Source organism: Pinus tabuliformis, chromosome 7, assembly GCF_031772625.1.
Source record: "Pinus tabuliformis cultivar Carrire ecotype Pingquan chromosome 7, CPIR1, whole genome shotgun sequence".
Lineage (NCBI taxonomy): Eukaryota > Viridiplantae > Streptophyta > Pinopsida > Pinales > Pinaceae > Pinus > Pinus tabuliformis.
Genome location: NC_142293.1, coordinates 1358315581 through 1358387669, shown reverse-complemented (window position 1 = coordinate 1358387669; position 72089 = coordinate 1358315581). Strand labels below are relative to the sequence as shown.

General features: G+C 36.4%; 1 protein-coding gene across 3 annotated transcripts; it reads right to left on the bottom strand.

Annotated features, from left to right (window-relative positions):
* Positions 1 to 23581: 23581 nt before the first annotated feature.
* Positions 23582 to 59524, bottom strand: LOC149252608 (metal tolerance protein 4-like). Of its 3 annotated transcripts, none has more exons than XM_089459751.1 (8): positions 59179 to 59524; positions 58319 to 58917; positions 29483 to 29664; positions 26804 to 27002; positions 25249 to 25427; positions 24985 to 25135; positions 24406 to 24539; positions 23582 to 24020 (listed from the first exon to the last, which is right to left on the bottom strand). In XM_089459751.1, exons 2-8 carry the CDS (start codon positions 58497 to 58499, stop codon positions 23841 to 23843), a joined length of 1206 nt encoding a protein of 401 aa, XP_089315877.1. In that variant the 5' UTR covers positions 58500 to 58917; positions 59179 to 59524; the 3' UTR covers positions 23582 to 23840. The 3 variants fall into 3 exon arrangements, with proteins under 3 accessions (XP_089315877.1, XP_089315878.1, XP_089315879.1); XM_089459752.1 differs by having other exon boundaries at positions 59198 to 59524; XM_089459753.1 differs by lacking the exons at positions 58319 to 58917; positions 59179 to 59524 and adding an exon at positions 31805 to 32229.
* Between the last annotated feature and the right edge of the window lie 12565 nt (positions 59525 to 72089).

The following is a 72089-nucleotide window of genomic DNA, read 5'->3' as shown; positions in this document are numbered from 1 at the left end:
TTTTAGTCAGTCCCTGGACTAAAAGTTGGAAGTAAAATTCGAATTTGAACTTAACAGCTGTTTGAAAATAAATTAATTAATTCTCCATGAGTTAATTAGTTGTGAAAAATCAAAACATGAAGTCTATGTGAGGACATGCAACAATTTACCTATTAATTGAGGAATTTATCCATCAGTTAAAGAGATAAGGATGAGTACTAATTTGAGTAGTAATTAGTTGGCTCAGTTAACTGAGTCAAGTCCAGTTATATTTGATTTAAACAGTTTGTTTAAATTAAGTTCAGTTAGTTAATGCATGCTAGCATATAACTACTGTACTTCAAATAATTGAAGATTCTCTCATGAATAACTCATGCATGTTAGTTCAGATATAGACCCAGTTGAGATTAGAGAAGGGACAGTGTACTATCAGTTGGATGAATATTCTTCCTATAAAGGAAGCTCATCCATGATGAGGATTTATCTCCTTCAGGACTACGTAGTTGGATCAGAGGTTAGTGAGTGTGTGAAGAGGCCAATTCACACAAGTGGTTGCACTGGACCCCGATCAAAATTGTGCAAAGAAATAGGAGGCTTGGAGGGCAGACCATAGGTTAGATAGAGGCCTTTCACTGTGTATGAGCAGCAGAGGTATTGCAGAGAGAGCAGGATAGCTTTTGAGCTTATTCTTTTTATAATACTGGTTATATTTCCACTTGTATGATAATACAGAGATGGGGTTTTAGGCTAGTGCTTTCCCCTGGTTATATCTCATGTGTTATGTGTGATTGATTTCTCCATATCAGTTATATGTGTTCTTATTGATGTTGCTCAAATTGATTAAGTTTCTGCTGAATTGATTGTAGAAGTAGATCAAGTATTTTTCTTTAGTCTATTGCATTATCAGGTGATCTGCAGTGGGAGTTTCTACACATACTTGATGTGTAGTTCATGGTGCAATAATTCTTCAGAGTGTAGGAATCCATCGTAAAATGGTGCAGGGATCCCAATACATGAATCTGTTACATGGTACAAGAAGGTGAATGCAGGGCCAAGGCCCGTTCGCATATGTATAAAAACATGATCAACTTAGTTTTAAACCTGAAAATACACAACCTATTATTAATGATGTTTAAATTCCGCTAAAAAAAGGGAAATAGTAATTACTTGTGAAAATAACCATTACAATTAAACAAAATCATGAGGAATTTCAAGTAAAAGGTGATATAAAGCAAGGCAAAACAGAGGCCTAACAAGGTAGAGGAGGTGGAATGTTCAATCCTATATTTATTGCAAAACTTAGCAAAACATGCAGCAATAAATGTTGAGCCATTATGTAACACCCTCCTCCTACATCTACCCAAGTAACCGAACAACCGGGGTAAACATGTGACGAGAAGTTACTATGATATGATTTGACTCCCTGCGTGTCAGTTAAGGAAGTGGAACCGGCAGAACACATCACACAAACCTTCTATACCTACTACAAGACTCCCAGAATCCTTCCTGGTCATCCCCATGACCAGTCCTTAGGTCCCACTGAGTTTTAGTGCATCAAACCCCTAGATGCTACCTTGATATGGACAAGGGTGCGTCTAGGAGGCTCTAGAATCTCCCATAGCAAGGGCAAGGGAGCTTCTGGGGAATTTTTTCCCCAGTGTTGTGCCCGCAACTCTGAGATTTGTGTCACTTTTCAAGCCCAAAATCCAAGTCACTACCCAAAAACCCTTGTAGCTTTTAGAATCTATAATTTACATGACAACAAGACTTGAAGACCATAAAATGGCTCCAGGACTAGGCCCAACCATCCCCAATTGGGACTGGAATTTTGTTAAACATTTGGCATCAATGATATCTATAGGAAATGAATACAAGACAAATCATAAATGACTGATAATTCATATGAGACTTGATAAGAAGGATCACCAACCTCTTCCCTTAACTATTTTGACATCAATTAGGTCTTGCATCCATTATCCTTTCAGTGACAATTAAATACATGAAATAACCATGACTATAACTAGTCATATAACCATGCTTATAACTAGCATTAAACCATGTAAATAAAAATAAGATAACAACCATTAATAACAAGAACAAAAGAAAGAGAACTTATCTTTTATTAAACATAGGAAAGGGCCAACTAGGTTCGGGACTTCCACATACCACCAAACCATAGACATGGTTGAACCAAAACTTTCTTTCAGGAATTCGCCCCCATGCCATATTCCAAGAATGAATGTGGGATCTCATGGATAAACTAACCCAAAAACAACCAAGGGAATCCATAGGTTAAACCACTTCCATCCTCACCAAACTGTGATCTCACCAAATCTGGCACCAAGATCACAAAACCCAATTGAGCTTGGAATGCCTCCAGACTCCATAACTATCCTTGAGGAATTTTTCATCTCCTTACCTCTCAGGCTTTACTGCAATACACATCGAATCACAAGGCCCTAAACCAAGACTCCACCCTCAAGCTTTACCGTGTATCCCTCCAAAACCGGTCAAGGGATTCCTAGGCCTTTGGGAATTTTCCTGAGACCACCTTCTCCCTGGATTATGAAACCATCTGGAAGTTCCAAAGCTCAAAACCAAGAAACAATCCCATCACACCATGGCTATCTGGAAAAAGGCAAGTCAAGGCTGAAAACCACTGTCATAACCCAGCAATACCTTGTCACTGGCAACCAGAGAAAAAAATACCAACATGCATATCGAAACCACCTAGCAAATCACACATGCAATATGTTACTTGCAAGTATTCCTGTTGAACCTACTTGATCCTACTCTTCCTTTCTTGCTCTTTCCTTTATTTTCTTTTCCTTGTCCTTCCTTTGCTTGGTTTTCCCTTCCTTGCTCCAAAGCTAGAATTCTCCAAGAAAACTCTTAGTGTCCAAAAGTGTGTGAGAGAGAGAATAATGAGAGAGCTCCAAAACTGTGTGAGAGAGAGAATAATGAGAGAGCTCCAAAATTGAACTGACAAAAGGTTACACTGATCCACAAAATCCTTTTTATCAATGAGGCCTCTATTTTATTCAACTTCCATGATTTTCCTTCATTTTCCTCCTCACATGCAACCTGTGACCTTTCACTTTCCTTTTCTCATAATTTCCATTATTTTCATAAATAAATGTGCTAAAAATGCCATTTTTTTCTTTCCAGAGCCTTTGCCATTGCCTTTGCTAATTTCCTTAGCCATAATAAACCAAAGTGACACCTCACTAGGATGTTTTTCCGAACATTTAGCTTGGAATACATGTCCCATGACCATGGTCTTATATATTTTTACATAGATTTGTACCTAGGGTTGTTACAAAACCCTCCCCCTTGTGGGAACACCATCCTCAATGTTCAATGACACCTATAACCATCAAGACCACTGAAAACAAAACATAACTCCCATGGATCTTTATAACATATCTCATTACAGTATCTACAATGACCATCTTCTAAAACATGACAAACATATTGGAGCTTTATAACACAACTCATTAAGGTATTCACAATAATAACCACATATACACACACACATTTTCTTCACTGAAAAATAATCATATTGTCTATGGAGCTTTATAAATCCAGCTCAATGCAGTATTTACAATAATGCACATATACACATATGCACATTTTCTCAACCAACAAATAAAAGGACGTGATTCTTACATCTGCAACAATGGAATCCAGAGGCTCACACCTCCTTCCTCAAAGTAATACTAGGATTCACCTCCTTCCTAGGAATTCCAAAATCCACTACAAGGTCAAATCTACATCTAATGTCTAGCGCTATAAACCTCTTCCACTTGTCCTCTCAGTGAACAGTTACCGACTCATTGTTCTAGGGCACATTCTCAATGTGCATTTGATTACATCTGGAAATGTTAATGACCAAAACAGATATATCCCTTACCTTCCCTTCTCTACTACACAGTCACTCGGGAAATCTGGTAACCCCCTTTCATTGGAACCCCCATCCCAGGTAGTCCATCCCTCGGCAAGGTTTCTTCGCATTGGAAGGTCCAAAAACCAAGGCATATCCCTACCTTAAAACCATCATACCGGTCATAACATGCTCATGGAAATCAATGGACACTATTGGGTACTAGTGTCCCATAATGGCCCTACTCCTGAATGCTTTACCAACATACTGCTTCATGTTCCAATTTCTTTTGTTGTTTTTGCTAATTCTTGTTGTCCGTTTCAACAACCCAACCAGGCATTTCATGATTTCCTATACCAAGCACATGATTTGTTGTGACAAGAAACGAACATAATTGAAAGTGTACCTTGTTGACGAGCCACCAATGAGGTATGATTTGAAGTTATTTAAATTTATTATAAATCTAATGGAAGTTACGTGCTTGGTACAGGAAAGCGTGAAATGCTCGGATGGGTGGCCGAAACTGACAGCAAGCCTTAGAAACAACAACAAAAGAAATTGGAACATGCAGCAGTATGATGGTAAAGCATTCAGGAGTCGGGCCATTGTTGGACACTGGTACCCAATAGTGTCCATTGATTTCCATGAGCACATTATGACCAGTATGATGGTTTGAGTCAGGGATATGCCTTGGTTTTTGGACCTTCCGATGTGAGAAAACCTTTTCGAGGATGGACTTCCCGGGATGGGGGTGTCAGCGGAACTTGGAAGGTGTGTGACTGCATGGAAGGGGGTGATCGGATTGGCTGAGAGATTATGTAACAGAGAAGGGAAGGTCAGTGATATATTTGTTTTGGTCATTATCATTTCCAGATGGAATCAAATGCACATTAGGAGTATGCCCTGGAACAATGAGCCAGTAACTGTTCACTAAGGGGACAAGTGGTGCAAAATTATAGCATTGGACATTGGATGTAACTTTGACTTTGCAGTGGATTCTAGACTTCCTGGGAAGGAGGTGAATTCTGGTATTACTTTGAGGGTAGAGGTGTGGGCCTCTAGATTTCATTTTTGTGGATGCAAGCATCGTATCCTTTTATTTTCTTGATGAGAAAATCTTCATATGTGTATATCATTGTAAATACTGTATCAAGCTAGATTTATAAATCTCCATAGATATTATGGTTATTTTTTGGTTGAAGAAAATGTGCATGTGTGTATATGTGTTTGTTATCGTAAATACTGTAATGAGTTGTGTTATAAAGCTCCAGTGAACAATATGTTTGTCATGTTTCAAACATTGTAAATACTGCAACGAGCTATGTTATAAAGCTCAATGGGTAGTATGTTTTGTTTTCAGTGGTCTTGCTGGTTATAAGTGTCATTGAACATCGAGGACGGTGCTCCCCTAAGGGGGAGGGTTCTATAACAGCCTTGGTCAAAAATCAATGTAAAAATATATAAGGCCACAGTCATGGGACACGTATTCCAAGATGAATGATGGGCAACAACATCCTAGTGGGTGTTCATTTTGGTTATTATGGCTAAAATAAATTAGCGAAGGCAATGGAAAAGACTTTGGAAAGGCATGAGGCATTTATTGGAATTTTATTTATGAAAATAATGGAAATTAGGAGAAAAGGAAAGTGAAATGTCAGAGGTTGCATGTGAGGAGGCAATTGAAGGAAAATAATAGAAAATGAAGAAAATAGAGGCCTCATTGATAAAAAGGCTTTTAAGGATCAGTTGGCAAGATTTTGATAGGTTTTGGTGGAGCTCTCTTCTATTCTCTCTCTCTCATAATCTTGGACACTTAAGAGTTTTCTTGGAGCACTTTTCCATTGGATCAAGAAAGGAAAAGAATAAAAGAGGAAGGAAGGAGCAAGCAAGGAAGAGCAGGATCAAGTAGCTATAACAAGAGTTTTAGAAGGTATCGATTTTCGTGTGTGTTTTCCTTGGTAGATTTGGCATGCATGGTATTGCATGTGGTTCTTTGTTGTCATGGCATGGGTTTTTCTAGGTGTGACAATGTTTTCAGCCTAGCCTTGCCATTTTTGGATAGCCATAGTGTGATGGGGTTCTCAAGTTTTGGTTGATCTAGATTGTCGGATGGATTCAAAGCTAAGTGAGGTGGATCTCCGAAAGAAAGCACACATGGTCTAATGATCCCTGGATCGAACTATGGATTGTGGTAAATCCACTGACCTAGTGACCCCTGAACCAGACTATGGGTTGCAGTGAAGATAGGTATTATGTGCCTCGGTGGGCCTAAGAATACTCTACCTGTGAATGGCGGGATATACGGTAAATCCTAGAGGTGTTTTCCCTCCATCGGGCCTAGTAATCCCGGGATGGGATTGCGGTAAATCCTGAGTGTATAAATTTTGAATAATAAACACTTATTCACAGAGAGTATCCCGATTATACACTATTGCGAAATATACGCATAATATATAACCTCCTCTACGTTGATCATCAATTTAGCAGCATTAAAAACAATGAAACATCAATTGCATGCACACATTAACACAGTATGTAACCCAGGGAAAGCATACAACTGAAAACCCCACACTATCTGTATATTATAATGATTGAGAACATGTAACAATACATAGTACAATACTCCTCACAAGTACTCAGTACTATCTCCACCTGTTACACACAAAACTAGCTCAGATTCGAACAAGTCACAGGTTCAAATCTCCTCCGTTGCTTTGCCTGCCTCCACTGTACAACCCTGCAAGAGAATCACGTGAGCACAAGCTACAATTGCCTTTGTATTGGCCCACATTGTGCAATCCTCATTGGCATTACTCGATCCATGCATGTGCAAAGTCTCATGCACAACTGATAGTCACAACTCACCCTTTCACTTACCTCTAACACCTGTCTCTATTGAACTGTACATGCACTGAGTTGACTGATGTATTCTTTAGTTGCTTTATGAGTTAATAATTAGTGAATTAATTTACAATCAATTCACACAACTCATCACTAGTGTATTCTTTAGTTAGACTAAATACAACTAGTTCAACTAAGTCGAACTGAACACAACTCCATCAACTCCACATCCAACTCTACAGAACTCACATGCATGAGTTCTAACTGAAGTCCTCCATGCAATAGCTCAACTAACACATAAGAAACCACGTGATTCCTTTTGTCAGCTGCATGTGCCACATCTGTAGCTCGAACTGAAGTGCTCCAAGAGAATAAGATAATGTTTAGAGTCCAAATATTACTAAGGGCTAATAATATTTGACTGTTTCTATTTTTAGCTTGGCAGTCTAAAAATAGACTCTGATCACTCCACTGTGAACCAAAAATAGAAGTCCATCTATTTTTCCCAACATGACCAATCATCCATAAACAACATCCTGCAACTCATAGACCATGATCCATATGTCTAAAAATAGACTTTGCGCCAAAAATAGCCTGCAGACCCACTTAGTGAAGGCGACTCCTTTCCACTAAGCTGCATCATCTTGTTGCATTTTCAACACTCCCTCTCAACAAGATATGGATTATCTACAACCCCTATCTTGCAACTCTGGAATGTTCTGCATGCAACACATTTTCCCGGTCCACTTGCTCCAACAACACTTGGAACAAAAACACTCCCAACTGACCACTCTGTTGGGCTAGGAACATACTCTGATGCTGAAGCTCTACCTGCTGCTGAAAAGTGCTCCCTCTCTGACATCTGCGCTACTACAACATCTCCATGCATCTCGCACCATTGCACACTTCTCTGTGCCACCTAGCACTGTGCAAAACACTTGTGCCTCTCGCATTGCTGCAGCCTGCTAGCTATGCGTTGTCCTGGGATTCCCTACACTGTCTCTCTCTCTGCCGCTCCATCCGCATCTATTTCTACCCAATCAGTCAGTTCCTACTACTCCACATTGGGGCTCCCATAGCAAGGTCTCATCCAAGAGGTTGGGTACCTCAAGGATCCTGCCCCTCCTCCTTGGGACGATCAATCCACATCACCCCACCTCCTACCTAGAGGTATGGCTGCATGCGATCCCTCAGCCCACCTGGCTCGAAGTTTCCCCCTGCTGGAGGTCTCTGCATGAGTAGATGTCTCTACTCGATCTCCTCTCAGCTTCCCTTGCTGTGGCTGCTCCACAACCTTCTGAAGCTGCTGCCCCAATCGTGGCTCCTCCATAATTGTCTGAGACTTCTTCTGGCTCTGCATGTTGAGAGGTAATATACGCTCCCTCTCAACCACCAAGTCTCCATCAGTTGCCTCGCTACTCAAGGCTTTGCATGCATCTACATGCAATTGATAAAGGTTCCTGACTCGAACCCCTATCTTCCGGGTTTCTCCAGTTGTCTTGCTGCGCAGGAAAGCCTTTCCCTCGCTGAAGACAACATCATATCCCTTGTCTTCTAACATCGCCACAGAGATAATATTCTTCTTCAATCCTGGAACATGCATCACTTCCTTCAATCTGAAGGGTTTACCAGACTCCCTCTCAAAGGAAATGGTACCGATACCAATCGCACTGTATCTACCATCATCGCTCATCTCGATGTGCACTCCAAGATCTTTCTCATCCAGATCAGAAAACAAATCTCGATCTCCTGTCATGTGAGAAGACGCACCACTGTCCAAGAACCATACCAATCCCATCACACTTGATACCAAGCATGCGATCAACGAAAAATCCAGCTCAAACTGCGAGGCTAAGGTCTCTCCCGCTGCAAATCCAACAGCTTGCTTATTTTTCTTCTTCTGCGGAAAATCTATGGCATCTCCATTCTCAGCTTTGATGTTTCTAAGTTTGTCCTTGAGCACCATTCCACCAGCTCAAAACTCAACCGCTTCTGATCTAAAATTCGTGAGAACAAAGTATTTCTTGTACATAGATCGATTGTATGGGCATTCACCGGATGTCTCACCTTCCAAAAGAAGGATGAATCCAGAAGCTACCTGGCCCAATTATAGACTCTGCTTGAAGAAATAAAATGTAAACACTTTCTGAATAATAGATCTGATGATCAATCCCGCTTTGATACACTGTAGAACTTTTTCTACAAATCAACCAGCTCCGATACCATGTAGAAACTTTTTTTACAAATCAGCTAGCTCTGATACCATGTAGAAATTTTGAATAATAAACACTTATTCACAGAGATTATCCCAATTATATACTATTGCGAATACATGCATAATACATAACCTCCTCTACGTTGATCATCAATTTAGCAGCATTAAAAACAATGAAACATCAATTACATGCACACATTAACACAGTATGTAACCTGGGGAAAGCATACAGCTGAAAACCCCACACTATCTCTATATTATAATGATTGAAAACATGTAACAATACATAGTACAATACTCCTCACAAGTACTCAATACTATCTCCACCTGTTACCCACAAAACTAGCTCAGATCTGAACAAGTCACAGGTTCAAATCTCCTCCGATGCTTTGCCTGCCTCCACTGCACAACCCTACAAGAGAATCACGTGAGCACAAGATACAATTGCCTTTGTATTGGCCCACACTGCGCAATCCTCATTGGCATTACTCAATCCATGCATGTGAAAAGTCTCATGCACAACTGATAGTCACAACTCACCCTTTCACTTACCTCTAACACTTGTCTCTATTGAACTGTACATGCACTGAGTTAACTGATGTATTCTTTAGTTGCTTTATGAGTTAATAATTAGTGAATTAATTTACAATCAATTCACACAACTCATCACTAGTGTATTCTTTACTCCATCAACTCCACATCCAACTCAACAGAACTCACATGCATGAGTTCTAACTGAAGTCCTCCATGCAATAGCTCAATTAACACATAAGAAACCACATGATTCCTTTTGTCAGCTGCATGTGCCACATCCGTAGCTCGAACTGAAATGCTCCAAGAGAATAAGATAATGTTTAGAGTCCAAATATTACTAAGGGCTAATAATATTTGACTGTTTCTATTTTTAGCCTGGTAGTCTAAAAATAGACTCTGATCACTCCGTTGTGAACCAAAAATAGAAGTCCATCTATTTTTCCCAACGTGACCAATCATCCATAAACAACATCCTGCAACTCATAGACCATGATCCATATGTCTAAAAATAGACTTTGCACCAAAAATAGCCTGCGGACCCACTTAGTGAAGCGACTCCTTTCCACTAAGCTCCATCATCTTGTTGCATTTTCAACACTGAGAAACTAGGAGATAGGAAAATTCCTCATGTTGTAGATGGAGAAATCTGGTGGCATGCATGCTTGTTTTGGCCTAGTGATATGGTGGAGATCATGGTAAAACCTAGTTTCCATTGATGAGTGTGAGGTGATGTAGCCTCAGGATGCCCTGGTTGGTTCTTTTGGTTTGAATCCCACATTCATGTTTGGAATATGGCACGGGGGTGATTGGATGAAGAGAGATTTGGCTTAGCCAATCTATGCTCAGGTGGAATGTGGTAATCCCATACCGGTTGGCTTTTGCATTCATTAATAAGAAGTTCTTTCCCTAGTACCTTATGTGTAAATGTACTGGTTTATATGTGGATTCTATGGATGATGTATCCTTGATATTTATGTGGTTATTATGTTGGTTATAAGCATGTTTTATGACAGTGATGATGTATGGCTCTCCTCATGTTTTGATTTTTAAATGAATGGATAATGTATCTATGACCTACTAGATGATAATCCAACTAATGTGATAAGTAAATAATGCCTCATAGCGAATCTCAGATAAGTATGATACCCCTATTCTCAAATTTTTTGTTTAAACCTGTAATTTACATATTTGTGACATGTTTGACGAAATTCCTGTCATGGCTAGTAGGGGTTCATTCAAGTCCTTGTTCAAGTAATTGCATTAGTATCATTATTCGGTTGTTATATTTCATTCTTGAAGGTGTCATTGAGTTTTGGGCAGTGACCTGGTCTCTGGGCCTGAAAACGTGGCTCAAATCCCAATGACATAGGCACAACATTGGGCAGAAAATTCCCTATACGTTGGCATACCCATGTTGTGGGAGCGTCTAGAGCCCCTTGGATGCATGCATTCCCATATCAAGGGAGCATCTAGGAGTTAAATGGTCTAAAATCTAAGTGGGACCCAGGGGATGGTTACTTAAGAGACTGGAATGGTCCCTGGGAGTCCCATTGCTAATGTGGAAGATCTGTATGGTATGGTTCCATCGATTCCACTTCCTTAAGGTCACCTAGGAGTTCAAATCATATCATAGTAAGTTCTCATCACATGTTTACCCCGGTTGGCCGGTTACTTGGGTAGATGTGGGAGGAGGGTATTTCATCCCTTTATCCATGCACAACATTGAGAACAATCGTTCCCAACATAGCCAAGGAATCAGGTGCCTCACATCCATTCACTTTACCTTTCCTGTTATCTTTATCATGATTGTCCAGCCACCATCCATTTACACTAATGGACCCAACCAACTTAGCCAATTGTCATACTCTTACCTTTAGTTTCCCTTACACATGCACTAACTTCATCTAAGTCTTTCATTACCTATTGGGTTCCACATAGCTCTCCCATAGTTCCATCAACTTTCTTCTTTCCCAACTAACTCCCAAGACCCTCAAAACATAAAAGGAAAGAACAAGAAACAAACAAGAAGAAAATCCTGAAAACTAATAACGAGACGACACCACAAACAAATTGGCATGATCATGCACAAGACATAACCAAACTGCAAATGAAGTGCAAGAAAATTACAAGGTACCGAAAGCACAAGACTCTCAACATACACCATGACTTAATCCCCATGATTTCCCATTTCTTCCAAGGGAAAGCTCAACCTAAGCCTTCTTCAATATTCCATGGCAATTTCTTTGCCATGCAATTCTCTGTATCATACTTCCATAACACATAACTGTCAGTGAATAAATAAATGTAACAATATACCAATTATCTTACCTTGTTGTGCCAAGAATGGTACCTTGTAACTGAACACAGATGTCAGCCACATGTTCCAAAGATAAAGACAACATATCTACTAATTTGAAATCAACCTTTACCAAGACTAGCAATCATGTCATAATCCATAGTCAACTTGTAGTCATTAGACATAATGCTACAACTGTCACCTACTTAAACTCGAGTACATATCAGCTATCTCAACACATATGTGTGATTAAAACCATATTAAAACAAGATCATTCCTTTGAGCAATCTTACATACACATGGTCATATTATGCAATTAATCAAACATTCAACCAACTTGCAAACATACCATATTGAATAAATCAGCTAGATGACATAATCAAATACTCAAACATCGAATAGATGACATATTCAAACTCATACCTTAATGTCATAAACCTAACCATCTGCATAGGCCAATCCAATATAACATGATACATATAACATCAAGATCTTAATGCAATAACCTGTTGTAGCCAGCAACAACTCCCCTTCTTATTTGGTGTTATTACTAATACCAAATAAGTGGGGACCCTTAGTCAAAAATTTAAAAAAATTAATTAGTGCTTGTATTTCCTTTTTAATAAAACTTACCATCATAAACTTAAGAAAATACCCTTGAAAAATCTAAAAAAAGCTTAAGTTTTATGATAAAGTAGAATTATTCCTTAGGAAATATCGCATCGCAAAAGGATAATAGGGTACCTCCTTGCAAGCCGAATTCTAAGACTGCGAGATCGTGATACGGGACTACAAACATATGTCGCATCGCATGCATCAAAGACCGCTTATGCTCAAAAAACTTTAAACCGCCGATATGCGATGGTGCATATCGCAAATCGCATTTCGCAAAAAACAGATTAACAAAAATTGTCATATGTCACGTTTCTTCGATATTGCGATATTGCGATTTTGCGATAGAGCGGCAATGCGATAATGCAATAATGTGATATAGCGAGCTAGCAACCATGCGATGTTGCGATTCTGCGATATTGTGAAGCAAATTGCAAAATCACTTCATCGCAGATCTTTCAGGCTCGTTGTTCAAAAAGAAGTAGTTTCCATAAACCGACACTTGGTTATGCGCTTTAATGCTAATTAATGAGTTAGTTTCCAGTTATTAATGGAATATGGTTTCGTGCTTGTCGAAAAGTCATTTCACGTAAGGTGGTATATTTTATATGTTTTTAGCATTTAAGACTTTCCCGTCACCTTTCCATATTATTATTCACACTTCACTTGTAAATTGCAGGAACGAAGAACAAAGAATGATACAAAGCAGTACGCAAGATACCATGGGGAAGAAAGGCAAAGCCCCGAGCTCTGAAGAGAAGGAAATGGCGCCCTTGTATACAGACACCGCCTATAACAGAGACGCTGGTATTGCTACCTGGGAAGGCATGTACAATCTACTTGAGGAAGAGAATCCCAGAGTAATGGAGGTCGAGGCTACTGCAGGCTCACATAGTTCTTCTGAGGCGTCCATCACAGAACTGGCTTGTTCATTCTTACACAGGATAGCGGCGAGGCCCAGAATTCTTCCATACACAGACATGGTTAAATGGATACTGGACAGCACGGATATCAGAGATAGACAGTTTAAGACTCAGGGTCAAGGACTCATTGGCTCATTCACTTCACAAGATTTGAGGCTCATGTACCATTTGCCAGAGCCACAGGTGACTTATAACAAACAGTTTATGGAGAAATTTGCCAAAGAAAATCAAGACCTGGCAGAAACCATCAAAGATTGGTCAAGGAGAGATGAACCGCTAAAAAAGGACAAACATGGTATGTATAGTACTGGTTCTCTCACCTCCCCGTATTGCTTTGCTGCTGCTATGCTCTGTAGACTTTTTGGGAAGCCAGATATTAACAAATTTTCTTCTGAATGGCTACCATTATTGGATGCCGCCACCGATGCTACTATAGTGGACTGGGCTAAAATATTGTCTGATAATTTAGTCACAGCCATTGTAAATTACCGGTCTAAAAGAACTGTTTCTCAGAGAATCTATCCCCCTTTTTACTTGTCTGCATATGTCATGGATGTGATTTGTTATATTTCCAAGTTTCCTGTGATGGGTTGGAAATGGACAATTCAAGACCCCTTACCCATTCATGTTCATCACAAAGAGTTGTGGGATTCTAAGTTCACTCCATTCTTTTACAAGATCTGTCATGGAATCATGTTGCCCCTATACAAAATGTTGTATGATAAAGATGTTCCAAGGTTTTCCCCTGAAGCAGAGGTAGATATACTCCCTGTTGCGAGATGGTTCGGAGAAGAACTGTTTACATATGTTAGGGTATTCGGAAGCCTCGCTCCCCCTCACGTCCTACCTTTGTATGTTCCTGACAAACTCTTGGCACGAGAAATTGCTTATCAAACCTGTGGAGAAGGAGGTTTGACTAAAGATTTGAAGGACAAAAAGAAGGCTATTTGGCCACAATTTCCTTTAGCCTGTGGGGCCTTCTCACTATTTGATGTAGGCCATGCATTCAACGAAGTAAACAACATAACGTGTCTACAATTATTCAAGTTTCCAGGAAGACCGTTCGACCCTCATGATATTGCTAAGAATTTCACTACTGCAGTCAAAATAAAGGTGTTTTCTAAAGAAGAAGATCTTTTTGATGACATGTTCCAACAGAAAAATACACTTGAAGAAGTTCTGCATTCGGCCCAAATGTGATTTCCTCCAGCAGAATTTCAGCAGTTCAAGATATATAGGGAAAGGAGGTTAGCTAGTATCCCTGTTGAAAAACTACGCTTGGAACCCGTAAGGGAACCAACTCCAAGTATTAGTCTTAGTGGAAGTTCAGGCACAAATAGATCTAAATCTAAATCTGGGAAAGAAACACCTGAACATTCCAAGAGATCAGAAAGTGAGCATGGTAAAAGCGAGGGGTCAGTAAAGGATACTGCCCAATCAAAAGAGCTCCCACAGCAACAGGTTTTTACCTCCCCACAAACAGATCCTCCCCCTCTCATCGTTCAGCCATCATCAAACAGAACCAAACTAGATAAAGAATGGGAGACCTTCAATGAGTTGATCAATCTAGAGGGACCAAGTACAAAGACACCTGCAAGTGATGTACAGGCAACAGAAGATATAATCACAGGAACAATTAGCAATGTCCCAGAGATGGAATATATTCCCATCACCCCATCCTCTGAACTCATCCTCAAGATAGAAGAAATTCCTCCTCTTGATGTATTTTATAGTCCACAACACAAGGCAGTAGTGAGAAGACAAAGGAAGAAAAGGAAATTGGAAAACATGCTCTCTCATGAGGCAGAACAATTAGATGTCCTATGGCAAGATCCTACTACCGATCCCACTGAGAATCTCACCAAATTATCTCAGATCGCAGGAGCATATGCCTCTGCAACCATTGATAAAGCATCTGAGGTACAACAACTGCTAAAAGAAAAGGAAGACCAGATATGAGTTTTGCAACAACAGTTGCAACAAGCCAATGCCAACAACGAAGCACAAAAACAGCTTGAAAGACTACAACAGGACTTCCAACGAATGCAGATAAGCTACCAGAATAGTTTGGCTGAGAAAGAAAAACAGTTGTGGGATATGCAGGAGATGCACAAGGATGATCCTAAACTTACAGAATTCATCACAAAATCCATTTCCTTGAATGATCAACTACTGCAACAACAGGAAGCCTTGTGCAAAAGAATATCACAGTGGAACTCTTATTGTGAAATAAGCGATAAAATCACTAATCAAGTCGTAGATTTACAAAATGATTATGATTTAATTGATAAACGAGTTACTGAATATTTGACTTGGCAAGAAACAGAGGGAAAAAGAGCAGGCGCACCAAGGATCAACGACAATCACAAAGAAATGCTCTTTAATAAATGGGATGCACAACTCAGGAAAGCAGAACAAGTAGCAGAAGAAGCGGCCACGGCAGCAAACAGCGTTATTGATTGTATAAATGAAAATTTGCATAGAGAAAACCTGATCTCAGAAACCACTCCAGGGTATCTACCTAAAGTACAACAACTACAAACAGATTGGAAACAGAAGGCTCAAGAAAAGGCAGAATCAATCCAAAGGTTAACCAAGTTGAATTGGGATTGTTACTGGATGTACTTGGTAAAGCCACACAGCCAGTGGATGACTCTCAAGTGTATCATCAATTCTGCTGAGAAGATGGCGCCAGCTCTTGCCGATTTTGTTTTCGTAGCACAGCTAAAATCGGAAATCGGCCAGCCAACTCTTCTCAAACAGATGTTGAACGCGTGCGACTTCAAGGAGCAGATACATAAATAGTTAGTAATTTTAATTTTAGATTCAGTTTTAGTTTTAATTTAGTTTTATTTTTGCCCAAAATGAGGACGGTCATTTAAACCGCATCCTACACTTTTGTAATAAGTTATTTTAGATTTAGTTAGTAGTATTTAAACCCTTCTCATGCATTTAGAGAAGGGTCCTGAAATTTGTCAAAAACTTATCCCCAAAACTTTCACTTTTGTACCCTCTATGGAGGTTTTGATGAACGAATGGAACAGGATTTATCGATATCTATATTTAATATCTGCTACTGATGTTGCACTTATGTACTCTTAGTGGATGTTGGGTTACGAAGAGATAAATCATTATCACTTGAAGCTCATGAGTAGGACTAGTTATAAATGGTACTTCTATCTCTTAACTATTTATGCATGTGTTAAAAGTGATATTCAAGTTCAGTTGTTTATATATTGATGTGTGAATGCTTGAGTTATCATTTGGCACTTTTGTACGGTGATAGCTATTTATTTATTCTTAATATATGAATAGCTTATTATGCGATATGCCTTTCACAACTGTTTTGTCTAACTTTTTATACGAAGTGGTTTATCTGTATTGAATTCTTTTCTCATAACAGTTGAATGATATTTATTACCAATTGTTATCTGAAATCATTTTAGATCACATAACAGAAGGATTACACCCCGGGTTAGTGTAGACTTAGATATTTCTGCTTATTAGAATACCATTTACATGTTATTAGATTAGAGTTAGAATTATAGAATCTCACTTAGGAACTTTTAGAAGGGAAATATCAATTCTTCACACACACACACACATAAATTGGGAAATTGGTCCCATATCCCCAGTCGGACCCACTATACCAAACGGAAAAGGAGCTGCTAACCAAGGTCCCGACCAGGTGGGTATCCCCCTTGTTGTAGACCCGATTTTCAGGGCTTCATATTGAATAAATCAGCTAGATGACATAATCAAATACTCAAACATCGAATAGATGACATATTCAAACTCATACCTTAATGTCATAAACCTAACCATTTGCATAGGCCAATCCAATATAACATGATACATATAACATCAAGATCTTAATGCAATAACCCTAATCATTAACTAATATATAACAATAAGAATTTAACATATAACATAATCATCAAGTTAACTATCATAAAACAACAATATTAATGCATGCAACCACAAGCTACTATCATTCATGACTATCTGACACGTGAATATGACTACACTAATCAACTAGAATTTATCATACATGTAACCATAATAATAATAGAATGACAAGCATATCAGTAACCCTAATGCTTATAATAAACATTTACCAACATACCTCCATGCCCATCACACAAACCTGTATGATGATCTTCTATTACCCCGAAGTCCATTGTTGCAACTTCACTTTAATGATTTGCATCTCCTACTCTATCTCAGCCAACACATTATAATCATAACATACCAATATCATCATGATGACCTAATTGCATACAATGACCTTATTCACAACAACCTTCACTATGAAAATGAATTCATAACAACATATAGACATTGACATGCATAACAAATGGATATATAACCATACACTCATGACAACACATCCCACAACAACACCATCAACCTTCACATGGCAACATCACTACAACCATGATCAACACCATGAAAATGCAACAAACACATGGACTATAAGCATAAGGAACACATATGCAACTGACATGAATGCATGACCAACACACAACCCATCCAGTCCGAGGGGCGAACCATGCTCTAATACCACTCTATGGTATCATATATCACCCAAAAAGAAAAAAGAAAAACTAGACACCACCCAAAGAGAACGAAACCTACTCTGATACCAATTTGTGGTATCAAATATGAGCCAAAGAGAGTGAAACCCACTCTGATACCACAGTTTGGTATCATATATGACCCAAAGAGAGCGCAACCCACTCTGATACCACCTAGTAATGACGCCTCCCCTCATATCTACCCACTTTCACCATCTTACCCAGGGTAAACATGAGATGAGGGGCTACTATGACAAGACTCGACCTCCTAGGTGACCTTAAGGAAGTGGAATCGATGGAAACCCAGAACACAGACCTTCTATACTTGCTACAAGACTCCTAGGAGCCTTCCCAGTCATCCCCATGACCATTCCATGGGTCCCACTTAGTTTTAGTGCATCAAACTCCTGGACGCTCCCTTGATGTGGACAAGGGTATGTCTGGGAGGCTCTAGAAGCTCCCACAGCAGGGGCAAGGGAGCTTCCGAGAATTTTTTCCCTATTGTTGTACCTACGACTCCAAGATTTGTGCCACTTTTCAATCCCATAATCTAGGTCACTACCTAGAAACCCCTATAGCTTTTAGAATCCATAACTTACATGACAACAAGACTTGGAAACCAAAAGCTGGCTCTAGGACTAGGCCTGACCATCCCCAACCGGGACTGACATTCTGTCAAACACTTGGCATCATTGCAATCTACGGGACATGAATACAAGACATATCATAAATGAATGCTAACTCATATGAGACTTGATAAGAAGGATCACCACCCTCTTCCCTTAACTGTTTTTACATCAATTAGGTCTTTCATCCATTATCCTTTTAGTTACAAGTAAATACATGAAATAACCATGATTATAACCAGTCATATAACCATGCTTATAACCAGCTTTAAACCATGTAAATAACAATGAGATAACAACCATTAAGTCCATATAATAAAAATTATAAAAGCAAGATAACTTAGCTTTTATTAAACATAGGCAAGAGCCAACCAGGTTCAGGATTTCCATGTACCACCTGACCATAGACATGGTTGAACCAAATATTTCTTTCATCCAATCACCCCTGTGCAATATTCCAAACATGAATGTGGGATCTCATGGATAAACCAATCCAAAAAAAACCAAGGGAATCCAGAGGTTAAACCACCTCCACCCTCACCGAACTGTAATCTCACCAAATTCGGCACCGAGATCACAAATCCAAACCAAGCTTGGAATGCCTCCAGGCTCCATAACTATCTTTGAGGAATCTTCTATCTCCTTGTCTTTCAGGATTTACCGAAATCCACACCAGATCACTATGCCGTAAACCGAGACTCCACCCTCAATATTTACCATGTATCTCACCAAAACTAGTTAATGGATTCCTAGGACTTCAGGAATTTTCCTGAGACCACCTCCGCCCCGGATTCTGAAACCATCCAGTATTTCCAAAGCTCAAAACCAAGAAACAATCCCATCACAACATGGCTATTCGAGAAAATAAAAGTCAAGGTTGAAAGCCATTGTCATAACCTAACAAGACCATGCCACCGACAACCAAAGAACCAAATACCAACATGCAAAGTCATGAATGTCGAAACCAACTAGGAAATCACACATGCAATATGTTACCTGAAATTTTTCCAGCTGAAGTTGCTTGACCTTTCTCTTCCTTTCTTTCTCTTTGCTTTCTTTTCTTTTCCTTTTCCTTCCTTTGCTTTCTTTTCCCTTCCTTGATCCAAATCTAGAATGCTCCAAGAAAAATCGTTGTCGAAAAGTGTGAGAGAGAGAATAATGAGAGAGCTCCAAAACTAAACTGACAAAAGGTACACTAACCAAGCCTAAGAAAAAGCTTGACAACTAATCCTTAGAAGCCTTTTTATCAATGAGGCCTCTATTTTCTTCCATTTCCATTTTTTTCCTTCATTTCCTCCTCACATGCAACCTATGACCTTTCACCTTCCTTTTCTCCTCATTTCCATTATTTTCATAAATAAATCTGCCAAAAATGCCATTTTTCCTTTCCAAAGCCTTTGTCATTGCCTTTGCCAATTTTCTTAGCCATAATAAACTGAAGTGACACCCCATTAGGATGTTTTTCCCAACATTGACCTTGATCTTATATATTTTTACATGGATTTTTAAGATCTAGATTAGATTCTTATTCGTAGGTTTAATTGGCCCATTACCTTGGGGGCAACAGGTAGAGGAGGTGGAATGTTCAATCTTATATTTATCACAAAACTTCGTAAAACGTGTATAAATAAATGTCGAGCCATTATTTTTTATAAGATCTAGATGGATACCAAATTGTGATAGAAATGTTGTTCTCAAGGAATTTAATGACGTTCTCATCCCAGGTATTCTTAAATGAAACAATCTCTTCCCACTTTGTGGAATAATCAATGGAATTTAGGATAAAGATGTTCCCTATAAATGAAGGAGGATTGATTGGTTCGATGAAGTCAATACCCATTTTGAGAATGGGAACCCAAATATAATAGGTTGCGAAGGCATGGCGTGAAATTTCTCTTTACCGACAACTTTTTGACACTCTTTGCAACTTTGCACATATTCATATGAATCTAAAAAGATTATTGGCCAATAATAGTTATAACTCAAAATTCTGTGTGTTGTGGATTTATCCCCAAAGTGACCACCTATATGCATTCCTCCACGAGTGGAACCATGAGACAATGCCAAAATTCCATCAGTGAATTCACCATTGACACAATGTAGTGATCATCTAATGAAAGATCTTTGAAAAACATGTTATTAAGGATTAAATGTTTAGAGGATTCTAAACGCAATCATCTGGCTCTTCTTTTTATCCTATTCGATCATCTTTCTCTTGCCCTGATGATGGATCCCATTTGGGATTCGAAACGTTGGTGTAAAAATTCTATCACTGTGGATTCTCCGGTCAAAAATTCAAAAAGCACAAACCACAGATCTCTGAAATCCGCAATCTTCTTCATTGAGTTTTATCAAGATGACCAAGACATTTTTTATTTTGCAGAGAAAATTTACCTTTCCCATGAAAGATTGGATTTATTTTTTTGAATTAGGGGGAGGGAGGTTCTTGATTTCTTTGACCCTTTTTGAGTCAATTCCAATTCTAGCTTCATATACAATATGTTCAAGAAGCTTACCAGTAGTGACTCCAAATATAGACTTCTTCAAATTGAGAGATATATCGTATCTTCTACACCTAATGAAAACTCTTCTTAAACACTCAAAATGATATTTATGGCACTTTGGGTATACTGTCATATCATTAAGATAGATCTCAATGATATTTTTGATAAGGTCATTGAAGGATAACTGCACAACCCTTTGGAAAGTGGCACCTGTGTTAATCAAGCCAAAAGGCATTTGTTCATAATCGAAAGTGCCACGACGATTGGTAAAAGTAGTTTTTCATTTGTCCACCTTCTTCGCGTGAATCTAGTTATAACCAAAAAATCCATATAAAAGGGGCATCATTTGAGATCCTATCGCTCATTGCAAAATCTTATCCATGTCAAGAAAAGGAAAATTATATTTTACAATTTCCTTATTCAAAGAATGATAGTCTACACATAAGTGTATGTCACCATTCTTTTTCCTAGCAGGGACCAAGCTCGCCACCCATTCTGAATATTTAACTAGAAAAATGATTTGATCCTCAAGAAACTTATCCAAATCTTTTTTAATAGTGGCTTGTAGAGCACGGTTTAACAGTGTTTGCCTTTGCCTAACTGGTTTGGCATCTTTCAAATCCTTATTCAAAGAATGATAGTCTACTAAATATTGTCAAGTTGATCTTAATGATGAATGTTGCATATATATCATTATTTCCAAACTTGGTCCTACATATTCCAATTTTGTATCTACACTTTATGCCCCTAGAGAAGCTCTATGGGATGCATATCAAAAACCTTTTCTTGAATCTTTTTTTGAATATCTAATTAAAGAGATTCATATAGGAGTGATCATCATTGCAGGTACATCTAATAAGGCCATAATGGCCCAACAAAAAGATAAAACCAAGCATCCAAAGATGTAACATCCTCACAATAACAAGCAAAACAAATGCCCTAAACGGTCTCAGATGAATTTTACTCCATTAGTGACAAAAGACCAAAATCAAAGAGTAAGAGGATTGACAAACATTGCAAATATTGTGGGAAAGATGGTCATCTGGGGTCTAAACATTTTAAAAGACAGAGGCCTTGGAAGAAGTAATGAAGCACAACATTAATATCTATTCTTATTATACCACTTCTTCTCATGGAAATGCATTGTCTTCTTCTAGTTTCTCCTTCAATGCAACGTCTACTTCTTCCAATGAGCAGCTTATTGATTCTAGAGCATCTTATCATATGACTAAGGATAAAGTCATTTCTTCCACTCTTAATGTTTGTAACACCAAAGAAATATTTGTTGGCGATGATAGATCTCTTAGTGTTATAGGGTCTGGAATGGTTCAAGTAGATAATGGTCAATTCAATGATGTGTTATGTGTTTCAACTCTTTCCTGCAACCTTATATTAATATATCAAATCACTCATTTAAGTGAAGGTAAAACATAAGAGTTTTCAATAACAAAGTTGTAATTAAGGATTTGAAAGATCATAAGCATGTCTTTGCCACTAGAATAGTTGATGATATTCCCAAGTTGTACAAGTTTGACATGAGTGATTTGGTCATCTAAACTATTGTTCATTACATCAATTCTGTAATCAAAATATTGTGATTGGTCTTCCCTCATTTCTTGTAAAGCTGGTGTTTGCGCTGATTGTCTTCTCAGTAAACATCATCAGGACAATTTTGGAAAACATGCCTCTTAGCCCCTTTGCAACCTTTTCATAATGATTTGTGTGGTTCACTTTCTTCTACTTCTTTCTATGGGTTCAAGTACTTTTTAAATTTCATTGATGACTTCTCCAAACGCACTTGTTCTTGACCTACAAGGCCCTTGTAGAAAAACAATATGAACATCAACTGCAAAGTTAAAAACATATAATATAAATGAATATGTCAACAAATAATTAACAACTTACAACATTGCATAAGGCATTAAATGCAACATACTATTCCATATACACCATAGCAAAATGGTGTTGTTGAAAGAAAGAATTGTACATTAGAGGGAATGGTTAATTTTATGGTTCAATCTTAGAGATTAAGTCTTCATTATTGGATGGGAGTAACTTATTTGTAAATGCCCAAACTTTGGGCCTCATATGGCAGATAACTGAAGCATATTTGGAACCTTGAAAAATAGTCCAAAATGACGAGTAATAGATGAAAACTATTTCATTTCACTTTCATAATTATCAAGCATTTTCGCTGGTTTTTCAAGTGTTGAAAATAATTGGAAATCAAGATGGACTCAACCAGATTTTCGATTATAAAGTTGGAATTGCAGTCTCTTTTTCTCAAAGAATTGCCACCTTGTTAACCATGTCTTTATTGTGAGTATAGCATGAAAAGTTTTAGTTATTCAAATGAAACTATATTTCCTTTGTGAGGTACTTTTAGTTAGTTGAAAAAATCAGTAAACTGTCTATATGGTTGCATCATTCTCTAGTGTAAAGGTTTTAGCATTCTAAAAAATAGTTCAATTATTTAAGGCCAAGGAGAATGCTAGTTCATTAGCATTATATTTTTGTTAGAAGGTACAGATCAGAGCATGGCCTTTAAAACCAAGGAATTTTGCATCAAGTGGATTGACAGTACATTCGAATAAAAAGTAATTTAGCTTCTAATATGATTATTTAGTACAAATAAATTAGTTACCAATTACAAACAATTAAGAGATATTCTTTAATCACATCGACCTGGAAACATGTAGATAATCTCTTTAATAAAGGCAGTAATCCATTACATGCTCATATAACATAAAGCCGTTGCCTGCTCATAGGATATGTTATACCTTTGGCCTGCAAAAGAATATCACTTCTGTGCCAGAGGACATGAAAGCAATACTCAACTCAATAATGTATTCAAGGGTCACTGGGTGGTAGCTTGGTCAGTACAGAGTGTTCTGGCTTATGATCACACTCGAAATCAAGATGAACAAATGCACGCTCAACTTCCGGAAGATTCTCAATCTTAATTTGCAACGTCTCTCCTATTGTGTGAGCGACTTTCAAAGGCAAATCCTCTGGTAACTCTATATCAACCTGTTCCAAAAAAACATCATATCACATCATACATTGCAGACAATTCCTTTCAGAAAATACATTCAAACTTCCTGCAGAGATGTCAGATGAGACCCGAACTGATGCCAAAGATTTTCCTTCAGACATCTTTGAATTATTTTATTATGACAGCAAGCAGTCTCCATACAGAACTTGTTATGCGCATGCAAGACATTAGACTCGAAGCAAATGAGTTAAAAGAAAAACAAAAATATAAAGAGCTCTGAAGGTCAGCATCCCACGTAATTGCAGATGCAAAACAGTGGAATATGGTACAAAACTCAAGCATACTAGTAGGAAATAGTACAGTTGATTTAAAACAGGGGATTTGAGTATCAGCTTATCAGTGAAGAATTCCTGCGCATACCTCTACAAAGTATAAGACACCAAAAGTGTACGCCCGGACTGTATCTACGCGCTGAATTAAAGGATCATGCTTTATAACCAAGTAAGTCAATTTTTGTAACATTTCAGGAGGTGCTGTTTGTCCAACCAGGGATGCTGCAAATAAAAACAGAACAAATTGAATTAATGGAGTAGCACTTTAATAGATTATCTCACAAAATAACTGCAATGTTAACATTATAAACATACATGCATTTAGCATATAGAAATAAATATTGAAGTTGTCGTGTTCCTAACTTTTTAGAACACGTAAGGAAAACTGCAACTTTTAAGGTAGTAGGCTTTGATTTTTAAAATGCAAAATATCTCAACCTTTATTAAAGGCATAAAAGCTAACGATTGGCAATGCAATGTGGCATTATGACATTTTGTGAATTGATCCGGCCATGTGTAGGTCAAAAATGAATACACAGTTGAACTCTGAAAGTTAAAATAGAAATGAAATTCCACAATATCAAATGGTTCCGTCCTTAATATTGGAGCAGAAACACTTATTTTTGTACAAGAACATATTTCATGACTGCAAGCTTTTGGTGATCACCTGCATTTTCAAAAACAGTTGTAGACCAATTAATTATAGTATAAAGAGCCAGAGCAATTGCACCAGCCGGGTCAATCCACCAGAAGAATTTGTCGCCAAGAACAGCTGCAGCTAAACCAACTACATTGGTGACAACATCAAAATAGTGATCCTGCATAGCAAATGCCAGAAGGGAACTTAATGTCTGCTTGCAACAAATAAGACTACAGAAAACAGTATTCCTATTAAAGAAATGACTATGCACAAGCAGGAAGAACCCAAAACCTTTGCATAAGCTCGGACTATCTCACTTCTAGAGGTTCTACAGTACAACCAAAGAGCTAATTTTACTCCAGTTGCGAACAACATAATGCCATATAGCCACTCTAACTGTGAGTTTGACATCTTGGTAGAACCTTTATCTTCCATCAACTGCCTAACAGCTTCAATCAGCACCTGGAATCCTGTGCGTAAAATATTTATCCAAAGTCAGTCAAAAAGAAATGAAACGTAGAGGGAAACCCAACACACATGTAGCAAGAGATTTTTGAAGACCAACCCAATACAAAATCTATAAGATTTAAAAGCATGTTGGTATTTTAAGACATTCCAATAGATGGTCCTGTAAACATAACAAAGTTTAAATATCAATAGTCCATTGGCTGGTGCCTTACATAGTTGGAAGAAAAATTCCCTTCATAATGAGGCCCTGTTCCAATGTAGGAGTCAAGTTCTCCAAATCAGTCATGTTCAAAAAGAGGACAGTTGTTGCTTAAACATAACATTGATCAAGTACCATGTTCCAACTGTTCTTTGGCTAGCGCCTTATATAGCTAGAACCAGAAAATGCCTTCAGAATGAAGCATTGCTCCCAATGTATATGTCAGTCTTCTAAATCAGGCATTGCTCAAAGTATCTTCAGACGAGGAAAGCTGTAAGTCATCTTCTATTTAAGACAGGGTGTGACTATTTCAAAAACATTATTTGTGTCATAATAGGATTTTGCAGATTTGGGGACATGTCTTTAGGCCTAACTTCATATAGATACTGTGAAGGAAACATCTAAATCCTTATGTTTTAGGCACATGTTTGATTTAGATCAGATCAGCTGACAGGAGCAGTTTTATCGATGGGATCCAGTTTGGAGAATTGAGGTATGCAACCTTCTGAGACCAATTTGAGTCCTTAAATGATGTTTCTTGGGGGGTGAAACTTTTCCACTTAAGCATTGGACCCCGTGATGCTATTCTACAATCAGAGACATTTCCAATAGTGCAAGAATCACATAAATCAGAGTTCGGATGCAAAAGTTATGCCTCCCACCTCCCAATAGTTGACTAATCATGATTGACCACAATAAGTTATGCCTCAGAAGTTGACTCATCGTGATTGACCACCATAATTCCAAAGGATGTCACATCATGCCCTGTTACTCATAGAAAAGGGGCCACCCACATGAACACTATGAAGGCGGCTCTAGAAGGGTCAAAATTGTAACTCTAGTTAAGAGTTTAAGGAGTCAAAATAAACCCTAGTTGGCTATCACGCACTGTCATAACCAAGATATGATATAATTGGGCCACTGGGAGAAAAAGGCGTTCCATTCTATTTGCTTGCATTTTGTTCCAAAGTAGAGAAAAGTAGTTGAGTGTGGATAGAGGGAGAGCATAATAGGGGGGGTTTTTGTTCTGTATCAACGCACAAGCCACAAGTCCTAGGCACCAATCATAAGGTATTCATTAATCTATCAGTCACATCGCTTTGTCAGATTTCATTGATGAATTATTAAACTTTTCTACAGGAAATTACAGTCAAATCAAATGGTACACGGCAAACTCACCTAGAGTTGCCATTATGGCAGCAAATACAATAATGCCAACAGGCTGTACCCGTAGTTTCCCAATTGGATACTTGTAGATGTTTATATTCTTCATTGACAGGTGAGTGAACCAGAGAATCCCTCCTGCCATCAGATCTAACAAGGAGTCCAGTGTTGATGCTGCAATAGCTATGGATCCACTCTTAACCGTTGCATAGATCTGCAAAACATTGAAACGCTTTTGTAAGTCCTAGAATTAGCTTACAGTTGAAAAACATTGCTCTCCAGTTTTCTGGGAATTAGCATAATTTTAGAAACTAGAAAAAGTTATATTACTAATCAAGATGCTGATCTTAGAAAGCACAGTCTATTAAATTGTTCAAAATCCAGGCTTCTGAATCCTACTTTCTTTCTAAGAATTGAACTAAGATGTGGTCTGCATTCTGATATACTAGATTTAAGGGCTTGTGTTTATGCTAATTTGATAACAACCCACTTGAAATCTACCAACATTTTCTCCCTCTGCACAAATGTTGCATCCAATTGACCATTCATAAGTTATCTATTAGACATAGGTTATCTATAATGCACTGAACGCTATGGATAATATGCATATTTGTAACTTTGAATAAGGTAATAGCCTGGTGTTCCTTCCAAGTTCCAACATAGTATTCTTTCCGGATCTGTAAACAGGTGCTCCTAAACATCCACAACGGAATTAGTTTGGAAGCCTTCCGACATTCAAGTAACTATGACCTCAGTGTAGATCTAAAGGGAAAACTAATGAAAATGGGATTATTCACTGCCTGCATCCCTTTACCGTTACAGTCCTGCCAATAAATGATTAGCTGCTTCACAGGAAATGTACTTGGATCATAAAGAATGCATTGCTATGGTTTCAATTCGTGGCATATTCCATATCAGAAAGCAGTCAAAAGTGGCTATGGTCGTTCAGCAATATTGCACATTTGCTTCAATGGTATTGACTTTATAATGTCAAATAAACACCCAATCAAATAAGGAAACTCAAGATACAATGGTAACAAATAGCAAATATCTCGTTACCAAAAGTCCCCAATTCATTTGATTTAAAGTTTAAAGTTTAAACATTCTCCAGCTGTGATGTATATGTCAATGCCTTTTAAGGACAAAATATGATGCAAAGAAGTGGCTGAGAACTATATAAATCTGACAACGGTGATGAAAGACATGGAGGCGATAGAGACCATCCGGCAAGGAAGACCATGGAGCTGCACAACAGGGGACGAGTGCATGTGGTGTCTTCATCAAGACAACAGAGGAACAGTCTTATGAAATCCATTGGAATGCTGGACAGGGTTCCAACAACAGAGCTGAGGCCGTGGCATTAGCAGGACTCCTATCTTTTTGTACTTTCCTAGACATCCCGGAGCTACATATATATGGAGACTCAAAGTTAATTACTGATTATGTTCTGTCAAAACACAACATTGAAAATATCCATCTTGCTGGATGGCTGGACAGAATTACTTCTTTATGGAACAACAAGAAGAATTATACTATCTCTCACACAGCCAGATCAAACAATAGCGAAGCTGATGCATTATCCAAACAAGGCCTAAATTCTCCCCAAGGTGTATGGAGAATGCAGATTAAAATGGCAAGTTGCTGCTTTCAGATTCAGGACTTCTGTCTTCCTGACATATAAATCAATAGCTACGGTTTTATATGGTTTGTATTTTCTTACTCTCTGAGATATTTCGGGTCATACACAGCCAGGTATGCACATATATTTCCTCTGCTGTCATTAACACAGTTTTGTCAATAGCTGAGGATCTTATGTTTCTATATCCATCAGAACATTTTGTATATATTACAGACATACATCTCAAATTCTTCCTTTTTGCTGGGTGTGGGGAAATCCGCACATCTGTCTATGTAAAGCCATCTTGTTGAATATACAATATGAATATATATGTTTTTTTTCGTGCTGAAAAAAATGTTTCTATATACCTTACTTTTTAGACCAGAATTTCATGCCTCTTCGTATACGAAGTGCCGGTTAGAGCCCACCATGAAAGCAATTAAGTAAAAGTTATGTTTTGTGTCCTAGTAGTTAAGAAAAGCAAATGCTTCGTAGGTTGCTACAATACAAAAGGATTCATTTAAATCCATTATAGAGGTCATTTTATGTTTGCTGATAACGAACCCCATCTAATGTTACATAAGGTAGGCATGTTCAAACTCCATGCAAGTAAGGTAATCCAATGATTTTTCTTTGTAAGTTTATTATTTGCAATCAAGGCTCTGTGATACGAACAAGGTTAGAAGGTGTTTTTGTATGCATCTTGGAAGTGTAAACTAGAATAGCTATCTACATGCGGATTTTCAACTCAAAGGAAATAAGGGTCCTCTCTTCTCAATATTATGGTAGAATAAGAAAATGTTGAATAGAGAATTCATGAATTTTTTATTTAGTCCTAAACAAGGAATTAGAAAGTGCTTTTGTGTGCCTTTAGAAGCATCAAATGTATCAAACGTCATTTTCTGTTCATTAAAAATTGCACAGAACAACACTTGAATTTAATACAAAGACTCCTGATAAAATGCACTTGCACATAGCCACAATTTTTTCAAAACAAAAGCCGTAATAAAATTGCTAGGGGCAACCCAACACATTAGATTCATAACTTTATTAATGATAACGTTGTAATACATCACCTTAAAAGCCAACAAAAGTACATTGGAAAAATTGGATACATTCACTGCGATATTCACTGCAGATTCATGTTGTAATTCCTGATCATGTTTTTCCTCAAGCCGGTCTTCATTATTACACAATTTATCAACCTCCTCAAACGATTCCAAAGTCGCAACCTGCTTCTCATAGTATTCTTTCTCCCCTACGCAAACAATCAAACAACAGTACAAAGCATGAAAAACAACAGTACAAAGCATGAAAATAAAAACAGTCCCTTAAGAGGCTTAAAAATTGAATACTAAAAAGTGGCAAGGTTGTAGGACAAAAATTTTGATCACCATAATATGCTTTAAGGCATTTAATTATGGTAAGTTCCTAAAGACTCTAATATGTAAATATCTTCTAAGTTCTAACATATGAAGGTTTTCCATATATGCAATGGTTATCCAGTAATTACCGCCATCACAATGGCAATCATATATACCATCCATAAAAGCCTCCCAAATCTAATATTTTTATATTTTTAGAAATATATTAATGCAAAGCCTAATTCACAAGCCCAACAAAAATATTTTGGTTACTTTGTAGCAATTAGGAGAATTTTCGTAACAAATTGCATCCAACAACAAAAATGGCATTAAATATGAAGCTACCAATCGACTACTTAGCAAGTTAGCACACAAGAGAATGATAAAGAGAGTATCAATGAAGAGAACCATATATTCATACCTTCTTGAGAAAGCACATACAACAAAATGATTTTTAAAACAAAAGAAATGTGATAGTTAGCATCTAGCACACAACAAAAATATTCTTAAAACTAAGCAAATGTGGTATTCATCATCTGCCACCAAGAAGGTAGAGTGGTCACTAGTTTTTATTAACACTTTCCACAAATTTTGGGCACTTCTCGAAACCAAGCAAGCAAAACATTCTACCCCATACACGTTGAAATAGTTGTGGAAGAATTATGATACTGCAATCCATTGAAAGATCGGGAATGAATGTCACTTTCTTAAATAAGTTCATTAAATCCTTAATTCACTCCGATAGATGACCCTTTGCTAACATATAAGGCTTCTTCTGTCATTATATATTTTCCTAGATTTGTGTCATAAGGGGCAACTCTAATAATGATTTATTTAGATCCTCGCTGACGTTCTATGTTTCTTTCCTTTCAACAATTTTATTTTCGCTTGTCCTACAGGACCTATAACACCTCTTCCCACCCCATTGCGATCAACTCCCATAGTCGAATCAACTCACTAATGAAAGACACAATGCTAAAGATTTAGTAAAAATATAACAATTTTATTATGTTTTTTTTCATAAAATCTGTCACAAAAGCAATATTCTAAAAAATGTATCAGAAAATACAACTTAAGTGGTAGTTATTAGCGGTCCAAGTGATTTCCAAGCACATCAACACCCCGCTTCCTACTAATTCAGTCCATCGGCATGGAAGTAACTCAGCACTACTCTGACAACTCTCAAAATTTATACAATTTTCTACATTACTTTTGTTGCAGCTACATTTCGTTTATCGCAATCAGTGGAATCGCTAGTTCTTTACACCTCTTCCGCTTGTTTTCTACTTGCTCTGCTGGTTTTCTACCTATTCTGTTTGCTTTTCAGCCCAAAGATGCGAGTATGAGGATCATGTTCCAACCACTCGTGATCAAACATCAATAAACCCTACAACAAGCCCTTCAACAATACCCACTGCAAAAACAACACTGTCCACCTATAGCCATCCACATTGCCCAAAAGTGTTTCAAACCGAACAAAAACGCATACGGACCACCAAATTTCAGACTATAATCTAATCTCAACATCAATCTATGATGAATGGGCATAACCCAAAGGGCTTCCAAACACACTGGAATGTAAACCCAGCCTTATCGTGATATCCTATGACAAAGGAATGTGGCTAGCCTCCTCCCTTTTTTCAGAACGAAAAAAGCAACATTTGTATTCATAATACAGTAAAAACATACATAAATAGAACAATGTTCAAGCGGTACATTGCCAAAGTCATAAGGCAGCATCAGGCTATGTAATAGCATCCTCCTTTTTTACCAACACAGAATCTTTACCAAAAAAACCCAATATCCTAAATCGATAATAGCATAAGCCCAACTTTTCAGATCCAGGCCACAAATCAGAGCGGCTAATGTGATTCTTTATTAAAGCATGATTAAATTCGCATTGTGATATTCTATAAGATAAAATGTCCGAAAGACCACGTAAGACTCAAATAAACATAAACGCAGTTTAACAGCAAATTCCAGTACCAAACCCAAAAATAAACACAGGCAGCCAATGAAAGAAATTGTAATTACCTCTGGTTAGTCGTTGGAACGGAGGCACATCGACTTCATCGTACTTCGATATGTAAAGTCCCGGCAATTGTTTCAAAAGATAATCACGCCTACTCCAGAAAGTGCTCTTATTGTCAGGACTACCTCCGGACTCTATGTCTATCACGTCTTCTATCAGAGGACGAGTAGTGGAGTCCTCCATTTCTCAGTTTCTTCACTCCACGAAACAACAATGGGCGTGGAATCTTATATAGCAAGCACTTATCCTCAATTCTGTAATGAAGATCCCGGCCACCTCTGGTTTTTGTGTTTGGCGGGATATTTCGCTAAATTTTTCTGGAGTTCGATGATCAATCGGTTCCTCTGCCTCACAGATTAAGCTTGTTACAGACAAGGTGCGAAGACGTTGTGACCACAGGCGAAGGCCAGTTTACTTTTGATTTTCTATCCTCCATTTTTGTGTCTTCGGATAAGTTTTCGCATTTATATGATTGAACTTTGGAGCCGACCCCACGTCATGATTTGTCACATTACTTTGATTTGAAATTAAGTTAATGGTCGTTGAGAACTTTATTGCTTTCGGACATCTATTTAAAACTAAATTATAATAAAATTGGAATATAAATTAAATTTTAAATTTCATTAATATATATATTTTCAGTTTCTTTATTTTAAATATAATATTTAAAATAAATTTTAAAATATAAAACTAAATTTCCCCTTATTTCGAAAATGATATCCAAAATAAACCCTATAATTTTCAAAACACAAAAGTAATCAATAACATAACATTAATCTTTTTTAACTTAAACACTACTTAAAAAATAAAAATATTAAAAAAATCTTAACACTCCACGACATAAATTCCCCTCATAAGTATAATCATCCGTATGATTATTAAATATGTTCCTTTGCTCCGATCAGTGTGGTTCAACTAAAAGGAGTATGTTTTGTTTTTTATATATTGGTTTTGGGTTTATGCCAAATATTTAGAGACAAGAAATCAAGTTTGAGCTTCCCATGCAATCAATTTTTTTTAAGTTGTTTTGTATTAGTTCACATTAACATAACATATCAAGTAGTATATAATTCTACCATACATCTAAACATAACATATCAAGTAGTACATAATTCTACCATAGCGATGGGAAATTAGGTATTTTTTACCACTTACTTATAGGATAATTTGTTTAAAATCTCAAAAATATTAATCACTAAAGTATTTATTGCACAATTTCAAAATATAAAAATACTAGCAATCATTAAAAAATCTAAGTATCAGAAGATGTAACTAAAGCGGGATCCTAAGCACTAGATCCCGGAAGAGCTTACGAAACCATGATATATATGTCTTTCGATACAAGCTAGACGAGCATCCATTCTCTCAAGAGAGACTTGTTGATTTCTTCGAACCCGCTGCATGTCTGCAAGGCTTGCAAATACATTATAATTCTCAATGTAATTCACATTGAAAACTCTACTGGGACGAAGCGAGGACGTTTTTTGGAAGCAACAAAAGCGTTTAATATATATATATAATCTAAAATACCAAATTAGTTGTAGAAGATATGAAAACATGCATATTTGTACATAAATCAAGATAGATATGACATCCATTGTACATCAATGATTAAATATTCGAGCATCAACCATCTAGAATTTAGATTCCTCTCCTCTTGTCTAGTCTTTACCTCTACTTCGGTTCTCTAGGGATATTAATCAACATTGTTCAATTTTGATCAAACAGCCTAATCCAAGCCTTATAATATGGCAGAGAAAGCTTAACATGCTTGATCAATGATTTTGACTTGAGCGAAGGGTTGATTTTTTGTTAAGGCCATGACAAAGGAGTTCAACAATCAACACCACCAACATTGGGTACATATAGGGCTTGGTGTTCTTGTTTAAATGCCAATCACATACCCTCATAAATGATATAATCTCATGAAATGCCACAATTCCATTGATCTTGAAACCCTGAAAGTTGTTAAGTCAGTGGAATTTTGAATGGGATATAAAATTCTTTTTTCTCCATATGAAGTTTGATGAGGTTGGAACCACTCTCAAACATCGTAAGTCATTTCATGGTAATGTTAAAAATTTAAGTAAAAAGATGAAAATGAAAGATGGAGCATCTAGGAAGCATCAAACATATTTTCCCTAACTCACTTAAACCCCACCTAAACCCAATTCAAGTCCAAAAAGAAGACAAGTCCACAAAATTATCTGCATCTCCCGGATCTAGTCGTGACCACGCAAGATCCGTGTCAGAACCACAAATCAAGCCAATGGAACCGTCATGATTTTGTTTTTCCAGGAATTGCAAAAATTTAGCAGAACCACTATTCTTCGAAAGAATCGATGGCATATCCCTTCGGGACACAAATTTGCCTCTTGATCTATGAGGGGGGCGGATCCTACAACACTAGCTGAAACCACTTTCAAATATCCTAAAATATTTAATAGTAATATTAAAAATTTAAGTAAAATGTTGATATTCTCCTTTATCTTAACTTTTCTGTTGATAAAAAAAAAAGGAGGAGAATATCCACATTTTACTTTAAGAGTTCAATATTACCATTAGTTTCCATGGTTACAAAGCCCTCAAACCTTATCTCAGGGGGCGGATCCTACAACACTAGCTGAAACCACTTTCGAATATCTTAAAATATTTAATGGTAATATTAAAAATTTAAGTAAAATGTTGATATTCTCCTTTATCCTACCGTTTCTGTAGATAACAAAAAAAAAAGAGGAGAATATCCACATTTTACTTTAAGAATTCAATATTACCATTAGTTTCCATCGTGACAAAGCCCTCAAACCTTTATCTCCCATCTTTATCCAGTGTAAAGGAATATTGGACAAAAAAATGTTGCCAGGGGACGGGGGTGTAAGGACATGGGAAAACATTTCCCCATATGCCCCCACTCTTGGAGCATGGAAACATGGGGTGCAGTAGTAATATATATATATATATATATATATATATATATATATATATATATATATAAAGTTTTAGACTCGAGGTTCGAGGATAGCTTATCGAATTCAAAAAAAATAAATATATATATATATATATATATATATATATCATTTTTAACTAGAAGTTCAAAGATATTCTATGGTCTCATATATAAAATTAAGGTTAGATGTTATTTGAAGATACATAACCCAATTGCTACACAGAGTCGGTCTGGTCCAGCCTTCGTTGTTGTCGTTGCCATTGAAACGTTTTGCTACATAGTTTGGAGATTCTCCATTTTCACTCTCAAGTCCTTGGCCCTTAATATATATATGTATAAAAAAAAACTTAAAAAATTATTTAAAAATTTTCAAAAAAGAGTGTATATATAAATATATATATTATAAAAAATACAAAGTAAAAAAAAAAAAAAAAAGAGTATATAAAAAAAAAAAAATTAAAAAATAAATAAATAAATAAAATAATTATATATATTAAAAAAAAAATATATATATATATATATATATATATATATATATATATATATATATATCATTTTTAACTAGAAGTTCAAAGATATTCTATGGTCTCATATATAAAATTAAGGTTAGATGTTATTTGAAGATACATAACCCAATTGCTACACAGAGTCGGTCTGGTCCAGCCTTCGTTGTTGTCGTTGCCATTGAAACGTTTCGCTACATAGTTTGGAGATTCTCCATTTTCACTCTCAAGTCCTTGGCCCTTAATATATATATGTATAAAAAAAAACTTAAAAATTTATTTAAAAAATTTCAAAAAAGAGTGTATATATAAATATATATATTATAAAAAATACAAAGTAAAAAAAAAAAAAAAAAAAAAAAAAAAGAGTATATAAAAAAAAAAAATTAATAAATAAATAAATAAATAAAATAATTATATATATAAAAGAATTAAAAAAAAAAAAACAAAAATAAGAGGAGATTAGTAAAAGAAAAATTATAAAAATAAAATAAAAAGATTATTTAAAAAGAAAAGAAAGAGGGAAGTCAGCATACCTATAACCATAGCGTCATCTGACAAACCTTCCGCCACAGCACGTAGTTGCAATCTTCGCTCTACCCCACCACAACTCACAACCAACATTGTTGTTGAAATCTCTGCCTCAGCCTTTCGTAGTAACGCAATTGTCATCCATCCCTTCATCCAAACAACATTCACGCTCTGTCGTTCTTCCCACTGGCAACACCAATCCCTAGTCCCCTGCTGCATCATCCTTTCCTGCCAGCATTCATTTGACAATCACTGCAATCTGTGTCATCTAAACTGCCATAGAAACTTAGTTATTCCTGCCACCGTCGTCAAAAAATGCCTTGCTCATTGTCGCACAGTCGACACGCCCAAAGGAACCCCGTTGCAACCCACCTGAAACTAGTGGCTGATGCTGCAAATATGTTGTGAGGCCATTTACTGTCGCACCAAAACAATCCAACAGTCAGCTAAATCGAGTCCCTCTACAGCACGCGCCATTTTATTTCCCTACCCTACTAGAGCTACGACTGCCAGCATACCTGCGGACCCCGTCGCCCGTTGTCACTCACCCCAACAACTGTGTTTCATGCCTTGGACCATCACGTCGTGGGCCACATCCTACTCCCTTGTCGATTTGTTACATATAAAATTAAATCCAAAGTTTCCTCATGAAGAAAACAATAATATTTTATAAGTTAAAGTGTCATTAAAGCATTGAAACTTATTATTGCTTCGTGGATAGAGACATAAAAAGTATACTAATTGGTGCTTTAAAACAAAAGGAGATATTAAAAAGGCCAAAATACAAGTGTGTGCCAAAATTTTAATTTTAAAAGTTTTAAATATTTTTATCAAGTATTTTATATATATATATAAGAGGTGAAAAAGGAAAAACAAAAATTACAACAACAAAATTGTAAGAAATATTAAAAAGGAGTATATATAAAAACAATATCTAAAGCTATAAGTACCAAGTTGGAAGCAAAATGGAATCAATCACTGGCGAGAAAGGAATGGAGTCTAAGTCAGAAATGATGAAGGAAGAAAGAATGGAGATCGTGATAGAAGATTTCCTAAAACTATTAGAATGTGTGTTAATGCACTATTTAAAATCAAAGGGATGTTATAATCTCTATCAATCCCACTCAAGATTAAAAAAAGAAAATTGTTAGTACTAAATGTGTTAACCAATTAGTGATTCATGAATCAAACATAATTGAAATGATGGATTCGATGAATAATAAACAATATAACATAAACAATCTACAACTATGCATTGGAGACTATTTTTACCTCGCAATTCATCGTTAAAACCTTATTTTGCGACAATAGTGATATAATTATGGGTTCGCCCTTAATGGAATCACTAGGGTCATTTATCCTAAATATGAAAAAGAAGTTTTTGACATTTTCCCACAAAAAGAAAAAAATAACGCTACAAGGCGTTACTTTGAAGCCAGATTCAGTGACGCCAAAAGACATACAAGATATCTCAAAAGTAATTCTTCAAGAAAGTTAAAAAGCAATACAAAATATGCAAATGGAAGTTGACAAAATCGTCGCTAACAAAAATGAAGAAATTACTCGTCTTAAGGACCATAGAGAGAAATTACTCACTCAAATTAAGAAAATTAAAAATGATAAACAATCATTGAAAAATAAATTAGAAGAACTCATCACGAAAAATGTATCGAAGTCGTCAGATGTAACCATCCAAATAGAAGAAAAATGAACAAATAATGATCTAGTCAATATTAGAACTTAAGAAAAAAACAAACCAGTGGAAGAAAAAACACACTCAAATGTTGTAGTTCAGGCGATGAAAATTCCAAGTGGAGGTTCTGTAACCAACTCAACAACATAAGTACCTGAAGTAAGTCAAAATATTGCCACACACATGATAAGAGAAAAACAAATCAAAAGAACTCCTGATCTACACCTGAATCACAAGAGCAGACATCGCAATCAGTCTACATATGTATCACTCAAAACAAAAATAATATACTTATGTTCTGAAGAATAAAGATGTCAGCATAGTCGAGTCTGACAATAACAATTTATCCCAGTTATCAAGTAATTGCAAAGTTCCATAAAAAAATTGATTTAGGATGGTCATATCCCTTCTCAGTTCAACAATTTTATTTATCACTCCAAAGATCTTATCATCCCATGTCAACGAAAATGACAGATCGAAGAATTCCAAAAGGTGCAAATAGATTTCGAAGACAAAGAATGGATGATATGTCTTTTCAGCAATCAACTTTGAGGACAAAGTTTTTTCGAAAAGGTAGACAATGTTATGAATAATATAAAATTAAATTTCAAATATATATATATATATATATATAAAATAATGATTAATTAACTAGTAATTAGTTAATGAAGAGGCATGTTCTAAAGGACATGACCATTCAATGAAAGGGTACTTGCCTAGGTATATATACAAGACCCTCAATTATAATCAAATCATCATCTCGCTTATATTCAAATATTTTTATATAATATATCACTGTCCTATCATGGATATTTATATAGTAGTTTGTTACATGTACAAACAAAATTCCACTAGATAAAGGTATTACAAATTAGGTTTTACAATGGTTGAAGAAGTGAGTTCAAAGCTTGGGTTCAAAGGATCTACGGGTCAATCTAAAGAATAGATTTAGTCTAAGGAGTCTCAAATAGGTTACTCAAAAATACCAAATCAAGAAAAGCTCAATGCTACTATAAACTAAAGTTTTAAATCAGCAAATTGCAGCAAAACAATAGTTTATAACAGCATCAAATTTAGCCACTAAAATTGTGTAAAAAATATATGAGATGAAAGTTGAATTTAAGAATATACTAAAGACAAAAACACAACAAATTTTGATGCTTAATAAAAACATGTAACAACAAATAAAGTTTGATGTTAACCCTAAAATATGACTAAAAAATGCATGAAATGCTTTAAGTTAGCTTTTCTAATGCAGTGTTAAACAAGACCTAACTCTAGGGCGTGCAACAACAAATCATTAAATGCCTAAAATACAATATTTTGTTGCGATTTAACCCTAACTTACAATAAAACAAACAAAAAAATGATTTTAAATTTTTTCAAAAGAATATCACAAATGAGATAGACTTGTGCCTTTTCAATATAGGGCAAATGGAGGATACAAAAAATTCTAAGGCTTCTTTAGAGTGATTCTAAATCCAAACAAAACTAGGGAAAATAAACTAACTAACCTTGCAATTTAGGTTCACAATTCCTCAAATACTTGAAGGAATGGTTTAGCTCAACAAGGGAAGATGAAACAAATACCAAATACACCAACTTAGCACAAGCACTTTAATCCCATGAAACATAATACAACAAATAAACTAACTTACTTCACGATGCAACATCCAAGATCCACCATAAAAGAAAGTTGCTCTACTAATCCTCCATTGCACTAAAGAGAGAGAGATCACTAATGAAGAGTTATTATGTTCCAACTATAACAATGAATCTGTTGAGGCCGCTACAACCATCCTCCAAAATTTTGCTTTAGCTTCGTTTTGGAGCCTCCCTACCAACCATCCTTAGCAACATGTCTTGCATTGCCCAGGTACTTATGCTTTGAGTTGAGTTTCTTTGGTTTAGCAGCTTGTGTTTGCTAACTTGTTTGCCTTTCACCCGCAAGTTGACTTCTCGTGACTTGGTCTTCAACCGGTTCTTGTGTTGACTTGGAGAATTGCGCAGAATTGGAGGGCAACCAGCCTTGCTCTCCAGAATTGCACAGTGCATCATGGCAACTAGCTACTCTCCAAAATTGTGCAGAGCATGCAGGTTGTCTTCCTCTCAGAATTTGCACAGTTTTGGTTGGTAGCCTTCGCTTTAGTCTAGAAATTGCACAGAGCTTGAGGGGCCGCCAGAGCCACTCAGCCCAAAAACTGCGCAGAAGTCATCCCAAGGCTTGTTAGCCATTGCATGTGCTCACAAGTTGACCAGTTCCCTCTAGGACTGTGCAATCTTGCCTTGCATGCATGGCAGCTTTTTCTCGAAAAAGAAAAAAGCAAAAAGCATCCCTAAATTTTAGGGATCTATTTTTAGCAGATGGGGGTTACATGCAAAAGTCATTTTAGAAACCTCTCGCCAAGTGTCACATTTTCCTAGATTTGTGACATGTGTGCCATAAGCCTCGGTCTTATCAAAACTATTTATTCGATGCTTCAAAGCTCATTCTTCATTTCGATATTGGAGCTCTAGCATTCCCAACGCATTTAGGAACCTTCAACACACACATCGCAACTTTTTCCCGGGTAAGCCCGATTTTCATGTCTTGTGCTGCTTTTCTATCGCTTTTTGTATTTCGGTTTGTGTGAATGTTGTTTGTTTGGTTTTGTTGAATGCTAGCTGTCGTTTCAATGCATGTTAGTTTGCAGAAGCATTGTTTCGAGTTTTGCATTGCATTTCCTTGTTGTCGCATACATGACATTATTTCTGCACTAATGGTCTTCGTTGCGATGACTTGCTTCACACACTTAGTTGTTTTCCCATCTTATTGAATCCTGCACTTACCGGTTGCATGCATGCTCATTCACTCATGTTTTCACCCAACTTCGCACATGCATTGAGTCCTTACTATTTTCAGTCGCTCGTCGGCAGGTCTAAGCTGCCTTGGCCCAAACCTTGTCTTGCCCAGCTTGCACTGCGCATTTCCCTTTTGAAAGCCTAATAACATATTTTCACAAAGGGGTTTGGTCTACTTTGGTTTTTTTTCCATCATCATCTCCCCTCTCATTTTTCTCCTCCTCCTCTTCTTCTTGGTACTCCTATTCTCAAGGGTTTCCTAATCCACCACTACCCACTTCTTCATCATCTTCATCACTACTCCTTTTGCTCCCCCACACCATCATAACCAAACCAAGAAAGGAACCAACAAAGAGAATGCCAAGCCACATACCCATCATGTTTGAAGTTTTGAACTTTGGAGGAGTTATAGTTTCTTGCCTGCAATAGAATGGAGGAACAAGAATGGGAATGGGAAAGAGAGAAGAGAACATCTTTCATTTAACAATGAACACATAAAAAACACAAATGCCAGATTAGAGTCTAGAGCCTACCTCTTTGGCTCTCCAATTGTGGCTTTAATCCCAACCTCCAATCTCCCTTGCAATCCTCAAGCAACCCTCTCAATCTTCCTCTCACTCGCCTCAAGCTCCAAACTTCCGCTCACTCACCAAATGATGCAAATGATGGATTATGGAAGGGGAGGAAGGCTTTTAATTCTTTTGGTCGCTCCCCTCCCTCCAACTAAAAAACCCACGCACATTTTTTACCACGGGGAGTGCTTTTTGGCGTGCAGGAGTGGCCAGGATCAATCACTCCCTGACTTCAAAAAATCGCTTCGAGAGAGATCGCTCCTGCATTTGCTCTCGAAAAGGTAGGGAGCACAATTTTTTTAAGGGAGCTCACTCTCAAAATTTGCAGGGAACAAGCGAATTCTGAGAACGTGAAAAGGTCACTCCAAATCCGCTCCCGAGCGGAGCATGCTTTAGGAGCAAATTCAAGGGGGGTGGGGGGGCGCTCCCCCGCAACCCTGGTAGAGCTCAAGCTATAATTGGTTGTTGCTTGCTTACATCCCTTGTCATTCTTCTACAATTTGATATCTATCTTATCTTAAGTATTTTCAATCCCTTCTTCTCATAGGACAAGGCCAACAAGGAATGAGTATGAACGATTGACAATAAAAAATCAAAAGTTGGGATAACAAACATCGAAGAATGATGACAAGTGAAAATTATGAGATACATGGAGTGTTGCCATCATCAAACCCTTCTATTTGTGCCCCTCCTAGACAGTGAAAGAAAGACCCCAAGGAAGGCCACACTGGCCTAAAGAGACATAAACACGAAGTTGAAGTAAAGGAACAAGTACACAATCAATAGCGATCTATAATCCAATTTCAACTTGTGATCCATACTAGAATGCCTTAAACATTAAATGAAAGCACTTGAATGCAAAAATGTAGTGTTCCATGGGGACATGTCCCCTAGGGTGGGGGACACACTCCCCATGTTTCCCATGCTTCCAGGACAAGGGGCACCTAAGGAAACAGTCCCCCACATCCCCCTTTTGGAGAAACTTAGGGAGAGGCAAATGGAAAGGTTTCCCTAATGTGTGGGGTGTGTTTCCCCAAAAGGGGTGCTTGTAGGCGTCCCCCACTCAAAAAAGGAAAGGCAACCCCCCTGAATCTTGCTTGAAAATAATATTTTTTTGAGTGGGGAAACCTAATATTAAACCCTGGGATCCTACTAATGTTATATAATTAATAGTAATGTTAAATTCTTAGATGAAAAGTGACATTCTCCTTTATCTTTCAAATAAATGAGAATGTTACCTTAAATTTTTAACATTACCACTAATTGACTTGGGATGTTTGAGAATGAATTTGACCTCATTGGATTTCATATGGAGAAAGTAGAATTTTAGATCCCACTCGAAATCCAATAGACTTAATAGTGTTTAGGATTTCAAGATCGGGGGATCCTATCATGTATGAGGGTAAGGAACTAGCATTTAATCAAGAGAACCAAACCCTCTAGGTACATCGATGTTGGTGGTATTATTTATTGAACTACTCTGTCATGACCTAGTAAAATTGACCTATCACTCAAACAAAATCTCAACTTGACATGTTAAGATTTTTCTATCTTATTTTAATGCTTTGAGGGTGATATTGATGATAAGGATCTCAATATATGCAATGATTTTGATGATATGTAGGTATTTATTGTAGCGTGATTTTTTTTACTATATAGGCCATCTAGAGCCTCTTTGTTCATGTATTTTTGGTTCAAATATGGATTGTACTCAGTGTTATTTTGGTTATATACACCCTTGCTATATATATGAGAAAAATTACATTTTTGTGGATACTGGTTTGGATTCATATAGTTGCACATAAATATTTACATAATTTTTTTCAAAATTTAAATATTTATGTATTTTTTCGTCGATCATTTTTTTGGTCCCTTTTTTTCTCTAGTTTAGAGTTTTGGAGTCCACTGGTTCGATCATTGGTTCATTGTCTATTGTCCATTTTTAGTTTTAACTTTTGAGTCTTGACTCTAGATATTAATGACCTTAGACCAACTATTTGACTCATCGCTTTTTACTGTTTTTGAGTTTGAGTAATTTCAATTTACTATTCCATTCTTCAAACTTAAGTATCTAATATTTTTCTTAGTACTAATTAGATTCTAAATAATGTATGATGAATTTAAATCAATGAATACAATATTTTACTATTTCTATTTCATTGAAACATTTATAATGCATGAATCAATGAATTTCATTACTGAATTTGAATTTGAATCATATTCACAATATATATACACACCCTGACGACCCCCACCCCCCTGAATTCCCTAAAATTTGGGGGTGCTCCTTCATGGCATGTGTCTCTCCCTTGTCTAGTGCCCTCCCGTCGTGAAAACTTGGTGGAACATTGCAAAAATGGTTAAGGTGTCTCACAATAGATGACCCACCTTCATGGAATGAGCATGTTAGATCAATGAATACATTGTTTGAAAAAATGGATGAGAGGCATCTGATGTTGGCTATATGTGGATCATAATAAGGTTCTAGCTAGCAAGTTTTGTCATAAGAGAAAAAAAATTCTCCTAGGCTTATCCATGTATATGAATGGATAGCAAGGCACAATAACTTCTACTTGTATAATGGTGGTACAATACCAGTTATCATAGAGCTACATTAATGATGCCATATGACTTTTCCTATGGCCAAAAACCCTTGTCAATGACTCCATATTTACCAGGCACCTCCAAGGTCAATGTAGTAGATAATGCACTTAACACTAGAGAAGTCATTTTTGCACACTTAAGGACAATCTAGTCATGGCTCAAAATTCAATGAAACAATAAGCTCAACATCGTTGAAATTAATCTTTAGCGAAAGGGATCTTGTGTTTCTTCACCTCCAACCTTATAAACAAGCATCACTCAAAGATAAAATCCCAAGAAATTAGCATTAAAGTTCTTTAGACCCTATAAGATCATCCAATGCATTGGACCAATGTTATTAGAACTAAATTGGTCATCGAACCTACCAACCCCCAAAATGTGCACCAGACCAAAACTGAGAAAATCAAAGCCGACCAAAAATACATTGATTTTATTTGAGTGATGGGTACATTTTTACTAGGGTCATGACAAAAGAGTAAATCAATCGATGCCACCAACATCAAGGTACATAATGGATTTCATGCTCTTGATTAAACACTAATGTTCAGCAGAGAGAAAATCCAATGGAAGCTTTGCAATTTTGCCAATCTTGAAATCCTAAAATCTATTAATTCTACTAAATTTTGAATGGGATTTTAAATTATACTTTCTCCATATTAAATCCAATAAGATCGGAACCAATGTTATCAAAATTGGACCGGAAATGGTTGATCCGACTGATTTGGGGGCCAAACCGATCCAATTTGAGGTTTGGAACAGGAAATGGCCAGTTCGGTGCAAAACAGGCTGGTTCTGTGATGGAAACAACCAATTTGGGTCGAACCAGCCGGTTCCATACAATTCCACCAAAGATGTTCCAAATGCAATTTTTTTAAGAGAAAACAAAAAATTTTGAGTAGAGCAACCTAATATTCAAGCATATGGCCTTGGTATTGCTATGCAATTCATGGTAATGTTTAATTCTTAAAGTAAAAGTGACATTCTCCTTTTTACTTAAATTTTTAACATTACCATGAAATGACTCCAGATGTTTGAGAGTAGTTCTAACCTCACTCAAAATCCAATAGACTTAAAAGTTTTCAGGATTGGGGAGATTGCAACGTTTCCATTGGATTTTGTCATGTACGAGGGTATGGGACTAGTATTTAATCAAGAGCACCAAATCCTATATGCACCTTGATGTTAGTGGCATTGGTTGTCGAACTCCTTTATCATGGACCTACTAAAAACATACCCATCAATCTAACAAAATCTTAACTTGACATGCTACGCTTTTTCTATCTTATTTTAATGCTTAGAGGGAGATATTGATGACAAGGATCCCAATATAGGCAATGATTTTGGTGATAGGTAGATATTTGTTGTAGCATGATTTTTTTGGATGCTAGAGGCCATCTAGAGCCTATTTGTTGATGTATTTTTGGTTCAAAGATGGATTGTAATTGATGCTATTTTGGTTATGTGCACCCTTACATGCTATATAAATGAGAATTTTTGCTTGTTTGTGCACAAATTGTTTGGATTCATATGGATGTGCATGAATATATATGTTTTTCTTTAAAATTTGAATATTTTATGTGTTTTAGGTTGACTGGTTTTTTGGTCTTTTTTTTATCAGTTCCGCTCCAATTTTGACCAGTTCCTATTTCAGAGAGTTTTTCGGTTCAGTGACAAGTTTGGTTCTGATAACATTGATTGGAATCACTCTCAAACATTCTAAGACAATTAATGGTAATATTAAAAATTTAAATGTGTTTACTTTAAAATTTTAACATTACTAGTAGTTACTAGGGTGAGTGAATTAGAGGGGAGGGGGTCTCTTTGAATAGCATTAATAGGGCCCTAAGGTTAGGTATTGTACTTGTAATTTATTATATTGTTTTTTTTTAAATCGGGTTTCGGTGGTCCTAGCTACACCATAGGACACTTCACGAAACTTGCTAATTCTCTAATGTCAATTCAATACCGAATTGGCCAAAAACAGTTCAAAGGCACCCAGTTGGACCAATTTTCCCTCCAAATTGATTTCATTGGTTCCATTAACATTGCATTGGAAAGTGGCCTACAAGTAGAGTCTTCTATCCCACTCTAGGATTCACCGAATCTTTGACGTGACTTGTCTAAAGAAGGTTGCAGGATTGAATGGCAAGGTGCAAACCAACTTACTAGAACTTGATGAAGAAGGATCCATTTGGCTCCCACTCAACGAAGTATTGGATTTTTTTACCAGTGAACCCACTCTAAGATCCATCCAATCTTTCATATGTCTTGTCTGAAGAAGGTCATGGGATTGAATAGGAAGGCACAAACCAACGTACTAGAACGTGATGAAGAAGGCTTCATATGGCTCCAATTGGAAGTAATATTGGATATATGTGAGCATCAATTGCACCTACACACAGTCCAAGAAGTATTGATTCAATGGAAAGACATGCAGAGTGAAAATGTTGGGTGTGGAGCCTGAGTATCTTCTTTATTTAGAGGCATCGCCACATTGGACCCTAGTTCGTGCTACCCGTAAAATGTACGCCGCTAGGGGGGTCCAGGTGGGGGCGACCATAAATTGCCTTGTAAAATGTTGTAATTTCGTAGTCAATCTGGGTCGTTCATTAGGCTGAGATCTGACGGTAGAAGTTATGTTTAATTTAGGTTTTTTTGCCTTAGAAGAAAATCCCTCGCTATATATGAGGGAATTGTATTGCATCTATGTAGATCTGTATTCTGAGTGAGAAAGAGATAGGAGATTGTGTGTGAGAGAAGAGGGAATTACAGGGGCTCTGTTGTAGGTTGTATCTCTTCAGTTTGCTGGATAATATAAAAGGAATGACTAGTTGTTTCTCCGTGGACATAGCCCAAATTGGTTGAACCACGTATATCTATGTCTCTCTTGTTTTATGTGTTTTTTGTGTTTATATTTATACAATATTTTGTGTGTTACATTTCTCTGTAATATATAATTTTCTAACAACTCGCATCAGAGCCGAAGGTTTATTTGGCTGATAAACTTGCAAGAGAGAAGGGTTCTTGGTTCGAGTGGGAGCAATGGTGGAAGATGGTAGGTTTAAGATCGAAAAATTTAACGGCCAAAACTACCAGTTGTGGAAGATGCAAATGGAAGACTATCTATATCAGAAAGATTTGTACCCACCATTGAGCGGAAAGATAAAGAAGCCGACAAGTATGACAGACACAGAATGGGATATTCTCGACCGAAAGGCACTTGGAACAATACGACTGTGTTTAGCGGCGTCGGTAGCCTTTAATATTTTAAAGGAAACGACAACAGAGGGTTTAATGTCGGCATTGGCCAAACTATATGAAAAACCCTTAGCCTCAAATAAGGTATTTTTTATGAAGCGCTTATTTAATATGAATATGTCAAAAGGTGGATCTGTTGCTGATCATTTAAATGAATTTAATACAGTTACCAGTCAGTTAAGTTCTGTAGGGGTAACTTTTGATGATGAAGTTAGGACCTTGTTATTTATGTGTTCATTGCCAGAAAGTTGAAATGGTTTAGTTATGGCCATTAGTAACTTTGTCTTTGAATCTCGTACTTTAGAGTTTGATAATGTTGTCGGTGCAATCCTTAGTGAGGAAATGTGACGGAAAAGCTCCGGTGAGACATCAGGTAATGCTTTGACTGCAGAGACTAAGGGAAGAAAAATGGAAAGAGGAAAGAGCCCAAGATACTGCAATAAGTCAAGGAAACGCAGATCCAAGTCCAAATCGGGGATAGTGTGCTGGAAATGCGGGAAGAAGGGACACCTGAAGAAAGATTGCAAGTCTCGGAAGGGAAAAGAAGGAGACGTGTAACAAGAAAACAATCATGAAGCGAATGTGACAGGGGATGTGTTGCAAGATGCTTTGATTCTTTCATTAGAAAATATTATTGATGCCTAGGTGGTAGATTCAGGGGTCTCATTCCATGCCACACTTGATAGGAAACATTTTCATGATTATGTTCAAAGAGATTTTGGACAGGATTGATTGGGTAATGATAAACCCTGTAAAATCATTGGAATGAGTAAAATTTTCATAAAACCATAGAATGGAAATCAATGGCTATTGAAGGAGGTAAGGCATGTTCCAGATTTGAAAAAAAAAATCTGATTTCAACAAGGCAGTTGGGAGGTGAAGACTATGTAACTACTTTTACAGATAAAACTTGGAAGGTCACTAAAGGAGTCTTGGTAATAATAAAAGGAGAAAAGGTTGGTACATTGTATTTATGCAATGGTATTTCTAATTCTGTTAATGCTTTAACCTCTACAGGAGAAGATACGATATTGTGGCATCATAGGTTTGGGCACATGAGTGAGAAGGGGATGCAGATTATTCATTCAAGAAATTTGTTGCCAGGGTTGAAGCATGTTGATTCAAAATTCTATGAGAATTGTGTTTATGGAAAACAAAAGAGAGTCAGATTCCTGAGTTAGGAAAGAAAAGAAGAGAGAAAAATTAGAGCTTGTGTATACAGATGTATGGGGACCTGCTCAGGAATCATTTCTCGGTGGCTCTCGTTATTATGTTACTTTTATTGATGATGCGACCAGAAAAACCTGGATTTATTATATTCGAACTAAATCTGATGTATTTGATACTTTCAAGAAATGGAAAGCTTTGGTTGAAAATGAGACAGGAAAAAGGTTGAAGTGTCTCAGATCAAACAATGGAAGTGAATATTGCAACAAAGAGTTTGATAGCTACTGTTCAAAGAATGGAATTCGCAGAGAGAAGACAGTTCCAGGAACACCACAAGAAAATGGTGTGTTAAAAATGATGAACATGACAATCATGGAGCGTGCAAGGTACATGAAATTGCATGCATGATTGCCTTTACAATTTTCGGCAGATGTTGTAGATACTGTTGTTTATTTAATAAACAGAGGGCCTTCAAGTTCTTTGGATGGTGGTATTCCAGAGGAGGCATGGACAAGTAAAAAGATAAACTACTCATTTTTTAAAACTTTTGGTTGTGAATCCTTTGTCCACCTTAATAAAGAAAATAGAATAAAGCTTAAGGCAAAATCAAATAAATGTGTCTTTACTGGATATGGTGTTAATGATTTTGGTCAAATAAATGTGTCTTTACTGGATATGGTGTTAATGATTTTGGTTATCGCTTTTATGATTATGAAATACACAAAATCATTAAGAGAAGAGATCATGAAACCACAGGAAAAGTGAAGGTGCCTGAAAATCATAATGATCAACAGGCAGAACAACAACAACAACAAGCACCTCAAACACCTGAAAGTGGTGTTAGAAGATCCATCAGGATAAGTAGACCCCCTAAACGATACTCTCCTTCATTATATTATGTATTGTTGACTGATTCTGGTGAACCAGAATGTTATGAAGAAGCAATGCGGGTAGAAACCAGGAAGAAGTGGGAGCAAGCCATGAAAGAAGAGATGGACTCCTTAGCACATAACCAAACTTGGGACTTAGTGAGGTTGCCTGTAGGTAAAACAACATTGCAGAATAAATGGGTTTACAGGTTGAAGGAAGAAGATAGAGGTAGAAAAATGTATAAAGCTAGACTTGTGATGAAGGGGTTTGCACAGAAAAAGGGTATAAACTTTGATGAGATATTTTCTCCTGTTATTAAAATGACTTCAATCATAACTATTTTAAGTCTAGTAGCAACTAAAGATTTGCATCTTAAGCAGTTAGATGTGAAGACAACCTTTTTCCATGGGGATTTGGAGGAAGAGATATATATGCAGCAACCACAAGGATATGAGGTAAAAGAGAAGGAGAAACTAGTGTACAAGTTGAAGAAGAGCTTGTATGGCTTAAAACAAGCTCCAAGGCAGTGGTATCTAAAATTTGATAGGTTTATGTTTGAACAAAGTTATACTAGATGTCACTTTGATCATTGTGTTTATCTCAAAAGGAAAAATGATGGCAGCTATATTATATTGTTATTGTATGTAGATGACATGCTTGTTGCACGTTCTAACATGCAGGAAATAAATGTGCTCAAAAGAAAATTGGCAAACTCATTTGCAATGAAGGATTTGGGTGTTGCAAAACAAATCCTTGGTATGAGAATAACTAGAGACAAGAAGAATAAAAAATTAACATTGTCTCAGAGTGAGTACATAGAAAAGGTGTTCAAAAGATTTAATATGCAGAATGAAAAACTAGTCAGTATACCTTTAGCTAGCCATTTCAAACTAAATAAGGAAGTGTGTCCCAAGACTCAGGAAGAAATGGCTTATATGTCTAAAGTTCCATATGCATCAGCAATTGGAAACTTAATGTATGCAATGGTCTGTACAAGCCCTGATATTGCACATGTAGTGGGAGTTGTAAGCAGGTACATGAACAATCCAGGAAAAGAACATTGGATGGCATTGAAGTGGATTCTCAGGTATTTGAGAGGTACCACAAATCAAGCATTATGCCTTGGTGGTTCAAACATTGCTCTACAAAGATATGTTGATGCAGAAATGGCGGGTGATAGAGATAACAGGAGGAGCACAACAGAGTATGTGTTTACTATAGGTGAAACAACTGTCAATTGGGTTTCAAAACTGCAAAGTGTTGTTACACTCTCAACAACGGAAGTAGAGTATGTTGCTGCTACAGAGGCTAGTAAAGAAATGATTTGGTTACAAAGGTTTCTGGATGAATTGGGTAAGGAGTTGGGTAGGTTATACAGTGACAGCCAGAGTGCCATACATCTTGCAAAGAACTCTGCATTTCATTCCAAGACTAAACATATACAGCTCAAGTACCATTTCATACAGTCAATGTTGGAAGATGGACAGTTGACGCTGGAAAAGATACACACTAGCCAGAATCCTGCAGATATGTTAACAAAAGTTGTAATCAAGGAGAAACTAAGATTATGCTCAGTTTCAATTGGTCTTCAAGTATGATGAAGAAGATGAGAAACAACCAGGTCCAAAGTGGAGTCATTGTCTAGCAAATGAAGCAGTGGTGGAGTCGCTATAATCAGTCTCCAAGTGGGAAATTGTTGGGTGTGGAGCCTGATTATCTTTTTTATTTAGAGGCATCGCCACATTGGACCCCAGTTCGTAATGTGGCGTAATGTGGCGGCAACGCCACCCGTAAAATGTATGCCGCCAGGGGGGGCGACGATGATTATTTGTAGCCCCCCCTTGGTGGGGGATTGGGGGCAGCGCCCCCCAAAGCTAAAAATAGATGTAAAATTGCCTTGTGAAATGTTGTAATTTCGTAGTCAATCTGGGCCGTTCATTAGGCGGATCTCCGACGGTAGAAGTTATGTTTAATTTAGTGTTTTTTTCCTTAGAAGGCAACCCCTCGCTATATATGAGGGAATTGTATTGCGTCTATGTAGATTTGTATTTTGAGTGAGAAAGAGAGAGGAGATTGTGTGAGAGAGAAGAGAGAATTACAACGGATCTGCTATAGGTTGTATCTCTTCAGTTTGCTAGATAATATAAAAGGAAGGACTCGCTGTTTCTCCGTGAACGTAGCCCAAATTGGGTGAACCACGTATATCTGTGTCTCTCTTGTTTTATGTGTTTTCTGTGTTTATATTTCTACAATGTTTTATGTGTTCCATTGCTCTGTAATATATAATTTTCTAACAGAAAAATCCTTATGGGAACCAATGGTGACTTTGCAGCAATTTTCACACAATCCAAGAAGTATTGATTCAATGGAAATATATGTAGAGAGAAAAATCCATATGGGAACCAATGGTGACTTTGCAACAATTTTCTCACCTCCAACCTTGAGGAAAACATTGCTTTTGAAGGGGGGCGCATATTGGGGTCCTACCCTAACGTTCCTACTTTAGGCTACCTAAGAGTCATTCAATTGATGCATGTAACAATCCTATTTGAATAAGGACTATTGCATAGTAGTGGATAGTTATTTAATGTAAAAAGGTCCACCTTACCCACTAGGTAATTGGTACTCATTAATGATGGGAGCACAAGTAGTTAAGGTTTTCCTATTGAGAATCTACTTGAAGAGACAAGAGGCTATGAAATGTCTTATTGAGTATCATCTATTTGGAGTTTTTCTTAGTGAAAGGTTACGCAACATTAAGAGGCAAGTGAACATTGTTTTATTTAAATTAAAAAGTTAAGCAACATTACATAATACATACTATGATTTAATATTTGTAACAATTAATGAGCATAAAAACACATTTCTAATTTCTAGAATAAGATTAAATCACATTCCTATTGTATTAGATAAATAAGGTCATCGACATTCCAAGAAGTAAAAGCACAAGTTTGCATCTACGACAGGCACCATACAAACCATAGTTTTGAAAAGCGATGCAAGTCAACTTGGCCAAGTTGATTGGGGATTGCTTCGAATGAGCCTTCAAAACAATTTTGTGGGCCAATTTGGCAGTTTCGAACAACAGTATAAGTCAACTTGGTTGAGTTGACTAGGGACCAATTTGACTTAGCCTTCAGCTCAATTCGATGGTTCAATTCAGTAGTTCGAAAAGCAATCCAAGTCAACCTCATTGAGTTGACTAGGGACCGCTTCAACTTAACCTTCAACTCAGTTCCGTGGGCCAATTTAGTAGTTTTGAAAAGCGGTCCAAGTCAATTTGGTCGAGTTGACTGCTTGGATTTAGCCTTTAGCTCAATTCTGTGGGCCAATATGGTACTAAACTAACTGAGTCAAAGCATGACTCAGCCTATTTGGTATCAAGCCAACCCTACTTGGCCGAGTAGATCCAAGAACCTCCCATGCCACCTCCACCTTGAAATTTTCAATTTTTTTGTTAAATACATAAAGCCTAATCTCTAAACCCTAAAAAGTTTTTATAAAGAGACCTACTGATTTTGTAGTTTTTGTTAATAATCCCTTTCCTATCAATGGTGATGAATTTGATGATTGATCATGTTGATCAATTATTTGTACTATGTAGTAGGTCAGTAACTCGTCACATGTTTTTTCTAGACTCGAGACTATTTAGAGCTTCATTGATTATGTATTTTGTTGTTGTTATATATTGTACTTAGTGTTATTTTGATATATTCACCCTTATATGGCATATATGAGTAGACTTTGCGTACTTAATCTCTAATAATTTGAAATCCTTAAAATATTTTTTTCCATTAAAATCTTAACTAGTTTATATATTTTTAGTAAACTGAGTCATTGAAATCAGATCAATGCTAATCAAAATCTGTGTTGACCCCTGAAATCAGATCAATGCAAATCAAATCAGAATCTGTGTTGACCCACTCAAACAATTCCAAATCCAAATCCTAACTTAAAAACTATCGTACAAACTAGGTATCATGTACAATACATGTGAAGAAGTCAACATCGCAATGAAAGATGCAAGTAAGGCGCAACAGTTATAGATGATGGGAAAAGATATTGAGTTTCATTGATTATGTATTTTGTTGTTGTTATATATTGTAGTTAGTGCTATTTTGATATATTCACCCTTATATGACATATATGAGTAGACTTCTTTATCTCTAATAATTTGAAATCCTTATAATATTTTTTTCATTAAAATTTTAACTATTTTATATATTTTTAGTAAACCGAGTCATTGAAATCAGATCAATGCTAATCAAATCAGAATGGGTGTTGACCCGCTCAAACAATTCCAAATCCAAATCCTAACTTAAAAACTATGGTACAAACTAGGTATCATGTACGATACATATGAAGAAGTCAACACAGCAATGCAAGATGCAAGTAAGGAGCAAAAGTTAGATGACGGGAAAAGATATTGAAAACATAGATCTATTACAATCCAAAAGAAATTTCAAATAAACAAATGGGCAGTATGAAGAATAAGAGGAGTCCCAATTAATTACACAAAGCAAGCCCATAATCTTAAAAGGCAAGATTTGTAATCTTGTCAGAGACACGGCCTACCTTTGGAAAGTGAATACGTCTCCATCTTTATTTATCAGACGTTGGAGAGAGTTCAGCAGAATTTTGTTTTGGAAACCGTTTAGCAGTTTTTTGATTGGAAATGTGATACAACTTAAAATGATTTCTTTAAAACTGCAGTTTAGCAGTTTTTTATTTGGAAATGTGATTCAACTTAAATTGATTTCTTTAAAATTGTCGGCGTGCATGTTTAGGTCGCAAAATTTTTGAAAATCCACAAATCCTAATCCCAATGAATCTGGACATATCTGTCCCGTGTCCAGGAAACAGTTTGGAACATGTCGACAAAGCTAGATCTTAAAATCTATTATAAGGAGGGAATCCCTGCCTAAAATAATAGTAGCTTGTAAAATCACTTTCTGAAATTTCTATGCACAGTTCTAAAAGCTATAAAATAATTTGCAGAGTGTCCCCACTATCTCAAAGCTCTGTAAAGATTTTATTTTATTTGAAGAGTGTCCCCACTCATCACCCTTAAGGCATGCAATGACAGGTTTAAAAATCTATTATAAGGAGGGAATCCCTGCCTAAAATAATAGTAGCTTGTAAAATCACTTTCTGAAATTTCTATGCACAGTTCTAAAAGCTATAAAATAATTTGCAGAGTGTCCCCACTATCTCAAAGCTCTGTAAAGATTTTATTTTATTTGAAGGTTGTCCCCAATCATCACCCTTAAGGCATGCAATTACAGGTTTAAAAATCTATTATAAGGAGGGAATCCCTGACTAAAATAATAGTAGCTTGTAAAATCACTTTCTGAAATTTCTATGCACAGTTCTAAAAGCTATATAATAATTTGCAGAGTGTCCCCACTATCTCAAAGCTCTGTAAAGATTTTATTTTATTTGAAGAGTGTCCCCACTCATCACCCTTAAGGCATGCAATGACAGGTTTAAAAATCTCTTCAATAATTGATTGAAGAGTTTCTAGAAACAACTGCACTGAAAAGTAGAAACTCTGATCTGACACCAATGTATCTGCCCAGCGTAAATTGCATAAACAACTCTTTCACTTATGCATGCAAGGAAGCAAAGTATGACATTTTGTGCAAAAACACAATCGAATCAAACATATTCAGCTAATAAAAATAAGGTCACACCGCAGTTATAAAATTACTATTTTTGCCTTATAGCTAATTGTGGTTCACTTCTATACAAAGAACGCGCACCCCAAATGGATAAACAAATGCTTCACCCACATACCCATGACTACAGGGTAAAATAGTATCATTGCTCCGACCTTGAATTCCCTCACATAAAAGTTTAAAACTGAACTTAGGATTAATATTTATGAAAGGGACAATTCATGTCAAATGAATGAGATGACGTTCTCTAATACACTCGGGGAACATGCCTTCCTACGAGTATTTATCAACAACATAAGACCAAAAGAATGAAGATAAGATGGACTTCTTCTACTGCAATGTAGCTAGATATTTGACGACCATATGACTAATTGTCTCAATGAACTTTTATTTTATTTTCCCACAGATTAAGCCCATGCTGATAATGTTGCTTGTTGCCTGAGGCAACAATTTTTGGCAGTTCTGATGGTATTCGCCATCACCAGTGGCAGAAAGCTTGGGTGCCTCACTCTCCAATACTCAGTCATGTACTGGAGAACACTCTGTTGTTCGGTCACAGAAAGTGTATTTTGGAAGGTACCTTTTGTCAAATGGTGTAGGAGCAAAATAACAAAAAAGCTGCGAAAGGGAATTAAATGACATCACCATCTTTTCTAACTTTGAAAGCACTTTGGCACTTTATTCTCCAGCTTTTATATGTTTATTAAGAAATTAACAGACAGTTACTTCATAAGAGAATACTGTTGTCATTGAAATACTTGAATTGTTTTACTTTTTAGACCTAATTTGACAATATGGAAATAGTTTAATTGCTTTACTTCTTCGACCTATTTTGACTGTATATTACTGATTTTTGTCGTGATTTTAGTTGTATATGGATCCAAAATATTGTGATTGGACTGATTTTGATCTCATATATGGGTCCAAAAAGTAAAACAGTGAGATTACTCTTCAAAGCACCAACCTGAAATATGGGTTGCATTTTGTGATTTGGAAAATGTGCCGATTTAAGGCAACCTTAAAGTTCCCAAGATGTGAATTTCTCACACCCAAACAATTCAACATTTGAGGAACCTTATAAAATACTGGCTATCAAACCAATTAAAAATGTTAAACTTGCTACAACAATAAAAAATTCCACACGACATCCCGTCATTGCCAGCCAATAACTTGAAGGCCAACATAAACAGTAAAACACCAAATGACTTGTACCCTATGTCACAAGGTTTGTCAAACTTTAACCTTGAGGTTCGAATTTTGGCGAACCTTAAAATTTTTTTGAGGCCATTGACTAAGTCCATAGTTCAAAACTCATAACTTCATGTCATAACTCAAGCTTGTAATTTATCCTTGCAATTTCCATGTCCATGATAGAATTTTTTATGTTTACTAATGTTGATTTCTTACTATTTTATCCTAAAATTCATTTTAAATTAATATATATATATATATATATATATATATAACTTAATGGCGAACCTCATCAAAAAATTCGAACTCAAACTGAACCTAATCATTACCGAACCCGAACCTTGTGAATTGCTTGTACCCATATAGAATTCAAAACACACTTCAAAATTTCTTCCATCATGAATCAATAACAGCATAAGTATAAATAGTATGTCATGATTAACATGAAAGAGACAAGTAAATCAAATATTGATGAGGCAGTAGCATATATTCTACTTGATAGCTTGAAGGAAACTTCAAAACAGAAGGGTAACAATGTTTAGTAGTGTGACAAATACAGCAACCAGAAAAAAGAAACATAACAAATCTGATACAGGACTCTTTTTGATGATATGTTACGTTTCAGGGAGATTCCAACCAGGCCAATATTCCAGAATATGTTCAAAATGAAGGTAATGCACAATACTTAAATTGCCAATGGATTTATCAAAATGCTCTTCATTAGGATTCAGGAACCCCACCATTCCCAACCGTTATAAGTAGATGATTTAGATCGGTCATTTTCATAGCACATGTAATCTCATATCACCTTTAATTCACAATACAATGGATAATATTTTTTGTTAGAAGGGATTCAAGGTACACTTTCTTTGGATTAGATGCCAAGCTTGAGGGATAACTATTAGAATTTCCGACAAAATTGCCCAAGACTTTGCACCCTGCCTGATCCTTTTGGATCTCATATCATTTGGGTGTGAGAAAAACCTTAGCGGATGGCTTAATGATCTATCAACCCTAGAAAACCACTGATCAGTAGACTACAATGGATGATATCGCTAAACAATCAAAAATTCATAAAATTCAGCTCTGAAAGTGATCTGATTAAAATTACACCCCTAGTCAAAGGTGGGTTGCAGGGTAAGCAAAAGCTGGTAGCTGATGTTGTACCCACCAGCATTCAAGTGTCTTCAATGACAAAATTGTGTTTGTGCTAATGTTTATGGATGTGCCAGCACACACAACAACAGTTTAGCAGTTTGAGCCAGATGCAAATTAGGGGATTCTTTGTTGGAATACATAAACCACATGCGGCCTCTTAGCCAAAGAATTCGGAAATGATGATGTTAGTTGCACTTTCTCCTAGGTAGGGGTAGGGTGAGTGGAATTTGGATGCTGTGACAGTGATATGACCCCACCAGCATTCAAGTGTCTCCAACGACAAACTTGTGTTTGTGCCGATGCTCATGGATGCACCACAGCACACAACAACAGCTGGGGACAGGTGCAAACCCTGTGAGCCTTCGGAAAATAGATAAACAACACGCAGGCCCCTTATCCAAAGGATTCCGAATTGTGTAAGTTACACTTTCTACCAGGTAGGGATAAAGTCAGTGAAAGCTGGGCAATGACATTTTCCCCGCTAGCATTCCAATCCATCCAATGATAAGTTCATGTTTGTGATCATGCTCTGGATGTACCAGTGCAAACAACAGCAGATGGGGCCAGGTGAAAGTCCTGGGTGTCTTTGAAGAAAGAGATACCACGTCCAGCCTCTTCACCAAGGATTCAATTCAGGATTCCGAATTGAATGGTGTCAGTTGCAGTTTCTCCCAGATAGGGATAACGCCAACCTTCTCCCAAGTAGGGATAACATCAGTGAAAGCTGGGCGCTGATATTGCCCCTACTAGCATTCAAGTCTCTTTAATGACAAATTTCTGTTTGTGCTCATCCTCGTGGAGGCAGCAGCCTACACAACAGCAGTTAGGACTGGGGGCAAGTCCTGGGTGTCCTTGGAGGAATATATAATCCACATGGCGGCCTTTTAACCAAAAGGATTTCGAATCGATTTGAATGGTGTTAGATGGAAGTTCTGGCAAGTAGGGGGATAGGAAGAAGACAGTGCTTAAAAAAAAAAGACACCCAGGGAAAAGCTGCCGAGAAGCTCAAACAGACCACCGAATTTCAGATTATAATCTGATCTCAACATCAATCTATGGGGCATAGGCACATTGCCGAGAAGCTCAGAGAGAACACTAAATTTTAGACTATAATCTCATCTCAACATCAATCTATGATGCGTGAACACATCCTCGCAAAGGTTTCTGAACACAAACTTAAATGTGCAAACCCAGCATTTAGATATCCTGCGAAACACGATGGACTAGCTTCCTCGATTTCTCCCAATACAGAATCTTTACCAAAAATGAACCCATTATCCCAAATCAAGAATCTCTTAAGCCAAACTTTTCAGATCCGGACCACGCATCAGAGAGGCCATTACAATTCTTTATTAAAGCGAGATTAAATTTGCTCTCTGATTCTTAGACAAAATGTCGTATAGATCATGTAGGCCTCAAATAAACATAAATGCAATTTAACAGGCAAATTTCAAGTACCAAATTCAAAAATAAACACAGGCAGACAACGAAAGAGAATATTACCTCTGGTCAGTCGTTGGCTTCGAGGTGCATCAAGTTCATCGTATCTCGACACGTAAAGTCCCGGCAATTTCTTCAAAAGATTATCACGCTTACTGCATAAGGACCTCTTACTGTCAGGACAATCTGCCGACTCTATGTCCATCCCGTCTTCTATCAGAGGACGAGTATTGGAGTCTCCCATTTCTCAATTTCTTCACAAATCCAACGAAGAAGGGTGTCTGCAGTCTTCTATAGCAGGGGCTTGTCGCTATTTCTGGGACGAGGATCCCAGCTTTCTATGGTTGCTGCCTGTGGCGAGATATTTCTTAAATTTAATCGACTCCCTGGCTTCACAGTTTAAGCTGGTGATCACAGGCGAAGGGCCAGGACAGAGCGACCAGAGGGGTATAGATTCCCTTTTGGCCTCTGCAGCCCCTTGTCTTGCATTTTGTCCTGGTGGAAGAAACTAATCCGTTGAAAAGGCGGTTGTATGCCCGGATAGCCACGTCGACAGGTCAGTCTAAGATCCAGAGTTTATAGCATCGAATCAGATTCAGTCAGATTCAATTTTGGTTTAGGCTCTGCTTAACGGTCCGAACGATTTTATCGCCATTAACCATCTGTGCAAAAACGAATTTAGCCCATAATCAGTTTTATTATGAAAACTGTGATCATGGAATGAATAACTTCATCAAATAAGAAAATTTAAAAACCTTTTAAACAATACTATTCCTGACAGGATCAAACAAAAAATTTCCACCGTTTAAACCAAATTCTCCACTTTCACCGACTCATTACTATTTTCTAAAGCTAATACTATTCATAAATAAATTATTACAAAATAATAAAATCTTGAAACTTCCTTTCATCAGTATACCGACCCTGACTTGGAGGTCCGACCTTGACTTGAAGCTCCTTATTGACCCTCGGAATTTAATCAACAGATCTGAGGATGAGCTCTCCAGTCTATGTCAACAACCGGAGGAATTGCAATTCTGTTTTGGTCAAAGTAAATCCCGTCCTTCCTCAGTCCTATCTAGTTTGCTGTCCCTCCTTCAATGAAACTGGCATCCGTGAGATAGGTATAACTCAGGGTGATACTGCCTTTCAATGTACAAAATAGTATGTATTTGTTAAATGAATTCAGCATCTTTAAAAACCCTTGAAACACTTGTGAAAATCACAAAGCTCAAATTTACATCTCACTGTGAAACTAAATGTTTGGAAAGTGTTTACTTCTAGTTATGCCTGTGAGATGGGTATAGTTCATGATGATACTGCCTTTCAATGTGCAAAATAGTATGTGTTTGTCCTTAAAAACCCTAATTTTGATGGTGAAAGCTCAAACCCTAAAACATTCTGATTGTGAAAATCACAAAGCTCAAATTTACAGTATCAAGAAAATCTCCGTGTACAAATTTCACCAGAAAATATTATCGGAAAAATAAAAATCATCTAAGTTAACTGCATGTTTTGGAAAGTGTTTACTTCCGGTTATAATGTTAATTTTGACCTAATAATACGCTGGCATTTTGGGGACACTGGCAGTTTTGAACATTCTTTTGTTTTAGTCTACGACTGATTCTTTGCAACATATTGATACATCTTATTGTTTCACAGATTTTCATTTAATAGTTAAAAAAATGTATACCAACTTTTGCATTCCATTCCATGAACTTGTGCATGAACTGTAAATTTTCCTTTTCTGCAAACAAATTTTAAAGAAAAAAACGTTTAATTTGTAGTTCGACTAAAGCGGTCTGTTTTATCGTTAATTTCCTACCAGTCGACACAGGGTATGATTTTAGCAGAAAGTGAAGTGTGAAGAATGAGGTCTGCATTTGATTAGAGTCTCTGATTAATTTAAAGATCAAGATTTGACAAAATCCGACATGATCCATCACTCCAATAATTCAATTTCATTAAATAATTTAGAATAGACAAACATTGCATTAAATCATTCAGAAATTTTGTGTCATATTCTTTGTTGCATAATTTAGAATAGACAAACATTGCATTAAATCATTCAGAAATTTGTGTCATATTCTTTGTTGCGCATACTCATCTGAATCGAATATATCTTAAATTAAGATAAAAAATCCACCATGGTCCATCCATCCCTTAATGGAATCTTATAGGATAAAATAATTTAATTGGGCATGAATCATACAAAAGATTAGATTGATTGATAAAAACAATTGTGAAATGTTAATTTATGGAATCTTTAATTGTACTCTGGCGAATCCGTAATAGCCGTACACCTATTAAATATTTTAATAGGATTCAATTTACGTACATATGTACTAGTCAGGCTATTATTGTATATATGTATAAAGTGTATTAAAAAATATATTATTTATTTTTTAAATAATTGAAAATCAAATAAATTATTAATGAGATAATTATGATTAGTTACTATCAGTATTGTTATTAAAAGAAAATTAAGCTATCTAGAATTATCTTATTTGTGATCCAAAAGGGACTAGGTTTTCACTTTTGCCACATGCATATAAGTTTCTTTAGGGTGAAGAGAGAAGAACTCTTAGCCAAAAAAATATATTATTTATATGAAAATCTTAAAATATATTAAAATGCATATTATTTATTTATTTTTCCCAAAAAAGACTAGTACTTATAGGAAGCATCTAGTTTTGAGAAATTTTAAAAACCCTTAGATAAAACTTATAATCCACGCATTATAAAAATCAAAAGAGAGGAAAATATGAAAGATGCTAGAAAGGGAGGTTGGATTCCATGGAATTGGTCTCAACACCATCTGCAAACTCATAAAGCCCAACTGATCCAACCATGAGCACAAGGGCATCCTTTGAGAGATTTTTTGCTTCCATGTTTAATTTGTAGAGGATGTGACTGAAAAATACTTGGTTGAAGGAGCTCACAGTTGCACGAATGTCAAGAAGCAATAAATTAAGACTGTTGTCGGAGACCTCTGCCTTTTGGTCTGCCCAATTGGTGACTCATTTGCAATCCCCAAACACCTGTAATGTGGGAACACCTTTTTTCCTTGCCAATTCCAATAGGCACCATAGAGTTGCAAATTCAAAATTTGTTTTTAGAGCCCTGTGCAGTGCATAGCGATAGTGAATGAAGTGAGAGTGACTAAAGTAGAGGATGATCCCTACACCGCAGCGAAGAGGGTGTCCCTGACTGGCGCAATCAAAATACCCCCAGGGGGTGTCACAATCTAGCACTGGCATAATCGAATTCCTATGCTTGGTTGCCTTTGGATCTGTCTTTAATTCACTAGTCAAAGTTGCCACCTTGGTTGCACATAACTCACGGGCATGAAATAATTTTGAAAACAATAAAATTTCTAGCTCTCCAAATGCATGAGATTAAAATGCATCACAAACCATTGAAAGATATCATGTGTTTGTCAAACCACTCGGGGCAATATGCATTACAAAGGGATAAACCAGTGCAAAGAGCTTTTGGGTTGAAAGAGCTCCACAAAGACTCATAAACCTTTGTGAAATTTTTGCACTACATACTATTTATATGAGATAGTTATATAACTAGGGAATTTTTTTCTTATTTTTAATAATAATAAATTTATAAAATGTTATAGTTTTTAATTGATGAGAATTTTAATTAAAATAAGTTTATTTTAAAATATTTAAATTACTAAAATTTGAAAATAATGAGAGAATAATAATAAGTAATAATTAAATTAGTCATTTGTAATTTCCATAACATTTATAATTTTTAGATTAAGAAGAGTCTTTTTGGTAGAAATCACATAGGAGAAAATTTCGCTGACAAGCTTCGAACCAGCTAGTGTGGTTCATCATCAGGACCAGATGAAGATGCAGATCATGGCATAGACTTAAATAGAGGGCGATGTAGAGACCAAAAGATCAAATAACGACTAGTTTATGAAAATTAATACTTTAATAATGATCATATTCCTATAACGATTAGTTTAAGAATAATAATATTATAATTTATAATAATATTTTAATAATGATTATTAAGATCAAATAATATTCCTATAATGACTAGTTTAAAAACAATAATAATATTTTAATAATGATTATTAAGATCAAATACTACTCCTATAACGGCTAGTTTAAGACTAATAATATTATAATTTATAATAATAATTAAGATAATAATAATAATTAAGAAAGATTGAAAAATGTAAACATTAATAAGAAACAAATAGTCAACCAAATACAGGGAACATAGCCAAAAAAATATAAAAATAAATCAATTAAATAAAATAAATAACATAACATAATATAAAATAAATACATAAGAGTCAAGACCTGATTAATGAGTCAAGATCCTATAACAAAAATAATAATTAAAGGAGACTAAAATTAAAGCAAAGAAATCAAAAGGGAAGGTAAAATTATTATTATTATTATTATTTATAACCATTAGTTTATGAAAAATAATATTTTAATAATGATTATTAAGTTAAAATATTATTCTCCCGGATGCGGGTGACAATGGAGGATAGTGAGGTGGCTGCCAACTGGGTTGGCGTGTGGCAAGACCACATGGCCTCCTGCAGGGCGGCACAGTGGTCCAAAAATGGCATTTACCATTGCCATAAATGCACCTCAAGTGAGCGCTGCCACCATTCTATTAACCGCCATCAACCTCGGCTCAAGGCAAACATGAACTCTCGGGAAAATACCACCTCTGCTCCTGCCAATCCTCCCCTGCAACCTCGGCCCCTGCAATGCCTCTGCCCTCATGTAGTGATGGCACCCAACTCCCACACAACCACTGGGAGACGCTGTAATCTCTTTTGTTGTATTGATTTTGGCTCGGGCATCCACTTCACCCATAGCCTGAATTATCAATTTATCATCCCTTCGGCCCTGGTTGCTCATCCCTCTGCTGAATTGCCTGCTAGCTCCACTGTGACGCTGCATCCCATTGTGCCCAATTCTAAACGAAACTCGCCTCCAATTGCAGACAACATGGTGTGATACAAGATGTGCAACCGTAGGGGTGGGAACCAAGGGAGCCTAAGTCGCTCCCAATGCTCTTCTGCTTCGGAGACCACTTCCTCTCTGGCTGAGCAGAACACTGGTCGTTACCCAAATACGCGCAGTGGAAGAGGTCGCTTCCACTCGGTGGCCTCTGCTACGCCTCCCAGCAGCTTCCCCTCCACTTCTAGCCCATCTCCCAGAAGCACTCCACCCGCTCCTCAGCTGCATTCCCAGAATGCCCAATTCACCTTCCGCTCCACCCTGAACAAGCCCCTCATCACAGCCACCATAACCATTAGCTTTCACGAGGAAAAGCAAAGCTCTGAGGTGCAAGACTCTGAGGTTGGAGGACGACTCATGGCAACTGAGGAGCAAGGAACAATGGGAGGTGGTTGAACCAAAGCAATGGGGCTCTCGAACATTGTTGGTGGCGAGCGCACCACAGTGGGGAGCAGCCAAACCAAAGCCAAACCGGAACTGGCTCAGACGAGTCTTCAAGGCGCAAAGGAGCGGAGCCAGGAGCAGCAGACCAGATGCACAGGGAAGGAAGTGAACGAGGCTCCGCAAATGAACTGGGTAATAGACGAATACTGTTGTCTCGTCGAGGAAGAACACCCGAAGTTGTAGGTTGGCGACACGGAGACTTCGTCGCTGGCAAGTGGCGACATGGACGAGTACAGATGCTTCATCGTGGAGGAGCACCCTCCGTCGCCGCCACGTCCCTAGCCCGCCACCTCGATGCCGTGTGTTAGCTGCCTAGTCTGCCACCTTGCTGCCACTCAACGTGCCACGCGCCTGCCTCGTAGACTGCCACTTAGCATGCCACGTGTCTTAGGTTCATTGGGACTCTGTTTTTTAGTTTTCTGTTTTCAATGGGTTTTTGGGGAAAAACTTAAAATTTTAGGCTCTTTAGTTGGGTTTACCTTTTTTTTTAGTCTCCTCAGATACAATGATACAAAACTGGATAATTTGCTGGTTTCCCCTGCGTGGGCAGCAAGCTAATTTTTTGGAACACTTTGGTTACGAAGTGGTTTCTCTTCTGGGCAGTTCAAATCTAGTTTTTTTGCTGGTTGATGCCTTTCCTCTGGCATAGATAAGCACATGCTTCGGCCTCAGTGTATGATATCCTTTTTACATTAATAGAATTAGTATAACTTAGAAAAAAAAAAAAAAGATAAAATAGTATTCCTATAACAGATATTTAAGAATAATAATATTATAATTTATAATAATTAAAAAATTTATATATATATATATATATATATATATATATTTATATTTATATATATATATATATATATATATATATATATATATATATATATATAGAAAGAAATAACTAAAAACATAAACAATAATAAGAAACAAACAATCCAAGTCAATCAAAGATAGGGAACAAAGTCATATATATATCTATATATATATATATATATATATATAGAGAGAGAGAGAGAGAGAGAGGAGTAACTTGATTAATGAGTCAAGATCTTATAACAAAAATAAAAAATAAATGAGACTAAAATTAAAACAAAACAATCAAAAGGGAGGGATTTATTTATTTTTTTAAGGTGAGAAAACGGATCAAAAGAATATTAACATTAAATGCAAATATCTATATAAGAATAATAATAATAATATATATATATAGAAATGTCAAACCTAAAAAACAAAATAATCTGCAAACAAAAACAAACTAGGAGGACAGGACAGGGACCCAGCTTCAGCTAATATTCCAACCATTGTCTCTATTTAAATTATTGGGCCTTTTTTCGATTTCCAAGGCCTCCCTGAATTTACGATGATGGAAATGACTAACCTTGGCAATGACATGGACTCCCTTAATGCAGATGTGATGCCAAAGCAGAGGAGCGGGTCCTGCCATGCTTGATGTCAATTGCTTGCTCATGAATCCTTTGCTTAATCAAGCAACCCGTCTCACCAATGTAGGGAGTCCCACAAGAGCAAGGGATAACATAAACACCTTTCATATTTATGGGGTCCACAGGGTCTTTAACGGATCTTAGGGAGTCAGATGGTATTTAGAGGCCTAAAGGTTGAAGGAACCTTATGCTTCTTTAGGATCCTCACAATCGTGTCCATAGTTCCTTGGATAAAAGGGAGATGAACCCCAGAAAAACGATCCTTGGTTTCTTTCTTAGCCTTAGGACCTTTTACATCTTTGAGGAAAGCCTTAGTACACTAGTGTCTACCATACCCATTATTAAAGAAAACATTTAAGTGTTGTGTGTTCTCCTCATTGAGATGGTTATCATAAGAAACCCTTAAAGCTCCAGTCGCTAAAGTATTGATAACACCAAGCTTTTGAGTTGGGAAATGATGAGAGTTAGCATGAAGGTATTGTTCTGTGTGAGTTTTCTTCCGAAAGACTCGATGAGAAAAAGATCCATCTTCATTCCTTGAGAGGAGGATGTCAAGGAAGGGTAGACTATTATTACTTTCAAATTCCATGGTGAACTTTATGGAATTAGATTGATTATTAAGATGAAGGAAAAAAGGGTCCAACTCTTCCTTGCCATGGGATCAAATGACACAAGTGTCATCCACAAACCTCTTCCACATCCTAGGAAAAAGACGAGAAGAGGTGAAGGCCCTTGATTCAAAATCCCACCACAGGGGAGAGGGGGGAACCCATGGGGACACCACAAGTTTGTTCATATAATTCCCCATCAAAGGAAAAGAAAGTAGAGGTAAGACAAATCTCAACTAACTTAGCAGTATCAGGATTCGTAATACGCTTGATGACCTTGATGGCCTCGATGATAGGGATATTAGTGTAGAGGGAGACCACATCGAAACTCACAAACTTGTCATCGGGATCAAGCCTAAAATCCTTCAACTCATTGATAAACGAAGAAGAGTCCTTGAGAAAGGAATTTGTATTACTTACAAGGGTCTTAAGCTTCATTGCTAAATATTTAGCAAGAAGATAAGTCGGCCCTCCTATCGTGTTGACAATGGGTCTCAGAGGAGCCCCTTCCTTATGGATCTTAGGAAGTCCATAGATTCTGGGGGTAAGAGGGCTACTCTCAATGAGCTTATGACTGAATGAGTTGATCGAGCTACTGGTCTTTATAGCAAGAGCCACACTTTTGGAAATCTTCTTCAAGGGGTCCTTACTAAGTTTCCTGTAGCTCCCGCTATTCAGGAGATGACCCAACATCTTCCTCTTGTAATCCTCTTTATCTAGAATAACTACAACACCACCCTTGTCAGCGTTGAGAACAACAATATCCTTGTTATTGTTTAAGGACTTGAGGGCGTCAATTTCAAGCTTATTGATGTTGTTCTTGGGGGGAATTTCCTTTCTAAGGACAACCACATATTCTTGTCTGATGATATCCTTAGTGACTTTCGGTTGGTCTCTAATACCATATTCGATCTCATAGATGATATCATTGATCGAGATCTTTCTGGGAGCAAGGGAAAAATTCAAACCTTTCTCTAAAAAAACTAAAGACTGGGGGGTCAAAAGAAAAATTAGAGAGATTAACAATCTTATTGCCAGAGAAAAGAAGAAAATTAGAACTAACAATTTTATTCAAATCTAAAGTTCTAAAACTATTCCTAATATTATTATTATTAGAATAAAAAAGATAATCATTAACTCCATTATTATTATTATTATTAACTTCATTGTAATAATAATTATTAAAATTATTATTAATAATAATTCTATTATTATTATTATTATTATTATCATCATCATCATCAACTCTATTATTATTATTATTAATCTTATCAACAGATGTAGCTTCATCACTGTCAATAGCGGAAGGGGGAGAGATACAGTCAACCCAAGATCTAAGCGAAGAGACCTGAATAGGATTGATTCTACTCAAGGAAGAATCACGAAAATGATAAGAGTCAATACCTTGCGAGAAAGACTTCTCCGAGAGCTTGAGGAACTTTTTAGATTGCTTAACTTTCCAGATCTCTTCCATTCGAATTGATTTCAGCGCAGAGCATGCCTCGATGCAAGACCAAAGAGGAGCAGAAATCATATTTGAAAGCTCCAAATGAAGAGAAACTAAATCACGAGAAACAAAATCAAGACTCTTTCTGACCTTGCCAATCTCCAAACGAACTAAAGCCAAACTCGCATTAAGAAAAATGTGAAGATAACCGGAATTATTAAGCGGATGCTTAATCTGAGCGAACGAAGGAACAAGGGATGAATCTCTACATCGTTTAAGAAAATCTAGATCTGTCTTCAACTTGGAAACCCTTACGCAAGACTATTCAAACTGATGAATTTTAATAGTAGTGGCCCTTCTGTATAGGGTAGTAATTTCTAAATTCAGGCTTCTGTGATCCATATTACATTAAGAATATTCTTTTTGGTAGAAATCAGATAGGATTCATGAGCATGTAGCTAACATCAAGCATGGCAGGACCTGCTCCTCTGCTTTGGTAGAACATGCAAAAAAATCTAGGCATCACATTTGCATTGAGGAAGCCCATGTCATTGCCAAGGTTAGTCATTTCCAACATCATAAATTCAGGGAGGCCTTGGAAATCGCAAAAAGACCCAATAATTTAAATAGAGACGATGGTTGGAATATTAGCAAAAGTTGGGTCCTTGTCTTGTCCTCCTAGTTTGTTTTTGTTTGTAGATTATTTTGTTTTTTAGGTTTGACATTTCTATTTATGAAATTTTTTCTTTCTATATAGGTATTTGCTTTTAATGTTAATATTCGTTTGATCTCTTTTCTCACCTTAAAATAATAATAATAATAATAATAAATAAATAAATAAATCCCTCCCTTTTGATTGTTTTGTTTTAATTTTAGTCTCACTTAATTATTATTTTTGTTATAGGATCTTGACTCATTAATCAGGTCTTGACTCATATATATAGACTTTGTTCCCTATCTTTGGTTGACTTGGATCGTTTGTTTTTTATTATTGTTTATGTTTCTCTCTCTCTCTCTATATATGTATATATTATTTTAATTTTAATTTTAATTATTATAAATTATAATATTATTAGTCTGTTATATTAGCCGTTATAGGAATAGTATTTGATCTTAATAATCATTATTAAAATATTATTATAAATTATAATATTATTATTCTTAAACTAGTCATTATATTAGTCATTATAGGAATATTATCATTATTAAAATATTAATTTTCATAAACTAGTTGTTATTTGATCTTTTGGTCTCTACATCGCCCTCTACTTAAGTCTCTGCCATGATCTCCATCTTCATCTGGTCTTGATGATGAACCACACTAGCTGGTTTGAAACGCATCGACAAAATTTTCTTCTATGTGATTTCTACCGAAAAGACTCTTCTTAATGTAATATGGATCACAAAAACCTGAATACAAAAAATTTCAGATTTTTACAAATTTTCACATACCTATTTAGCACAGATGTATTTTAACTCTTTATTTACAAATGGTTGAGAGAGATTAATTCTCTTGAGATTCAAACTTTTTTTTGAATGCAAAATTTGAGAAAATGTTTGAACCTCGTGAAATTTGATTCCTTTGGATGCTTAGTAGATCACTAGCTAAGATAAATTTATGTTGATTCTTAATAATATTATTTATATTTATATAAATTTCACAACTTTATATATATAAACTAAATCATGTAATTCATGTTTGTATTCGAATTTGACAATCTTGAAATAAAAAAAAATAGACAATAAAAAAATAAATAATAGAATTTGACCACATATATATAATATACCATTCATAATATAATAAAAATTTAAATAATTTTAATACTGGTTATATATTATAATTCAAATTCAAAGTATTAACATTTATCACTTAATTTTATAAATATATCAAAATTTATATATTATTATATATAATGATGAATAAATAAATTATATAAATTTTAATTATGATTATATAAATGAATTTTTATATGATATAAATATATTAAAATTTATGTATTATTATATAATTATAGTGATAAATAAATAAATAAGTTATTTTAATTTAAACTATTATTATCAAAAATAAATATTTTTATACATTTAGGGTTTTAATTTCAGCTACACATAATGAGGTTTTCAAGAAGCCACGTCTCTATTTAAAAAAAAAATAGGACTAAACCCTAGTTGAAATCTATTCAAATATTATTTGTAGGTTAGCATTGTCTTCGATTTGAATTTTGTGAATAAATTTAAACCAAAAAAATTAAATAGGACAAAACCCTTGTTAAAATTATTGGAATATTATTTTTTGGTTTTCGTTTGTATTCAATTTGAATTTCAATTTGGTTTTAGGTTCGATGAATTTCGATGACTTAGTATAGAAATTTTTTCATCTTTTAATTTTATTAAAACTTTTTTGATATGTGATGATGATTAACTTCCACTAAGACCAATATGGTCTATTGGACTTTAAGAAAGTAAAAGATTAGTTGAGATTTTTTAATATTTTATTTCTATAATTGAAAAGAAGGGAGAGAAGTGTTCCTAGATCACCATAGTTTTGTTGATTTAACAAGTCAAGAAGGTTGGTAGTGTGGCAAAAGATTTTGAAAATTAGAATGGATGTGAATAAGAGTTGGGTAGTCCAAGAGAAAGTGTTTTTCATCTTCAACCCTCTTAGTATCGCAAAGGTGACAAACTCTTTCGTCCCAGGGTGTTTTGGGAATTTCAACACCCGGTTTCACTTTGAAGCCCATGAGAATTAGTTCTTATGTTGGCAATGGTTCATTTTCTTCTTAGCATTGTTCAAGACAAAAAGATGGTTTTGGTTATCAAGATTGGGGTTAATCACCTCCTTATAATATCTTAGCTTCATTTTTCCCTCTAACTCCTTATCCTCCCACAACTTATCCTTAAATTTGGAAGTAATAATATTTTTAATATTATCCTTATTCTCAAAGATTGGGTTTCCTTATGCCAAGCCTCGCTTGAGCTAGAGGTGGGGGTTTTGGCTAGATTTGGAAGCAATTTTGGGGAACCTCTTGGCTTCTATGTTGTATAGCTTATTCTTATACATGAAATACCTAATCATAGCCATGCTTTCAATGGGGCAAAGGCTAGCTTCAATTAAGAGGATAGGGTAGGGAGTATTTCCTTTAATCTTGAGGTTGTAGGTTATAAATTGATTTTGTATCAACTCAATCTTCTTCCATGATTCTCTAGATATACTGCAACCCCAAACCTCACATCTGTATAAAATAACAGGGGTGACAAGAGTCTCAAAGAGGAACTTTCTTTTACTCAATACCCAAAGATCAATTGACTTACAATTGTTTTCAAGCCCATAATAAGTTTTCCAACCTCCAATTATCCTTTTCTCAATGCTATAATTTTAGTTGAGTTGACGATGAATGTCAATTCTCAAATATTTGTAGGAGGAAACTTTCTCCAAGTAGTTATTATCATAAATGAAGTTATCATAGTTGATCTTTTTGGATTTAATTATCATGACTTTAGTCTTGTCTGTATTAATAATCATACCCATCTTCGAAGCAGTAATCTTGGAGGATTCTAAGCCATTTGTAGAGATCGTCATGGCTCTTGGCTAGGAGAATGATATCATCAACATATAGGAGAAGAATAATGGCCGGACCAGTGAGCCTAGGGCCATCATATCCTACAACTTCCAAACACTCTTCTAGCTTATCAATGTAAATGCCAAAAAGGGTGGGGTATAGGAGACACCCTTACTTAACTTCGATATTGCATTTAATTTCTTCTGACCAACCCTCAGTGGTCTTAAGATTGGAAATAACATTCTCATATAGCCTAGTCACAAAAACCCTTGACTTGAGAGGAACCATTATCTCTTCTAACCTCTTCCATAACTTATCCCGAGGAACTGTGTCGAAAGATTTTCTAAAGTCAACAAAACAACATAAGAGATTAGTTTTATTATTGTGACATTTCTCTGCAATGATCCTAAGAGTAACAAGATGGTCTAGAGTTGAATGATGTCTCCTAATTCCATCTTACCCTTTAACCCTTTTTCGTTGGTTTTCAAGCCAAAGGCTAATCTACTTTTCCAAAATAAGCCCATACAATTTGGCTAAAATGTGGCTAATCATAATGGTCTTGTAGTTAGAGGGAATGTTTTTATCCCCACTTTTAAAGATAGGCACAATAAGGCTTTGCGTCCAAGGCTTAAGGAAGTCTTGTTTCACTGCCAAACTGAGAAGTTTGTATATATGAGGGATGAGGACGAGCCTTGCCATTTTGAAAATTTCAGCTTGGTAGCCTTCAATATCCCTAGTTGTCCCATTAGCGAGCTTTTTAATATTGAACTCCACGTCTTCCAAAGAAAAGATATCCTCCTCCATAGGAGTATTCTAGATGGTACTCATGGTGTCAAGGGAATCATAAAGATTCTTAAGATAGATATCCCAGTTCTTTAAGGGGTTTGAATTGTAACAACCCTGAAATTTAAACATACAACTAATGAGATCAATTATACGATTTATAATCAACACACAACTATTGAACTAATTAGTATAGAATTTTGAAAAATATGAGCCGAGACAACTTACCTGTAGTGATGATATTCCTTATTTGTGATTTTGGAGTTGAATGCTATTTGAATCCTACTAACTGCAACAAAGTTTTGGGGTCAACTCTCCACCCAATCGTAGGCTCAGCTGCACATAATATTTCTGTAGTTGGCCACCCCCGAGCCCTCAATCAATGTACTACTGCCACGGAATCCTTTGTCTCACAACACTTTTCTTCCAAGAGAATGGATAAATTTCATCCTCCTCATCGTTCATTAAATAGACTAAAAAATGGAAAGGGGTCTGCATGCACACATTCCATGTGTCAACATGCAACTTTTATTTCTTTATTTTAAATTTT

What these genes read in the sequence shown, in the direction of transcription:
- LOC149252608 (XM_089459751.1), bottom strand. Translation starts at nt 58,499, where the DNA reads ATGGGAGACTCCAATACTCGTCCTCTGATAGAAGACGGGATGGACATA. An exon ending in TGCCATAATGGCAACTCTAG is followed by an intron (nt 25,428 to 26,803) that starts GTGAGTTTGCCG and finishes TTTTACGCACAG; the next exon opens with GATTCCAGGTGCTGATTGAA. An exon ending in AACTGTTTTTGAAAATGCAG is followed by an intron (nt 24,540 to 24,984) that starts GTGATCACCAAA and finishes TTTTATTTGCAG; the next exon opens with CATCCCTGGTTGGACAAACA.